The sequence below is a fragment of the Passer montanus genome, unplaced genomic scaffold, assembly GCF_014805655.1.
Source record: "Passer montanus isolate IOZ18808 unplaced genomic scaffold, ASM1480565v1 scaffold6, whole genome shotgun sequence".
NCBI classification, from domain to species: Eukaryota; Metazoa; Chordata; class Aves; order Passeriformes; family Passeridae; genus Passer; species Passer montanus.
This window is the reverse complement of record NW_024371037.1, coordinates 13,510,089-13,574,344: the sequence shown is the minus strand read 5'-3', so window position 1 is coordinate 13,574,344 and position 64,256 is coordinate 13,510,089. Positions and strand designations below refer to the sequence as shown.

Genomic DNA, 64,256 nt, shown 5'->3' with positions numbered 1-64,256 from the left:
CTGCTTTAAATAAAGGGCAAGAATTTCTTAACTGTAATATCCACTAATGAAGATAGTTCCATTTCACAGGCTTTTTTGGTAAGAAGTGTCTATTATTTCATTTAATTCCTTTCTTCAGGTGGTCAGAAAGCCAATGGCTGTGGCATTTACTAAGCTTGCCCTTCTTGAGGATAGAAAAGTATGGAAACAAAAGCAGCTAGAAGTAAAGGAGAGAATGAACATGAGCACTAGTTTGCACCAACGAAAATCAGGCTATTAGTAAGGGTAAGCAGACTAGCAGTTAATTGCTTGTATTTTTCAGGGTAAAATGAGCAGCAGATCCTTTCCTCCCAGAGGTGGTGCTCACCACATAAGTCACTTTCCTAGTACACACAGTCTTGTGGAGGTGAAAGCTGATCAAAGCCATGCCTGGGTGCCTGGTGGGGTGCTTCCACCTGGCTGCTGCGGGGCTCAGGCAGCTTACCCAGCAGCCATGTCCCTGCTGGGCTCAAGCATGCTGCAGCCACCACACTGCAGGGCTACGGGGCTGGAGATGCTGACTTGTTCATAACCTCCTCCAGGATGCTCCAATAATGATTAGGACCTTCCAGTCTCACCTGCATTTCCAAAAATGGGAAACCAGCATCCTCAGAAACAAAATGCTGTGCCACTACTGCTGTGTCACATGTTGGAGACACGGAGAAATGTCTCCACAAGTAATTCCTCTGATGCCACACCATCTCCTGACATGCAGATGCACTCTCCCAAACTGTAGTTAGTACCTTATAGAATACTAGTTCTCCTAGATTGTTAACTGCTTCTTAACACTTTTTTTTTTAAGTTTAAAGATGACCGTATTACTCTATTTTTTAAGCTTGACATACATTTTTGTATGTCTTACTATTTTTGACAACCTCTTATGAGAAATGTTTCTAATTGATTTCCCTACCTTGAAGAAAATGATATAGGATATGGTGTCTGTGACCAGATACAGTCACAAAAGCTCTAAAGTGTGGTTAGAGTTATTGGAAGTATTAACTATATTCCTAGTGGAGCATATACCCTGGCAGGCACCTAAGCATGACACAGCTCCTTACTCACTACCCCCAGTGGGATGGAGGAGAGAAAAATAAGAAAACTCATGGGCTGAGCTGAAGACCATTTAATAGAGAAAAACAAACTCCAAACAGAAAACCCTGAAGTGATACCAAAAAACTCACCAGCTCAGCATTAGCCAAGTAATACCCAGCCTGTCCTTGAACAGCAGCAGCCCTGGCAAACTCTTGCCCCTATCCCTAGTTTTATATGCCAAGCATGATGCCCTATCACCTGTGGGCAGTTGGGATCAGCTGTCCTGATTGTATTTCCTCCCAGCATCTTGTGCACTCCCACCCTCCTCACTGGTGGGGTGGGCTGAGAGGCAGAAAAGGCCTTGACTCTGGGCAAGCTCTGCTCAGCAACAGCTGAAACATCCCAGTGTTATCACTATGTTTCCAGAAAAACCTGAAGCACTGCACCAGCCTTTATGAAGAACATTTAACTCCATCCCAGCCACACCCAGTACAACCTTCATGACAGTAAAAAATACCAAGGTAAAACTATCCTCATCAAAACTGAAAATCTTGCAGACAAGAGGGTGACAAAGATTTGGTCCTTCTCTGATACCTGGCATTATCTCCTTTCCTATCAACAGTGGTTTTGTTGCTGATTTTCACCTTTACTGCTCACATTGTCACTCAAAGCTGCCAACTCGCCCAAGTGAGGTTACAGAAGTAACCACTTCAGTCTCAGCAGACAGCACTAAATTTCCATACTCCTTCAATTTCCACCTTCTTTTTAATTAAAAGGGTATCCGCAACATTAAGAAGTGCTAGGAGTAATTTCTGTTTTCAGGAGCTCTGAAGGTGACAAATTAAATTCCTCCATCACAGCATGTTTCCTTCCCCCAGTGCTCTTCCTACAGCTTTCCAGAGCCCCACTGAGGCTGACCACTGGACCAGGGACATTTTTTTTTTTTTACACTACATGAAACGAATCCAAAATACATATTTGTAAAGCAAGCAAGAATAAAAGCCATATTTCTTCCTTAAGTTAAAGGACTTCCATATTATATTTTACTTACACCAACTGAAAGCTTACATCACAGAAGGTTAAATGCAAGCATTCAACACAATGCCAAGTATTAGATGGAAAATCAGTTACTCATCACTTACAAATGTGAATTAAACCTTTCACAGAAATAGCACTTACTCTCTTCCTACAGCTTTCCAGAGCCCCACTGAGGCTGACCACTGGACCAGGGACATTTTTTTTTTTTTTTACATTACATGAAACTAATCCAAAATACATATTTGTAAAGCAAGCAAGAATAAAAGCCATATTTCTTCCTTAAGTTAAAGGACTTCCATATTATATTTTACTTACACCAACTGAAAGCTTACATCACAGAAGGTTAAATGCAAGCATTCAACACAATTCCAAGTATTAGATGGAAAATCAGTTACTCATCACTTACAAATGTGAATTAAACCTTTCACAGAAATAGCACTTACAAAAAACTCAAAAAAACTCCCTAGTTCACATGTAAAGTTTAATAAATTTTAAAAAACATCAGATTAAGCAAATGATTAGGCATAGTGAATGGGGTTACCTCAGGCTGGCAGCTGGTCACCAGTGGGACTCCACAGGGCTCTTCAATGGAGATAGACAAGTCAAATGTCCATTGAGTGAGTTTGCTGATGATACTAAATTGAGAGGAGCTCTGGACTCTCTCAAGAGGAGAGAAGTCCTGCAGAGAGATCTGAACAGACCAAGGAGCTGGGAGGCAATGACCAGCTGCATGAAGTTTAACAAGGGCAAGAGCTACATTCACCACCTGGGACAGGATAGTCCTGATTTTCTGTAAAATTTAGGGAATGAGGAGTTGGATAGCAGCCCTGCAGAAAGAGACTTGGAGGACCCCATGGATGGTAACTTATACTCAAACCAGCAGTGCCCTGGCAGCCAGGAGGGCCAACCCTGTCCTGGGGTGCATCAGGCACTGCACTGGCAGCTGGGCAGGGGAGGGCATTGTCCTGCTCTGCACTGGGGCAGCCTCACCTCCAGTGCTGGGGGCAGTTCTGGCTGCCACAATATAAGGATATAAATCTATTTGTGTGCCCAGAGTAGGGTGATCAAGGTGGTGAAAGGAGGACCCTGGATGAGAATGAGGGGTGACCTCACTGCATTCTACAGGTTCCTCAGGGTGGGCAGCAGAGGGGCAGGCAATGAATTCTCTCTGGTGCCCCGTGACAGGACTCAAGGAAATGGAATGAATCTGCATGAGGGGAAGTTCAGATTGGACATGAGAGGATGGTTAGTCACTGGAACAGGATCCCCAGGGAAGTGGTACAGCCCCAAGCCCCCCAGAGTTCAAGGAGCATCTGGACAATGCTCATAGTGGTTCAGTGAGGAGCAGGGAGATGCACTCAACCAACACTAAAGGTCCCTTCCAACCTGAGATATTCTATGATTCTATGAGTGTAAACTTAGGCCTTACTTTACAGAAAAACTTGGATACTTGTATAATAAACTTAATTGGGCTTCTAACAAAGGAAACTCCTAACAAACTGTACAGTAACAATGGCAATTTTTAATAAAAAATATATTACACACAATTTTATTATTTTTTCCATTAGCATTTCTAACCCAAAGTAGAAACTCAGATGTAACATCCTGAAGGCTCTCAGTCCTGTAGGCAAGTAGTGAAGTGCTGTAGTTATGCTTCTGCATCAGAGAAGACTCTGACTGATCTCAGTAAACCAGGTTGTTGCCTGAAGGAGTAGATCAGGTCTCACTACTATATCACAACAGCCTGCCTCTCTTCTCTCTCCCTCCCCAAATTGGCATCCTGTAGGATCCATGAGCTGATTCCCACTCACTGTGCAGCCCACACAATCCCAGATGCTAACAAGGGTAGTTGCAACGTGAACTCTTAGAAAACAAAAGCCAACTGCAAAACTTCCCCTTACTGACATGAGAACTAACCAGGCATCTCAGGAATCTGATGCAATACATATTTAATATACCATATCAAGATTTGCATGTGTAAGATGCTGTGATACATACAGTACCTTGTATACGCCAAATCATTGCTGCTTTGTGTTTCTGCACACCATACTGATGAAATCTGGAAATTTGGTTTAATAACCAAATGAGTTTGGTTATTAATCCTTTTACAGAGTTTCACATGTTCAAAATGCAAATGTGTATAAAACAATCATGCTTATACTTACCTCCTTGTGATTATGACTCACATTATCACTTTCCTAAAATGTTCATAAAAAAAACAGTACCTTAATAAATGTATTCATCAGGATTCCACCACATCCTAAATATTTTTTCACTGGGAACCTCTTGGCTTTCCTCAACCACTGTTCCCAAACTGCAAGTTGTTCTATCAGGTCAAAAGTGGGGCCAGACTAACCAGAATCACCTAGGTTTGAAGTGATAGTGAAAACAAGGACATAGGGATAAACTTTGTGTTCCACCTAATTGAAAGCAACCTGGTGTCTTAGGTTGCAATGAAGATGTCACCACAAGTATGTATTCTATCACCATCTGTTGAAACCAGGTGGAGCAGTGTTCTTTATCTCTTCCATGACCCATCCCTCATAACTCTGGGGGGATATCCTGTTAATGGGCCAGCTGTTAAACCAGGTGGGGCAGTTTTCTTTATCTCTTCCAGGACCCATCCTCAGTCCAGGGAGAGGTCTTCTGTTAATGGGCCATTGAGTCTCACTGCATGACTGAAAATGACATCATCTCATTGTGAGATGTTCCACCCAGGGGGAGGAGCCAAGCATTCCTACCTCGATAAAAATCTGATATTTGGAATACCAGAGAAGCCTTTTCCCACTGGATTTCCAGAGAAAGACCAGGCCCATCTACACCACAACTGGACCTTCAGAGGAAAACTACACCCTTCTACAGGATCACTGCTTCAACAGAACCACACCTGTCACTGCAGAAGCACTGCAGCCCCCATTAAATCAGACTGCTACCAACACACTGACTAACAGGGTGTCAGGTTGTATTCTGACTGTCAGTGTTGTTTTGTATTACTGCATTTTTATTTTAATTTTCCTAGTAAAGAACTGTTACTCCTATTCCCATATCTTTGCCTGAAAGTCCCTTAATTTCAAAATTATAATAATTCAGAGGGAGGGGGTTTACATTCTCCATTTCAACAGGGGCTCCTGCCTTCCTTAGCAGACACCTGTCTTTTCAAACCAAGACACCTGGATTTACTGGAGAGATGGTCCTGCTCACTTTCCTTGTCCATCCTTGACATCCCAATTCCGCTCCTTCTCCAGGTTGGAAATAAAGATTACACACAGCCTCCTTATTGTTAAAACTGATGGATGAAAAGGCTTGAGAAGTTATAAGTGGGGAGAGCAACAGAGTAGGAAAAGTGACCTTTCCCTGCTCAGTGGCTGCCTACAGCTACATTCTGTACAGTGTAGTTAAAAGCAGAGCAAACAGTAACAAAAAATGGAATCCATCCTCCATAATACTGCTTACTAGTAATGAGTCATGATATGGAAAACACCAAAATTTAAAAGGCATTTTGTAGAACCCGCAATTAGAACAAAAACACAGCACTTTCCACATCAAGTAGTTAATTACTCTGGCAGTCAGAGACTAGAGATAAACCCAAGTGTAATTTTACAGAATTCATCTTATTTTTTGAATTAAACCAGAATAAATAATTTAAATCATAATTGTGACCAATTTTGTAAGTTTTTCCTTCGTATAGTATGTATGATGACAAGACATATTTGTGCATAACTTGAGGAATGAGAGGGGTTTCATGAAATTTTAATAAAAAATACAATGTTTCAAGTTACACTTGTAAGCATCAAAACATAAGTGTACAGACATCAGACGGATCATTTTTTCCAAGGTAACTGCGTAAGGTTTTAAAAATAGTTCGTTGCTTTACAGCATTTTTGAAAAGAACATCCTTTCAAAGGAATATGTCAACAAGAACAGGTAGGATGAATACAATCATGGAGACCACAGTGGAGAAGGGAACAGTCACCTGAGCTATTAGAAAGGAGCACAGGCCTTGGGTTCAAATCTCGAACAGAAGTTCCTCTTTCCCCACAAAAAGCAGATTTATGTACTATGGCAGACACGATGCAGAGGATCTAAAAGCATATTTTTGTCCTTAGTATGAGCCCTCTTTGAAGGACTCTGATACATCTTGGTTGGCAGCATCGTACTGAGCAATGAAATGTTTGAGTTCTTCAATGCATCTCTCACCTATTTCATGCAAATTCTGCCTCAGGGCAAACTGAATGGACTTCTCTAATGATGGATCTTTATCAATTAGCATCTTCACTACCATGCCAAAGGTTTCACAGTCTTGTCTGTAGACCTAGAAACAACACATTTTAGAAAATTATTAACTGCAAAAGTCATTACATTAACACACCAACAGCACTTATGGAGTTAGATCCAAATGTAACAAAAGATATTGGATTTTACACGAATTTCAGCCATAAAACTTACTGACCATTTCCTCTCTTCTGACCTGTGCTAATAAAAATGTAACTAGCTCAGCACTATCTGGATACCAAAAATAACTTTTATATGGTGAAATAGCATAATAGAGAAATGAAATTCCCCTTGCAGAAATATTTAATAAACAACAATAAAGCAAAGTACAAATGCTAAACCAGATTTTCTTTTCATTACAATATATTTAAAATAACCATGAAATGTCTAGCAATTTCAATCTTCATACAAAGCACCAATAATTTCATTTGTGATCCTTCCTAATACTTTAACTATAAGTTGCATTTAAATAATTTCATCAAATTTTGTTTGTTGGATATCTCTTTCTTATAGAACTCCTTCACAAAGAAGACTTTGTTTGGATGCTTTTAGTCACTAAGGATTAAAGAAGTCCTGGCAGTGGTTTACCTGAACCCATCTGACCTTCTCCCACAAAGGATGGAGAGTTTGCAAGTCAGTCAAGCACCACATTTGAGGTGAACTAACTCTTCATTATCTCTGCAACTGTTTTTCAGCAACAAACATATGACCATACTCTTACGCAATTTCCAAAGCAAGTCAGTGACATTGAATTTTTTTTTCCAAATTCCAGCTAAGTTTATTCATCTGAACACCCAGCAAAAAAGGAACTTGTCAAAGTATTCCAACTGCCAGATGCAGCTCATTTTCAAACCTCTTAGGCCAATTTCCATTTTAGAAAATACATCTTTTTTTGAGGAAAAAAGCTAAAATGTTGATATTCTTCCAAGTATGATTATCTTTTGGTATTGTCTTAGAACTTTTTCACAGAGATGTGCCACTCTTTCCTTCACATTTATCTGTATTGTGGACAGAAATCATACAACTGTATTTAAGCAATTCCCCTTTACTAAAAAGGAAAGAAAAAGCCAAACAAAGCACACCCACCCTAAGAACCCATTCTTAAGAACCAGTCTGTGGTCAGGTCATGCATCTTCATGTCAGAAAAATAGCAAAAAATCCCAACATTCTGTACAAAACTAAACTATTCTTAGAAACACAACGATTATCATGATACCTTTGATGAAGACAATTCTTAAATGCTTAATAGCATTGTCTAGGAAAACAGTTTAAGATCATACCCACTTTTCAAACACTGGTTGGCAAATAAAAGAGAACCTTTTGGAAGGAACTAATCTTCGGTGGAAAGTAACAAAAAAGAAGAGTGTAGCCCAAACCAAACTTGAGCCAAACATTTTTGAGTGTGAAAATGCACATGGCATTTTTTTCAGAGAGGGGTTTGTTTCCTGCTTTGTAGTTCTTTGGAAGTAAAATAACAGCACAAAAGCCAGACTCTCAGAGCTCATGCTCCACAGCAAGTTAAAACATGGTACTTTGTAAAAAAACTTCAAACAGAGAAAAATCTGTGTTACTTTTTTCTCTCTTCCCAAAGAAGAAGCTCAGAAAGAGCTGCATGGGGACGCACCCAAAGCTACCCCTGGAGGAAATGCTCTCCTTTTCATGGGTCTGCAAACGAAAGGCAAATAGTGCTACCTGCTACTTCTCCCACACACCACAAAGAACTAGCCCAGATGAAATTCTCTGACTCTTAGCATATAAATACTAGCTTGATCTAAGCACATTTTTCTTCCAAACTTTCACAAAAAAAGATTTGGAAGAGAATCAAGAGAGCCCTTGTCATCGCTGAATCTGAAGTCAGAAATCACTTTGCTGTCACAATCTGGAAACTAAACACCTTCATCTAAGAGATTAATGTTTTCAATTCTTTGTGACAAAAGACTTTTTAAAAAATAGAATTTACCTAAATTAGGGGAAGAGGGCAAAGGTGGAGCAGGAAGGCACCTTAACAACAGAAAACAAAGGAAACAGCTCAGCTCCTCTAATAATAATTGAGCAATTTTCTCTCAACAAGCTTTCTGCCCCAGCTGCTAATTCTGATCCTCCTGGTACAATCTGCCTCCATCCCAATTGTGCTGATAAATCTGTTTGTATAGCTGCAATGTAAATTGCATCACTGAGATGTTCCCTTTTAAAATTACTTCCCCCCCTCCATTAATGTAATTCAGTGATTCAATTCTAAAACCAGATGCATCAGCACAAATGAAAGAACTGTGAGCCGTGGTCTTAAAGTGAAAACTTCACAAAATAGCTTATATCTAAAGTCAAGGCACAACTACCAACTTTCAGAGATATGTTACTATGCTTTACAAAAGGAAATGGAGATTATAAATTACAAGAATATCAATATAGAATATGTTAATTAATTACAGTTTAATGGCACAATCAACTACTTCAAAAATTTGTGAAAACACTGAAAGCTCTTGAAACAAAAGGGATTGGTGGCATGACATTAATATCTATCTTTAGAGAGCACAAAAGGAGGCTATTTCTGACAAATGAGATTGTGATGCTTGAAGAAGAAAGAAAACTGCAGAAAAGATTCCAACCATGCAAAAAGAGATCTCTGTTGGAGAAAAATACTAGAAGAACTCATGACCCAACAACATAGGAAAATAACCCTATCTTTAAAATTCCAGCTGATATTGATTTTGAGCTCAGACCATGGAAAGCTCATCTGTAAACATCTGGTACTAAAACCTGAAAATGATTCCATGTGTGGAGAAAGAAGAAATAACATTTTTAAAATGAAAAACAAGAAAGGGAATGATACCAATGACATTATTATTCTGTCTGACATATAAATCAGATAATCCTGAAAACAGCTAGAGCCACAGGGTGATCATTACCGTGGCTCTAGCATACATTCATTCTCTTACCTAAGCTACAGCACCAGCATCATGGAAAGAGCGTGTAAAACTTTAGTAAGCAGATGAAGAAGAAGTAGAAACAGCTGTTCTACTTCCAAATATGTAAATATAATTTTATATACACACACTGTATATATCTGTATATATATAGATATATGCACTCTTGCTTCTCCTATGCATGGCAAGTATTTAAGCTGAATTCAAGCTCTTTGAAGTGTTTTCCAAAATCAACACATCTGGCATCTGTGAGGTCACAGGATCACGAATATGCATACTTTTATATTATTCTCAAGGAATTTTAGAATGTTACATGATAAAGACATAGAGGCTCTGGCTGAGATCAGCCCTTTGCCGTGCCATTCTCCGTGTAAGAACTTGATGAAAATACAAAGTTGTGATGCACCTGCAATATGTTAGTGAACACACCTCATTTATTTGAGAAAGCTAAACCAAAATTTGCACTCAGAACTGTTTAAATATAGCTAGAAGACATTTACTTCCAGACCTAGTTAGAGCAATGGAGATGTCAGTTGCCCAGGTTGGAGGCAATCAAGACCTAGAATCTCCAGGCAGAATTAAACTTTTGAGAACTCCCTCATCTACATCTATGCCAAGTTTTCACAGTGAACTTCAAAGTGCCATCAGCAGTGTCTTGAATTACAATGTATGACACTGACATGGAAAAAATTATGGATACCAAACACTCTCTTCTTCCAGCTCAGCTGTGGAATGTTCACCTCTGAACAGGAAGAAAGAGGGCCAGAAGGAAGCACATGGGGACTGCTCATGTCTTTGACTGCTATATCCCTCTTTCAGTGATAATCTAAACATGGTCTTCGCTTAAACAGAAGAATGAATAGCTTTGCTGATGGGTGAAATTATACATGGCTAGGGAATACCTTGATAACAAACCTACTACTCACTGACAAAGTCCATATAATTTTCTGACTAGCACAGCACCATGTTTTTCTTGGAAACTGTTCCAGAGCTGCAGGTTGTGCAAAAGAGCTGTTGGACAATATAAACAGTAATGACAAAGCAAATTAGAACTTAGGATGTCCTCCCCTGCAAATAACTACAGGCTACAAGAATCGTAAGAGCAATCTTGATCTCAAAATCTTGAATACCTGGCCAGCTTTATTTCAATAGCAAGACCAAATAATGGTATTCAAAGGGGATGAGGACAAGCTTTATTTCAACCCATGCACCAAGTTTCCCTAGCTTAGCTCTACAGTCTGTGCAAAGAAGTCTTTTTAACTTCTCAAGGTTACTCAGAACAGCTAAAATCACAGTATCTATTCTAAACAGGCTTTGAGAAAAAGGGAAACAAGAGAAATTCTCTGATAATTGGAATGACTCTCTGGAAGACTGGTCCCACCAGGATACAAAAGTTAGCCTCTGTATCTCTCATGTCCACAGCTTGTAGAAAGTAGAACTGAGTAGCAAATGGGAGATGCAAATTTCTCCTGATTCAGAAAGGACTCAAATGAATCTCCACTTCTCATTTCTGGGAGAACTATTCTAATGGATGTACTTTATTTTATATGCAGGTATTAAAACACTTTCCTCTCCAAATACGGTTTTGAATGACTATGACACTGTGGCACTTTTTTTGAGTGCTCTTGGAGTCATGCACATGTGAAAGCCTCTTCAATAGAATTCATCCAGAGACTTGCATATGCCAGGCTTGAGCAGCTATATGCAGGAGATGGGCAAACCCCAGTGCAGAAGGGGGTATTTCTACTCACAGAGACAAGCAGGACCAGCAAACACGATAAAGACCACGTCCATTAGGTGGATATGATGATTTAGCAAGTGAAATTGATACCCATGATTTAATCTGTGATTTCCAACATCTTGATCTTTTTCCACACAACCTTTCATGGGGTTTTTTTTTAGTATTTTTAGCATTCCATACATTTCAAGATTCATCTAACACTCTCTCGCCTCCACCAGAACTCCTTCAGAGCAACACGACGCGAGTCTAGACTCTGAGCAGCTCTGCACCATATGCACACAGCCCACCTCAGCGCCTGTGAGTCAGTTCTCATCTTCAGAGATGCCTGTTCTCAGCTCCTCATCCAAAGGCCAAAGACCCCCAAGGCTCAGTTACCACAGGGGAAGGAGCTAGGGTTGTGGCTCAGAAACCACGCTAAATAGCCTGCAACCTTTAGATACTAACTCACTTTGAGAAGACCCAACATGCCCAGCAATCGCAATTTTGCATCTGTGATTCACGCAAGTCCTCATTTAATATATTATCTTTCAGAAGACAGCAGCTTTTCAGTTACTAAGGGCATATTTCCCACAAGTATCAAATACTCCATGCAAGGAGGAAAGAAGCAACATGTTTATTGGTAGTTGTTTGATTTCTCACTGAAAGGCAGAGCATCAACATGCAGAGCACAAGTACAGCACCAGTCTGAAAGCCATATCATGTCCATTCCAGACACTCCATGAGCAAACTGCTGGAAATTTCCCTCACTTCAATGATGCCCCAGGGGCCCCCTACACCAGACAGAGATAACAGCTTTTGTTCCCTCACCTAAACTATGATAGCTGGTTTGGTATAGCCCTCTGGTGGTATAAACCAGCTTATTTCCCCTCCTCAGCAGAACTAAAATAAGTCTGACAAGCCAGCCTTCTATTAACCAAGCCACGTCTCTGCTAGGTTTTCCTAGCATGGGTGAGAGGTATAATTTTTCATGGGTATAATTTTTCATGGGTACCTCATGGGTATGAGGTATAATTTTTCTTCTACTCCTAAGAACAACACTGATTTTTTTTGTAATGTAGACCTAACTCTAACCTGAATGAATATGCAGTCAAATTTGCATTTTAATTGTGCATGTAAGCTTAAGCAAATTGGGAAACTACTAAACACTGAATTGCCACTATCACAGCTTTTTCTTTGTTAATGGCATCTTTTAAAAGGAATTATTCTCTCCCCAAACATAATCTTTTTCAGTTATTTATGCATTATCTTGTAATTTTTTCCAACTGCGTAATTTAGATTTCACTAACTTACCCAAAACTTACTCTTCCAAACTTCAATAAGTTAATCCTCTACTAAAAGAGTACACAGAAATTTTCATCACTGCAGTGGCAATGTAATTGTACTGTTATGTTTATGAGTACAAAATATAAGTTTACAGCTCCACAGTGCAAAGAATGCTCAGAACTGTCATTAAACCACTTGCAGACAATTTTCATGATCAAGACATTTAAAACTGATTTTCAACCAAGATGAACTATTTTTTATGGTTACAAAAAACGAAATTGACTTCGAACATATTCAATGCTTGGTTATGATAGTATACAGTTTACAATGGCATACAATTTTTAACTATAAAATATCAAGACATGAACTCTATTCCTTTCTTAAAAACTAATTTTGCCCTGTATCTATGTAATATTTTCTGCACCCATTAATCAATGTGTTTATAGACCAATTAGATACTCGTTGAAATGCAAACTGGGGGAAACAAGTTATTTAATCTATTATGTAATAAAGAACAATTTCATGTCAATTTGCTTCTTATTGAATATATGCAAATTATTACAGTTATTTGCACTTAAATGCAATTCTGCCTCCCTTTCCAATGAAACTCTCAAGTTCCTTTTTAGGAACTTCAATAGATTTAATCAACTTTCAGAAATAACGCCCACCATTTTTGGCATCTATATATCTGACTGAGAAGTCTCCTGGAAGCCCCTTGCGTGGAAGAGATGTTGATAGAGCCCTCACTTTAAAAGAGATAGGAATTCAGGTTTGAACTCCACTTTGCCCTCAAGGACCAGTATTGGCAGCACACGGGGGCAGCAGGTGGGCAAAGTGCCCAGGGGAGGGTGCTGGGAACCACAGTGCTTCTGTTGAGCTCATCTACAGCATTTCACTTCTAGGTCACAGCATCACTCATCCCTGTCACTAAACTAATCTGATACAGAACATGCAGCCCGAAACAATGCCACCACGAGGCTTCCCCTTCATTTAAAAGCAGAATTCTACTATGGAAAGTGCTCTGTAAAACTGAGGGGTGGGTGTTTGTGTCAACAGTGACCAACTCTGCTGAGTTTACAAACACATTTTCAAGGCTGAAAATCAAGAGCTGGCTTGGGTCCCGAGACACTCAACTCCTTTCTTCTTCCCTTCACCATCCAAACAAAATGTTACACCTTCTCGTGACTTTGCTCAGTGCTTATAGAGCAATCTAAAAATTAACATACAGCTTTTGTATGACACTGTTGAGGAGACCTAAAGAATAATGTAATTAAAAAGCAATAAAAAGTGAAGTCCCTCAGCAAGTGCAGTACCTGTTTACAGCTGTGGTTACCCAAGGGCAGATCTGTAGAGCAAGGCTGTTATAATTCAGAACAGTCATAGCAAAACTTGGTACTATTTAGAAAAGATAGCCTTCATTTATGAAAGCTTACAAATTCCAAGTAGTTACTCATTGCTTTAAAACCACTATACACAAGTTTTCAACAAGGAGAGAGAATTTATATAAAATATATTGCTAGGAAATCCATGTGTTTACTTTACTATTTTTTTAATACTATGGTGGAGGACTTGACACAAATGTTTAAATGAACAAGAACTGGCACACAATAGAAATGTACATGATTATACACTTCATTTAATGTTACATTTTGGCAAGAACAAGTGTATTATTACTTCTTCAAGAAATGTCTTGCTTAGTCAAGCAGAAGTAGCTCCCATGTGGGAGAGCAAGGACTATTATGTTACATGGTTTTACTGGAGATTATTCTTTACTAAACCAATCAGACCACATAATAACAGCATTTTAACACCAACTACAGGCCCTTGGAGACCAGTTTGTGTGTGGCCTTGATTTCATAGGCTTCTTTACAACAGATGTGTTGGATGAGGGTAGAGTTATTTCATACATTAACTTGTGTGTTCCTTAGGTAAAACAGCAGTGCAAGTGTAAATTCTGCCTCTTCTTATAGAAAGTGCATGCCTTGTGCAAGGAGATGATAAATATGAAATCAAAAAACCCATTGCAATTACAATTGATCAGTTTCTCACTGGAAGAACTGATGACCTCTTGAAGATGTGTCAATGACATCTTTGCAGCTCATGTATGAGAATACCCAGCTGTGTTTAAGAATGCCATGGCACAAACAACTGTGCAGCCAAGTCCAAAAGTTGTAAAAGGGTGACTATTCATATATCTAATAATTTCTCTTTGTTATATAATAATATGCAAACACAGAAACTGTATTTTTGTAGGAGCATAAATGAAAACAAAATCCTAAAAACCCTGCCCTCCAACAGATGCCAGGAAACTTCCATTAGTTGAAATACACCAGTTTAGGATTAAACAGGAAATAATCAGCTTTATGCCAAAGGAAGGGCCTCACCCTACAACTTTTTATTTATAAAATACTGAATTGATGGAAAGCCACTTCCTAAATCTGATCCACAATAAAGTTATTGCTCCATCCAAAACAGGAAGGGTGAAGTTTATCTGCAAAAGACTCTATGTTAATTGTCTTGTTAAAAATGCTTTAAATAATTTTCAGTTACGTCCACTGACCACAAAGGAAAGTGATATTCATTTAAGCTTCAGCAGAATGGGCTGTATCTTAACAGCAACAATAAAATGACAAACCAATTTCTCTTGTCATAAAGCCAGACAAATATTTTGTATTAAATATACAGTAGTTCAAAATCCACACAGATTGATTGTGTTTAAGTCAAGATCAAAAATTATGCATTTGATTTTACCCAAAACTGACTTGTGATGACTTAGTTTTCCCTCAACAAAAGTCATCCCACTTTCAATTTCAACAAATATCCTCAGCTACAAATATTCTCAGATTCAATAACATTCTGCATTAAGTGGGCTCATTTTTATTAATGGGCAATACAGCATTTTATCCTGAGGTGTGGATTGACTGTATTTTCTCCAATTGTACAATGAAAATAAGCAGTAATAAAAAAACAAACAAAAAACCAACAAACAACAAACCTTTCTTTCCCATTAAGAGCAGCTCTGAGCAGATTAGTTGCACAATTAACTGGCAGCAGCATTGCTAATATAAATTCAAAGTTGGTGGATCTATGAGTTTAAGAAGCAGTCCTTACAAGAGAAGATTTCCTCCCCATCACTATATAAAGAGCAACTTCAAGTTTTTCTTTAATGGTTAAAAAATGCTAAAGCAAGTATGAAATTGTATGCCAAAGAGTAGGTTTTTTCATCACATATGCAGCATAAAGAAAATACTACACAAACGTAAACTACTGTGTGTAATGGACAGCTTCTCAGAAAAGAGAAGTAACAGCTGCAAGAAGAAAAACAATTACTTCGATTACCAACATTTTATAGCTTAGTTTATGCTAAACCTTACTGCTTCCGAAGGTTTAGAATTACTTCACACATTATATTAGCCTCACAAATCAGTTTTATTAGCGCCTCAATAACTAATCAAATTTTTTTCAAATCCAAGTCACTGTCCTGCCTTTACCCTTGAAATAGTCACTCATTTAAGTACTCATTTAATATCTAAAACAGAATAAACAACAAAGTAAATTATTTTGGAATACTTCTCTATTTTTTTCTTAGCTTGTGCACAGATCTATTTTTCCACATGCAGCTGTGCCAGCTGAAAAGGCTATTCCCCCTTCCCAGCTGTCAGCATCCCTATGCCAGAAACCATCACCCCACTTGTTTGTGTGAGCCAGTAATATACAGGACTACTCCTAAAATGAATTCTTAGGCAAAACCAGTCAGATTAGGTCACATGCTAGGACATCAGTTGGGCTGCAGGGAGGAATCACCTATCCTGGGTGAGAAAGTGATGAGCAGCTATGGATGACATCTAAAGAGGATGTTTATCTATAGCTTTACACTAGTAAGTCCACCTTGAGCTCATCTGGAAACATTCAAAGAACTTCCACCTAACCCAGACAAAGCACATGGGATCTGTGTTTAAATGTTTGCATATCTTCGTATGTAACTTCAGTCAAATACAAAATATATACAGAAACAGAACGTGAAGCTGGCACAATGGCTGGAGCTGGAGTAGGTAAGAGAACCTGTATGATGAAGCCTCATTTCCGATTCTAAATATGTTCATTCCTTCTGTGTTTCTAGTATTCAACACAAAAACTCTCTCCTTCTAAATCTGTTCCCACAATTCTAGTTATTTTCTCATTGATTTGGAAGCAAAAATCTGATCCAAAACTTGGTAAAAACAGAAAGCATGTCTCTCCCTAAAGAGAAAGCCACAAGTAGAGATTGTTTTTTATGGTTAGTAAATCATATGTTTTAGGGCAGCTATTACCAACTGTGGTTCCAAGTGAATGTAGTACAAATTCAGCATTTACTGAGTGGATGTACCACTAACAGTATCCCATGGTACTTGGAATTAATTATTCAGTAAGTTTGGGTTACAGTCATAAGTAATACTGAAGCACCACAGTGATTAGCTGGTTCAAAAGAGCTTAGAAATCATTTGTCTTTTTCATCGTGGAAAACAAGCCCATTTTGTACTTAAAACCATCTTCTAAGAACACTGGCTCTCTACAGTCTCTTTTCAAGCTTTCCTTAATGAGATAGTTATGCAATGCTGCAGCATTTCAGCACAAGAACTGTTACCTATCAAACTCGTTCAAGGAATGTCTTGTGCCCTGTTCAATCCAGTGTCACTGAACATTTTCCAGAAGTTGTCTGATGGGGTGGGTGAATTGACAGAGGACAGATTGGGAGCAAACTTGGCAAGATACACAAACACACTCGTGACTTTTTGAAGTGCTTGCTTGTCTTGGGATTCTGGCATACACTGAAAAGCTTTGATTCTTTTTGAGTCTGGCTTCAATCTGTTCTTACAAAAAAAGAGAAGAAACTGGGATCATCAAATACTGCTCTGTACTGGGGTTTGTTTTTGAGAGCTTTAGCTCTGTGTTGTTCAGACAGCTTAAAGCAGCTTTCTGTGATGCCTGACACCTACAAATTTTGGTAGCAGCATGATGCAACAAATCCACCAAGTCAAAAAGTAACAGAGATATTTCCAATACTCAGGAGATAAAACTCAGAATCACAGAATGATTAAGGATGACCTTTAAAATTGAGTACAGCTGTAAATATAACAGTGCAAAGTATACCACTAAACCTTGTTCCTAAGCGCCACATCTACACATCTTTCAAATACCAGCATGAATAGTGATTTCACCACTCTACTGGGCACCCTGTTCCAATGTCTGCAACTGTTTTGGTGAATTCTTCCAAATATCAAACCCTCCCCTTGGGGCCATTTCCTCTTGTCCTGTCACTTACTACCTGTGAGAAGAAACTGATCCCCACTTGGCTACAATCTCCTTCCAGGCAGTCGTAGAGTGATAAGGTCCCTCCTGAGCCTCCTTTTCTCCAGGATAAACACCCCAGCTTGCTCAGCTGCTCCTCATAAGAATTGACTTTCAGCCCCTTTACCAGGTCTGTTGCCCTTCTCCAGACAAGCTCCAGCTCCTCAATGTCCTTCTTGTAGTGAGGGACCCAGAACTGTACACAGGATTCGCCTCACCAGTGCCCAGTACAGGAGGACAATCACTGCCCTGGTCCTGCAGACACACTAATGCTGACACAAGGATACAGGCAGTCTAGGCTCAGTCTTCTTGGATTTACTTCATGAAATATCCTATCTACTCCAACTATAAACAGGGAGGCTGATTATGGTAACAGTACTTGTTTACTGGTAACAACAGTTTAACATCATGTAAATTAACAACAAGTCAATGAAAAAAAAATGGCTAGAACAAACTAGTGGCTGCCCTCAAACTCTGTCAGCTTCTTGCAGGTTACAGATTTGTTGAGTATCACCAGCAGCATTATTAATTATGGCCACTTCACAGATACAGCAAATTCTGCCTCTGGCCAATACTCTAATGTGTAGAACTTCAGTTTGGTAAATCACACGTGCAACTGAAGGTAAGGGGGACTTGTTTAACTAAACACTTAATCAAGTTTCAAATTACCACCACCATGTTATGATTTGAAGGGACCCCCAAATAATTAGAAAATCTGTCTAAAATCTGCAACGATACTTTGCCATTTTAACCTTACCTTTAGACAGACATTGGGTATAGTGTGAATAGTCTAAAATAACTCACTTTACAGTGACACCAAACTAAGTAATTTCAAGTCAAACAGCTAAAATTGTGGGAAAGAGTAAGGTAATAAGGAGGTAATACAAAAGAAGATCTAATCTAGATAATGAAATTGGAAACCACTGAACTACAAATGAAAATATTCACTGAATAAAATGTACTGTTACAACACAAACTTTTTATGCCTAATCTCTGAACAGAACATAGCTGCTGCTGATAAGGTCTACTGATGCCGGATTGATACAGTGTGTTTTGGATGAGAACAGCATGGAAAGAGAGCAGTGAAGTCTCTTCTGATAAGCAGAACCAAACAGTTTACTGCCTAAGATAAAGACAGGTTGCTAAAGGTCAAACACTTTATTGCAATAGCCAAAAGAAACAGTACCATACCATTTACCTTTTAACCTTACATCATACAAAACTATCAAGTACTCTCCAAGATACAGAATACACAGAGGTTATTCATATAAACATATCCTGAAAAAACAAGGCATTCCTTCCTATACACAGCCTTCCAGAACGTACAACACACAAAAACCACCCCCAAAAATACCAAAAAACCCCCACAAACAATTAAAAAAAAACCCAACTAAACACAAACAAACAATTCAAAAAAACCAAGACCAAAAAAAACCTGAATAGCTTAAGCTAATAAAGACTGAACTATACTGTCTGGAATCAGATTTAAATTAGGAAAAAATACTTAATTATTTAGAACAGAGCAAGCTAAAATAAATAAAAAACAACAACGAAAATGAATGAAGTCCAGTGGGCTTGTTGTTCCTTCAAATCACATAAAGGTATAAAGATTGCAAACTTTCTGGTTTTAAATCAGCTGGTGCGGAATTTTGCTATTTCAAGGTTAAGTGTACACAAAGAATTTATTTACCTACCAAACAAAGAATTATTTAATTTATTTATGTATTTAAGAGTACCACGGACTTTGTAAAATAATAACAGCATCTGTTCAAGGGAAAAGAAGTTGCCTTCTCTAGGGTAAGTCAACAGCCTACACTCTTGATGAAGAAAACAAAACAAACACTTTCCAATTGTTGGCTGCAATGCACCTAAACCTGATTTTAGAACTATTGCTTAGTTATAACAATCAGTTTACTCTCTTTATATTGCTTTAACTAAATATAAATTTTTTTCACTTGTTTACCTCTTTTCTTTGTTTTCCTTAGTTCATCAGTGCTCAGCAAATTGCACTGTGGACAAAGCCAAATCACTCTTGCTGCTCCAAAGACCCTGCAGTTGGCCAGTAAATACCTAAGAAAGGAAGCACTACTATCTCTGACTACCTTCACTCCTCCCAGAATTTCATCTGAGTCCTCTCCTTCCCCATAGCAAGTCTTCACTCAAGCTCTCATATAACCCTAGTACTCTGAAAAATAAAAAAATCATTGAAAAATATTTAAAGTCAATTTAATTATGTTAACATTTTTGCATTACCTCATGACAGAAATGCATTTACATTTCCTGCATTTCTACTAAAAAGGAAATTATAAGCAAAAGGTATGTTCCATAACTGCATGGAAACATTATCTAAAGAAAGTATATACAGTGGGCAGTGTTTCCTATGTCCATATGCACACATATTCTTTCAGAGCTTTAATGTGATATATAACACAGCAGCTTTAAGGAATAGAGCAAAAAACTAAAGTAAAAACTTGCTTACTAGTCACAACTACTTGCTGAGTGATACATAGTGAAATTAATTGCAAACATACCAATGGAAGTTTCTATCTTTGCGTCCATAAAACCTTACCTGACACCAGACACTGAGTATTCATACTCAGGTAACATGCTAAATGTCCTTGCCCCTTTTAAAATCTTAGTTGATCCACAACAGATAAAATGAAGCTCAGCACTTTATCCCCAACAGATCCCTGCATATCTCAATATAACTCCTCAGCAATATGCACATATGTTTTGTTAGGAATACTTAGAACAACCTTTACAGTAGATTAAATACTTCTCTTTGGGATCACTGCTCTGGCTGCTTACTGTGACACGAGTAACACCCACATGCATTTAAAAGCTTCAGAGCCAGCTCAATATAATGAAACATGCTTTTCTGGGTACCAAACGTCCATCCTGCTTAAAGTAGAAAGGAACACTCCTGAAGTACAGGGTTTTTCAGTAACTTATCTGGGTCATGAGACACCAGATAATTACTTGCTTATCTCTGTTTCTGATTTTAGCAAAAACATGGTTGCAAGAAATCTCCTTCCATATCAACATAAGAAAAAGGAACAACTGTATAGTGAGCTGCAATGATGCCGAAGAGTAAATTTGACAAAAAGTATGAAAAGCATTAAAAAAATTGTCAGAGCATTTTTGAGTTATGGCTAGACCTACACTTGGGTAAGCAGATTAATAATGTAATAAAATACTCATTTTTACATTAAGTTACATAACATTTACATCTAAGTTGATGACAAATACAGTAAACTCAACCAAACAGAACAACAGCAGTGAATGGCATATTTATCAAATTTTTTAGTAAGCAATTCCAGGTACTTGATGCAGGAACGCTGCATTTCCTGCCTTACAATTGTAGCTTCCTGCAGACGCCTCGAGGGCAGCCAGAGAGGAAGAGACCAAGCTGGAAGCACCTGACTGCTCCCCACTTGTTTCTGGCACCTGAAATAGCAGCGGGTTTTCTTGTATGATGTAGCGTCTCCACCCTCCAGCCAGGGAGAAACTCCACTGCATTTGCCCATGGGCTTTAGAGCTTCTGTGGAATTAATTCCCATCTCCACCCATGTTCCCCATCTCATTCCTTCCCCCCACCCTCTTGGCTGCAGTTCCTGATCTTGGCAAAAATCTCTTTTTTTTTTCAACTGAGAGTCCAGTCCCACCCTTGTTCATTGCTTCCCACACTCAGTTACTAACCCTACCTCTCCTGTCACCATAAATCCTTTCATCTCTTCCAGATACCCTCCACCCTCTGATTCCGAGGTCACCTCATTCCTCAGCTAGAAATAATCCCAAGAACTTAGGGGCCAGCTTGCTTTACAATAAATCTAAGTCTGGCTCCAACAGGCCAGGTGAAACGGGCTGTGCTGAGGGTGTTTAATGATGCACTAGTGCTTCCAAGTGACTTAATTCTCAAAAATATGTAGAACCAACCCTGTCAATGTTAGAAGATGGTGAGTTGTCTTAAAGGAAGATGACAGTTCTGGTCATGGCAGCTTTATAAACTGAACAAAAACTTCTTCAAATTTTATCTTCCCTAGGATAAGAACAAACAGTTACTGTGCAAATACCACCAAAGACTACAGCTTTCTATAAATTTCTGCCTGACGATTAAACTGCTGTGTCCAAAGCAGTACTTTCAGGATACTGAATGTTCAGAGACAGTAGTGGCTTGACACACAGCACAGGGTGGCTACTCTCTTGTAGCAGCAGGCACATTTAAGGAAGCACACTGTGCTTAAGAGAACTACTTAAGTAAGTGTCTGCAAATTCTCCTTCCTTTTTCTTGATCTGATTCATGGTCAAGCCTCACAAAGACTACTGTGCCAGCAGAGGGACCAATACAAAACACGGACTAAATTCCTCAAACCATGGTGGCCACCAAACTCTTTGTAACGTGCAGCTGAAGTCTGCACTGCTACAGGTTGGTTTTGACTGCAGCACTTGCTTAAGGGGCTTCTTGATGTATAATGGGATGCAATCGTAATACAGTCTCCACTGGAACTCATACAGTTTCTGTTACTGCCTATTTTCATAATGCTTGTAACAACTAATCATCTTGGTTTATGCCTAAATTGAATTTAGTTGAAATCAGACAATAGAGTCAAAAGATACATGGCACAGATACTGAGATTGCATAAGAAAGTTTCTCCAGGAAGCCAAGTGAAGAAGAAACATAATAAAATGGGCAAATTTCCAGCTGGAGATGATCACTGAAAAGCTTGTGTCAGCATATCCTAATCTATTTAAGATTTTGTGTTTAAAAATGCTTAAGTGGATTTTTTTTTTAACTTAGGTAGTATGTTAAAAAAAAAAGTTAATACATAAATTATTTACTATACAAAGGTGGTGAACTGCTTGTGAGGTGTGTAGTTGTGGTCAAGTAAGCACACAGTACCCAGGTAAGTAGAATATTTTATGCTGTAATGAAACCAAGTATTTAAGCTATTGGGAGTAAGTAGAAGGGGAAAGATTGCTAACAAACAAATCAAACCCATGTATTACAGGTTTGACATTAGTGTCATTCAGAGCAGTATTTGAAGTTCAGTAGTGCAGAAAATTAATGTATGAACGCTACTTCTCAAGAAGCGTGAGACAGTAAAGAATCAGGAACAGCCCATGACCCACTCAATCTTCTCAGTATTCACTTTCTGTATTTTTTTTCAAGTGAGGCTGACTCTATTTGCCTTTCCAAGTCAAAGTAGAATGGTAAAACAGGCACACCATGAACTTTGTCCTGTGGGGAATCCTGGCCCTTGTTTTTATGCCATATTTTGTAAAGCATGCCACTGTGACATCCATACAAGTGTATGTCCAGACAACCACCAAAGACTCAAGTCACCACACCAACGTAAATAAGAGTCAAACAAAACAGGAAAGTGATCTTTTGTGGGTCAGCAATAAATGGTGATGTGCATTAGTCATTTATACCAAGATAAAAATCTAATGCTTTCATAATCTTAAAGAAGCAGCACATGCATACGCAACTTATGCAACTATAGATTTTTTCCCATATAATTTAGGAAATTAAACTGTAGAAAAGTTCCCAATTCTGATGCCTTTTAAAACTATAATATTACCCTGTATTTTAAAGGTCAGAGAAAATGAATAGGCATAATTTACCCATCTTTAAAACATACTGAGTTTAACCTACTCAATGGAACAGCCGCCCAAAGAAAGCGGACATCAAGGCCAGGTGAGACACTGAGATACAGCACATCAATTTAAGAACCAGGTGACAAACACAACTTGCCAGCAAAGTGTCTTTGGTCATAGATGATCCTATATGTATACATGTGTCAGTGTTGTATATAAATGAAATTACAAATGGGTTATTGGATTAAACTACAAGCACCAGGAAAGCTGTCATCTACAAAATAAGCTTCTGTTGTATAAAGAACAGTCTGTAAAAAAAGACACACAAAACTCCACAAAACTGTAGACTCACACTTCAGCAGACTTTCCCTACCTACAGGTTTTGTGTACGACACTCTTCTGTTGCTGTCTATTTCAACCTCCTGAGGCCTGAACGTACTTGTCAGTGCAGGAGAAATGGAAACCAGCTTCCATGTCAAACATCAAGTCCTTCCTGTCACCAACCCTCTTGCCACTACCACTCGTTTGCCACTTTCCATGGGTTTTTACAAGTCTGCTCAGTTACCACCATCCCATCGTCACATAGGGTTTAATGGAACTTTCCCTCATGACACTGTGCTCTGCATGCCCTATATGTATCTTGGTTTAAGCACCACTTGGACTCCTGAATCCTCACTTTCAGAAGATATACATAATTAGTGTTTTGAGGGTGGAGGGGAGTAGAGATGCTAGACATCTATTCTGGATAGACATCAGTTTCCGGATCTAATTATTAGGCACATGGGACTGATTCTGTTCTTATTCTGCTTCAATCCAGGAAGCAGCAAGTTTCCCTAGTTACAATGCTGAAGAGACAGTAGGTTGTAAGAATAAATTTAATCCTCAGTGCATTGAGCCTACAAAGAGATATTTTTACATTTAATCCTTAAAACAGTTCAAAAATAAAAAAGCCACTGCTAACCTACTTTTTATATCCACCAATGCCCTACTGTTAAAACAACAATAAGCTGGGTACCAATTTGGACAGAAGGATCTATCCTCTGAATTAAATCCAAGTTATTAAAACCAACAACAAAAGCCCACCATAAAAAAAACCCCAAAAACCCCAAGAAACCAACCCAAAACAAACAAGCAAAAAGATCTAACCCACAAAAACAATAACCCTCACCCCCACAGGAACTATTGCCTTTATCAAGGCTTAGGCGATTCATTTCTGGTTTTATCCTTCATCATTCCCAGGAGGTTTGCCAGTGTCAATTCTGTTTATCCTTCCAAGCATCTCAACTTTTGACAGTTCTTTCAGTAGGCAATTTCTCAAAATTAATTCCTAATTGTATATCAAGGCCCACACATTTTTAGTGAGTTTCTTCTATTTCTAACACCTTTTCCAATCCTGTTGACACTCATCATCTCTTGAAACTAATCTTTCTTCTTTCCAGCCCACTCATTATTATAGTTTCCATGTTTTTCATCCTGTTTTTCCTCTTCACATTTCTCATAACAGAACCAGAAATTTCAAGTCAAACAATCACCATCAGCTTTCAATCACTATCAGCTTTTGATTGAAAAAATGCTATTTAATAAATAACTCCTTAGATTTTCACTTTATCTGACCAAGAAGTCAATCTTGTCTTTCAGATTTGAACAACATTTTTTCACATTTATTTTGGTTTTGACTAAGTCCGGCAATTTAATCAAGTACCTAATTACTAGCTGTCTCCCATTTAAGTCTTCCAGAGATCTGCCACCAAATGGTAACACCTGTAACAATGCCCTTTAAGAATGTCTGTAAGCAAACAATCCTCTGACATCTTGCAGTCTGCAGGCTGCTTGATCAGGTAATGAAGTGCCACTACATCAAAAACTCTACATTTGTCAATGGGTTGAATAGCCAGCATTTGGCAACTTCAAAATAATGTGATCAGCATTATTTTGGCCTAAACTGTTTACATGAAAAAACATAAGGCAAACACAATCTTCAATAAATGGTGGTGAGAGCTGAAGGTGAGCTACATTTAATTCAATCCCCTCTAAGAAATACCCCACTGTTACTGGATAAATGCATACATTTCTGGTATTAAATTCTCTTAAAAGTATTTCCCTATGAGCACTGCATATTAAATAACACTCACTTTTTATCAGCTTTCCAATGAAAAAAGCTGCTGGCAAAAATCTGCAATGTGGTAATATAATTCCTTATTAAACCATACCTTCAGGTGCTGAGCAAAATGAGTTGCACTGCTTTTGCATATGCAGCAGTTTGTAATTACGAACATGGCAGTGCACACCAAATAACCCATTAATGTCCATAGAAGGGGAATAGAACACAGCTGAACAAATGGAAAGTTCAGGATTGCAACTTCTATAGCATGGTGGCCCAAACACAAGAAAAGGAAAGTAAGTTAAAGTGTTCATATCCTTTTATTACTGCACGAGCGACCCCCGACGAAGGGAAGAGAGAATGATGCATCTGACTCCATCATCAGAAGGCTAAATAATTACTTTATTGTTCTATACTGTATACATTATATCTAAAGTGAATCTGCCTTGCACTCACCCTTGCTCACAACTGCACAGAACTGCACTCATCTCTCGACACTCCCGTGACTGTCTCGTCACAGTCCAGACTCACACACACACTTAGCCCTGACAGGCCAAGGGAACAAAGCATCCTCACTTTGGGTAAACAATTTCCATATTGCATTCCACTTCAGCACAGCAAACGAGGTAAGAACTATGTTTTCCTTCTTCTCTGCTTGTCTCACAGCTTCTCTCTGTTCAGACGGCATGTGAACACTACATCCTTTTTACAAGTATCCTGCTTTAAATAAATGCATTCGTAAGGAGAATAAAAGATACAATGAAGAAACTGACCAAAACCTTTTAGATTCTCCTTCTTGTAGTTTCACAAACATGAAAACAAAAATTTCTAGCAAATAGGTCATATTTGCAAAATTGAAGGACTCCAGCACAAAAAAACCCCAAACCTACGAAGAAACAGAAAACAATAACAACCCCTTAAGACAAGCATGAAATATAGACATCAAATAAACATTACAATGTGACTGATTTGATTTTGTAATGGTAAAAAGGAAGTCTAGAATAAATACTAAAAGATAGAAAAATAGCAGGTCGGAATTAATATGAAAGAGGTGTCTAAGAATACGTAGAAATAAATAAATCACTTGACTTTTATACATAAGGAGAGGGATACTGATACAAGGAAACAAATAAACCACATAGGCAGATGATACAATTAAGTAAAAGAGTTATCATCAATTTTTCTGAGAAGCTTAAGGCAAAATAAAACCTGACACACATGTTTTCCTGATTAGGAAAAAATAAATTAACACACTGAATTACAACTTACATTTAAGTAAAATAAACATAAGCTCAGAGGAGGCATGCTGTGTAGTACTATGCTACCAACCAAATTAGACTGATGATGATGAGCCCATCGTTAAGGCCTTGTCACTGTGTATTAAGTACAGAAGGTTTGAAGGACAGCAGCAAAGCCAGGCAGGAGTGATAATCTACAGCTTCCCCATCTTCACTCTCATCTGGCCTCTTACTCTTGTCTGGTCTACTCCTGTCAGAAACAGAGCATGTCTGACCTCATCCACAACCAGAAATAATCCTTTAATGTGTTTTTAGCTACTGTTCCAGCTCCTTCAGCTTCACTTAACTCACCTACTTCTTAACTTATATTTTAATTAGGGGATTTTTTCTAAGCTAGATAATTTTGCCTGAAATGAGCAACAGCACAAGCAGATCAACAAGCTAATCAAAGGAAACAGTAACCAGTTTCCCTTGCTCAGCTGAAGTGAGCTTTTAAAAAAAAAAAGATACCTCCAAGGCCAGCTCTGACATCCTCCTTCACCCCTTCCTGGATTCCCATTACTCCAATTTATTAATTTACTTATTTTACTAAAACTGCTAGAACTTAAGACACTTAAGTTCACAGCCAAGCCTTACAAAACTTTTCCAATGCATTTACCATGAGCTTATCCCCAGACATAGATGCAGAAGCTACTTCATGTTTACATCCTCTTTCATCTTTATCCTGTTAAAGAACTACAAAATAGTTTTGCCTGAAGCAAAACAAAATAGCAAAGGACACAAGAGGGGTTGGGGGCAGTGAGGAAGGCATACAGTAAACTCCCATACACTACACAAACTGTAGCTATTTTATTATGACAGAAATGTCTGTATAATTTTAGTCATGCTTTGTTGATATTAAAACCAAAAATTTTAACAAAGTGCTTTCAGTGTAAAATATCACTTTGTGAGAAGTCAGTCTTCTCTCAGAGCAGCATCTCCGGAGAACAGTCCCATTAACAAGTGTTAAGTACACACAAGTACAATTCAGCTGCTGCTATATAGATCTTACCAGAACAAGAGCTATGACAGAAGGGAAACAGGAAACACCTCTTCTTTAGAAAGATCTCTGATTTTCAGCATCTTCCAGCAACAAGGCAGTCCCATTAGGACAACAGCTCATTAATACTATTGAGGACTCTAACAAGCAATATCAATTTAGAATGTCAGCTAAAGAAGCAATTAAACTAAATGTTTAAACATTAAAAAATATTGTTCTGTTGAACATTTAAAAACATTGGTGAACTGAAAGCATACAGTCAGCCATTAAGAATAAAAAAGCATTCATGAATGTATTCATTCCTGTACTTAATTAATTCCTTAGATGCCAGAAATCTGTGGCACTAGCCAAATTGAGACAGAAACTCAGAGGTTTAAATTTTTTTGACAGATTCAAGGAGGGTACGTGGTAAAATTGGCATTTGGTGAAATTTGTCTTCAGAAAATAATAGATTTTCAGACGTAATACATGTCACCCCAACCTGAATATGCAACATGTAAGAAAAGTGGACACATAATAATGGACTAATTAACACAGTGTTATAGACTTGATGTCTAGACAAGATAAGACATTTCAAGAATCCCTGCTACCCGTGCTCATGAAGGAAGAACAAAGAGATAGCCTTTTGTGCAACACTGATGCTGAATAGCTCCAATCATGAATTTAACACCAGGGACACATTTGTCATCACTTCCGAAAAAAACCACCACACTTCAGCACATTACATGCTAAAAGCATAAGCTGATCCTTAACTACATAAAACCAGAAACTAAACAACTCCAAAATCTTAACTTAAAGCGTAATGAATGTCATTAAATGCAAAGATATTTAAAAAGTGCACGAAATGGTTACATTAGCAAACTATACACATACATTGATCCTGACATGCAGATGCAAAATTCACTACAATGCTGTTTACGAGTAACCAGACCAATCGTTTAAGCATCTGTTTAATGGGGCTCTACTTCACCCAGCTCAGGCGGGGTGCTCAGACAACATTTAACACCTTATTTCAAAACCGTAAAAGCAAAGAAAAGAGGGAAATGCATGTTCAAAGATCTAAGGAAACACCTAACTTCAAAAAAAAACCCCAACCAAATAATCAAAAAACATCCCAACCCAGAAAGTTAATTATCTCAGTATTCTATTAAAAAAAACCAAACAAACAACAAAAAAAAACCACCAAAACTCTCCAGAGCTTTTTATTAAGGAGAGAACATGAAAAAACATATAATGGGATATATTAAAATATGAGACACACATTAATGTTGCACAATTTCCGCTCCATGCAGAAGAACAAAGATTGAAAAGACTGCGCCTGGATTGAAGGGAAACATTTCCACAGTACCTGCCACACAGAAGTGCCAGAAAAAACCCTATTCTTCCAACCATGAAGTGTCAGAGCCAGGGTGTTCTAGGAAATCAACCCTTCCCTGAGAGCAGCAGAGCCCACTCCCAGTGGGGCAGGTCCCAAAAGCAGGGGACCACAACAAGGAGATGGGATTCTGCACTTCAAGAATGCGGACAGAAAGTTGTCAAAAGAAGAAGTGAGCAGAAACCGTGTCCTTGGTGGAAAGAAACCATGTTCTGGAATGTGATGGCAGCTGAGTTCAAGACAGAGAGCTCAAGACACTGGAAGACGCTGCCCAGGGAAACAGCGGAGCCTCCTTCACTTTAAATAGGCAGGGCTCAGTTTGACAGACAGAGCCCTGAACGCCCTGATCTAAGGCCCTGTTTTGAGGAGATGGGCTGGGGTAAGTCCTATGCCCTAGGTGTTTCCACAAGAATGTCACTACGCCTGTTGTTTCAAAGATGAGACAAAAATGCCCAGGATCTGCAGTCCCTGTTCAGAAATGTTTTCAAGCATCTGTGCATCTGCAACCATACCCCTCCTTTCCAAGTAATATTGGCACACTTCAAATGAAATATATACTTCAAAGTTTTTCTAGTTTGGGAGCAACACAGATAATTCTTGGCTCTGTTTAAACAGTGTCTGGATTTTTCCAAGCCTTTATCCGTGAGCAGAACTTCTAGTTTCCTCTCTTTATGTCAGCTTCAGTTAATATTTGCAAAGCAACTGCAGACTCCTAAAAGACAGACACTATATAGCAAACAGCAACTAGCCCTTGGTTTGACACATTTTGCCCTGTCATCATCAGCACACAAAGAAATTCATTTTTCTTCAAATGACATGATTTAGCATGAATGTTTGCAGTAAGTCCCACTTCAAATAAATAACATACAACTTTTTCTTGATGAGCCAGGGTGATCACTTACAATCATGCTTCATTTAAAATTCTGAAACTAGCAATTGTGTTATTGTAGCTTAAGAGAAAAGGCAGAGGCAACTTTACAAAAGAGTGATAGGAGCGATACGCAAGATACTGCCATGGGCTCATTTAAAACAGAACACCTGTATGAATATTTCATTCAATTGCTCAAGGGATATTTTTGATTGTTTTTCTTAAGAGAAAAAACAGACTAGATCACAAGCTGCCACCTCCCTCCTGCCCAAGGCATCAGGCTGCCTGTTTCTCTGCTGCACAGCAATGGATTTGCTCATTGCAACACCGTGCATGTTCTGTCAGCACAGTTTTTTGCCTCTGGGTTTTCCCAGAGGAAATAGTACCATCCTATGAAGTACATATTTGGAAAATTTTGCTCCTTTTGCAGGTTAGAGCTTTGGAGACAAATGGATATGGAGAGGGCAAAGCAAAGAAGGCTTTATCAGGAGTCTGGAACAGTCAGGAAACACTTGGCAATCAGGCTGAGAATAAATACAAACCAAAAAGCAAACAACATTCAATCTGGTGCTCCGAGAGAAAGAAAAGTGTAGGAGACAGAAGTAGTTCAATGGGTCAAACCTCACTTTTTCAAACATTAGCTGGGCCCTCACCAATTCTTTAACATATACCCAGTGGTACATGCCCTGACGTCATTTCTTGCTTATTTTAAATATCTAAATAACTGTCCAGTGCATACTGAAAAACAACCTCTTGAAAATCTTGCTTTGCAGAAGGATTACAGCTTCACCATTCTTGCAGCATAAGTCTTTGCAATAAGCATTTTATTTTAGTAATCCTCCCACAAAATTACATTCCAGAAATACTACATTAAACACTTGAATGAAATTTAACTGCAAAGAAGTCCATCGAGCCAAATAATTTTTCTGCTATTACTTGAGTCCTCAACACAAACAATCAGAAATAAATTACAAAAAAGCTTTTTTATAAATGTACAAGCTTACAGTTCACTTTATAGATTTAAATGTTAATTTAAATTTACTTTTAGATGCTGAGAACTCAAAGTAAACAGGTTAGTATACAAATTTTTACAGACTGGTTCCATACATAGTACGAAGATTCACAGTATTTTATTACGATGACTCATTATGATAGTCATGATCATTATGAAAATCAACAGGTCTACCCCAACAATTTTTTTTAAACCCAGAAAATTTAATTGCAGATCCAGAAGTTAATTTTAAGTATTTATGTGAAAAATATGTAGATAATCATTAAAAATTAAGACTGGAAAATTAAGTAAATATCTTGTCTAAATCTTAACAAGTTCACAGTTCATGGATTATAAGAAAATAAGCATCTTGTTCAATTCAGAAAAATACTTCTAGCATCATTCTAGAATCTTATTTAAATTCTGCAGAAGCTGATAGCTTCAATATTCAAATGAACAACAGAAGAAACTCGTTATATAAAATCCAAATTTAAGTTACTCCTCAGGCTTTTCTGAACTAAGGTCCTAATAGGTCCATTTTATAGAACATAATCTAGATTTCCCTAGAATTAAGTGCAAACTCTACCAAACACAGTAGGATTAGATCATATGGAAAACAATATTTGGGTTTTATGACCAAATTTTCATCTGTTTTCACTATAACTCTGTCCTTGAGCCTAGGGAAATTTAACCATATGTTCACTAGCATGAGGCTAATTAATCACAACAGCTATTTTAAAAAAATCTTTTCCTAGCCTGTGTATTTTTTTTCCAGTTTGTAATTTTTAAAAAGTTCTAAGTTTATGCATCTGGTACTAGCTCTTTTAGGCCATCTGTGACCCTGTGATCAGGCACAGAGGGATAAACCAACTGCATCATGGCTCTCACAGCTACAGCACACTCTGGTAAAACTCCATCCCAGCCAGACCCTGCACACAGGGAAAGCTGTGCCCACCATGAACATGATTAGGCAAAGTCAATATTAAGAGAAGAGAAAATAAAAAAACCAAACCCCCAAAACCAATAGACTAGATATCTGATTTTCAAGTGTCAATAAAAACGAACAGTGCTGCAGCCCAGGAAATGGCCCTCACAGGCAGCTGAACAAAGGCCACTAGAATTAAGAGTCTGTCATTGTCTTAGCTGAGCTTGCAAAACAGCAGTTGTTGTATCTAAGTTGCAGAAAACTACCATTAATTTCCATGTGCAAATAAGTGCCATGGCTCTTCGGAATTAAACTGTTGGAGATGATACCACATCATCTTGAAAAATCAAATTACATTCATATTACACTCCAAGGAGGAGGAAAAAATAAATCAAGGTGATTTTAGCAGAGCAAACCATTACTGCATTAGCGACAAAATGCCAAGAATACTCACCTGTTCAATCTCCTTTGTCTTAGTTGCAATTGCTTTTGAACGACCTAGAAGCTGGCTGTCCTCGTATAATTCCGTATTATCCGTCAGATTTGCCTCTGTTTCCTCTGCTTGCTCAATGTATAATGGAGCTGAAGACCCAGCCTTAAAAAAAAAAACCAAACAAATTCAGTTTTCAGAGAAAAATAACAATCACAGTATGATGAAAAAGCCCTAAAAGCCCAAACACAGTCATCAGAGATATGAGTTTGCTCATCAAGACTATTAGTAAAGTGTTATTGTTACAGTCTTCACAGATACAGAAATACAGATTTTAAACAGGTAGAAAACATAACACGATAAAACCCCCTGTGACACAGCCTTAACTGTGTAAAGGCAATGATGTAGATTACCTCTACCAGCCTATCCACTGAGAAGAAATTTTTTGTATGTGGTATTTGTAACACCAGAATGCAAGAAAAATCCACAATGAAAACGTGACTAGTCTTCTGGGAAAGGACAAAAGTAACAAAAGCAAAGGTACAGAGGCATCAACAAAATAAAAATGCTGTCAGGGAGAACTCTTGAAGCATTCAGGGCCACAGGTCTATTATTATTATTGCAAAAACTCGCATAGCAAAAGCAAACGTGATTTGAAGATTTCTCCCTCTAGAACAGAAATTAAGACAGTATTCCTACTCCAAAGAAAACACATGCTACCCCCAAGGAGTTTATACAGAAAATATAACAGGTCTGTTTTACAGCATTATTTAAATCAAATATTATAGAACAAATTTATAATTATTTTTTTTTAAATAGGATTTGAAAATTGAAGATGATGAAAACTAGTTTCTATTATTAAATAGCAAAGGTAACGAATCTTAAGACTTAATTAACATGAAAGGGAAAAGCATTAGACAGGAAAAGGAAGTAAAAAGGTTAAGTGGTCCTGTGAACATCTGCTCAAACCTTAGCAGCAACACAAACCATTCAGATTGAATCCCAAATCCCAGTGAAGAGTAAAATGCCTGAGAGTAAGTGAAAGCTGCTAAAAAGTTCAGTGCAACACAAAGTTCAAGTATTAAGCACTATGTGAGATAAACAGGAAAAAGGTAAGAATTCTTGCAATTCATATGTGACAGCCTACTAATCAAGGTAAAAAGTCCTTTGTTCTAAGACTCAGAATGAGATGCCTCACCTCCTTCATTAGCATTTCTACAGCCCACCTTCTCAGTCAATAAATCATCTCAGACTGCACCACAACCAACTACAACTGCTTCACTTGGATTCCATATGTTTAATCTTTTTGCCACTGCAATTTTCTCTGAGGTGTGGAGGATGCTTTAAACAACTCTTCTCCATGTGGCCCACTCTGTTCTTTCCTTCCTCCCATTACCTTTCCCTCATCAAGAACCACAGTGATATTTCTCTGCTGAACCTCTCAGACATGTCCATGCATCTGTTCTCCCTCATATGGTATTCATCCTTGGATCAGCTGTTGCTTTTTCTTCACTCTAACACTTCCTCCCCTTTTTTATTTTTTTTAATTGCTTTTTTCAGTTTATGTATCTACCTAGATCTTCCTGACCACTATTGAGAGCTGCTCATGCATTCACCCATTACATCAATGGACAGGACTTGAAAGTTCAAATAAATATGGATTCAGTGAGTTTATTTTTCTAACCTAGCCCTTATATTCTACAAGTGGAAATGTGACACTTCCCAAGACACATCCATTTTCCCTAAAATTATTTTAAAACAAATTAAAAAACCAAACCCATTAATTGGAAAGGTTAAGACATGACTTTGTGAAGTAGATACTATTTTTCTTTTTTTAAGAATGCCTCTAAAGTTGAAATAAAGTGAAAGTTAAAGAAAAAAAAAAATCACAGAATTGAAACAGATTATTTTAGATAACATAATATTTGGGTTGTTTTAAATGACAAATACATTTTCCACTAACATAACAGAACCCAAAAAAGACATCTTATCCAAGAGCAGTATAACAAATGACTGAGAAGGGCTATCTCACTTCAACATAGCCAGGAGTGGACTACAAGAAGGGGTGAAAACAAAAGGAAATAAACTGGGAAATAATTAACTTTGATTAATAATGAAATAAGGGTTCTGAGGAAAATAAAAAATATACCCACTGCAGTAACAAGGTAAGGTTTATTTTTAATATAATGGAGGACTGCTTTCTGAAAAAGAATACATGACATGGTAGGCTGGCACAGCTTGACGTGGAACTCAACAAACCAGAGATTCTCTCCTTAAGTCTTATGTTTTACACGTACACTCGTGTTTTGACTCAGAAGTCCTCTCCTAATTTTAAGGAGTTCAGTGGGCACACAGACCTACACTACAAGAGCTCTTTGGAGAGCACTTGGGAAAGCTGAAACTTCATTGTGTCAGTCATAGCTCAACATCAATGCAAATTATACTAACAAAATGTGCTGTGGCCTTGTGTATTTTTTCAAAATAAATAAATCTCAAGGTTTTAATCTTCCTCTCACTCCCTTTCAACAAATATTTAACAGCATAGGCAGAAAAATTCAGGATTAAGTTACAAAATGTGCCTTTATGAAGAGTACAGAAAAACAAGAGCCTATTGTTGCAACACTTGGAAATAAGTGGATTAATAATCCTATCTTACATCATACTCTGTTATTTCAGGTAAATTGCTTTCCTCGGCCTTCTCTGACTGTTCAGCTGCCCACTTGCTTGCAGCTTCTGCAAGTTCCTTCTCTGATAGTCTGTTGCTCTTCTCCAGGGCCTGTACAAAAATATTACAGTTAAGGTTTAACATTAAATACACTTACACAGGGCAAAAATCTTCAAAATGAAAATAATTAGTTATTCTGATCCCTAGAATATTTTAAAATAGGAAAAAAGAAAGTTGAAATTATTTCATTTGCTGTCAAATTCTCTGTCATAAAGACACCACCTTTATCTGAATCCAGAAGAAGAGTGCAACCCAATGTTGCAATAGGAATCCCTGTTTTCTATAACTGCAAATTACAGAATTACAACCAGTCAACTCAGAGGTGACAAAGATTAATATGGAGGGATATGAAGAGGGCACTTAGAAGAAAGGAGTAACATAATTAATAGAAAATCTCACACAACCTGCTGTATTTCCACAAGCCATAAAAGGAATTAACTAATATATATTGGAATACAGAAAAATCTGTTTAATTTAGTCTGACTAAATTTAATTCTATAGGTTGAATGCTATAAATATGTATTAAATCCTGGGTGAATTTTATGGGATAAAGTAATGGTATTTGCACAGGTACACTTCTGAAGAGACAGAACAGGAATGTATTTTACAGTTGAAAACAGCAGCAGCTGTTCGGGCTGCAAACTTGCAAGAAACAGCCAACCTAATAGATCTCATTAAAAAAACTTAAACTGCTGCCCCCTCACCTCCAAAAAACCAGAAATGTCTCTTTTTTGGTATTTTTTTTTCTCATCAATAACATAGAAAAGCAAAAGGCTGTCACATTGCTCAGCAGCTGTCCCTGTCTCACACATCCGCCTTCGGCTCTATTTTGTATACAGCCTCCAAGGCTTACAGTCCATACAGCTAATAAAGAAAAACACAGAAGATTTCATGCCACAGTCAAACAGGTGGCTAAGATCAGGTAACATCAACAGGTATTGATTCACATGCATGAATATGCAAAATATAATTATAGATAAAAATACCTTTTTAGATCTGCAAATAGATACTACGGTGAAAAGAAGTATTGCTATGGAAACATATACCTTTGTAAGAATTTCAAAGCTAAATTATAACTTAGAGCATTGAAAATTATCTCCTGTAATCACTAATATATAGCATATAACTGATTTCTCCAGCCTTGATAAATTGTAAGACCCTGGCTCTGGAGATGCTCATGTTTTGCCAAGAGTACTTCTGAGTTAGTGAAGCACTTGGGTAACCTAACTGCTCAGTGCAACTCCAGCCAAGAGGCTGATTCCAAAAAGCTCCACTGACACAGGGCAGTTACACTATAAGCAGATTTGGGGACTGAAGTGGAAAGTCAATAAACAGTCATAGAAGTATTTCCATCTCTGCAACTGATGCATACTCAATAAATACTTATGCTCTCTGGGGAAATGACTTCCATCAAACAAAGTTTCATTTTGCATAGCCTATATTAAGTGGATATTCACTACCAGCACATACTTGCAAACTGATGGCAAAAAACCAATACAGCATAGATCAGACCTGACTGAAGAAGAAAGCAGAACATTTACAGAGCTCAAGCTCACATTACATATTAACACAAGAGCAAAAGATTTTGCAATGCCTCCTTGTTCTCAAAGGTGTGTATTAAGTAAGGATTTGATACTAAGCTGCAGTGTGCTGAGTCTAAAAACTCAGTAGTAAACTAATTATAAAGTATATTTTACAATCCAAATCAGTGTAACTTGTGCATAATGCTTTTATCTTATTTTCCCTATTTACATCACTGAAAATTCATCAGTTGCCTTCCCCTTTAAGGACAATGGCAATCAGCTGGCACAGCAGTTCTAAAAGCAATGTGTAAGAGATAAGCATTTAAAATGACATGGCACAACCAAAGCCTGGGGTTTTTCCCCACTGAATACTTGGCAGGTGTGTCTGTGTCAAAATGAGAGGTAATACTAACATACTCACAATGACACAGAATTCTAAGAACAAGTCCTATTCCTAATGTAAGGAACAGGAAGTAATACCATAAGGAATATGCACTTTAACAGGCGTATGCAGTATCTCCTTCCAACTGGGGAAAAAATCCAACAATGAACAATCTAAACCAGTGTGAAGTACTCAAAAAGAAAATTCACCTTTGATGAAGGTACTGCTGTGGACCCTGAAGGTGATGCATCTCTTGATGTTTTCAGTGACTGAACTGTCCTCTCTTTACCTACAATTAAGGAAAAAAATAATGACTGACAAATTAAAGATATATATTGCAAATATGTTTACTGACTTAGAAAAATGGCAGTGAAATTTTTTCACATCAGACATGAAACTTATCACCCTCAACAACTACCTGAGAGGGGGTTGTAGCAAGATGGGAATTGAACTCTTCTCCCAGGCAACTACTGACAAGAGGAAATAGGCTCAAGCTGGGCCAGGGAAGGCTCAGGCTGGACACCAGGAAGAATCTATTCACTGAAAGAGTGGCTAAGCTTGGAACAGCCGTTCAGGGAGGTGGTGCAGCCACTATCCCTGGAGGCATTCAAGAAGCGACAGGACATGGCATTTAGTGCCATGCTGCTTTAGTGACTAGTGTTCAGGGAGGTGGTGCAGCCACTATCCCTGGAGGCATTCAAGAAACACAGGACACGCCATTTAGTTGCTTTAGTGTCTAGTTGATAGGGTGGTGTTAGGTCAAAGGTTGGACTCCATCTTGGAGGTCTTTTCCAACCTTAATGATGCTATAAAATCTACATACTCCATCATCTGACAAATACTGGCAACATTTTCTCCTCTTCCCAAGGAGAAATGATACAGCTGTGTAATTTCACACATTAAAGAAAACCCACTGTCCTTTTTTCCATCATTAACTGAAAGGGTGTATCTGTATGATACCACTAGATGATGTGATTTCACTTTTTAATATTCCTGCAATAATAGAAACAGTTGAAATATTACACACCAGTCAATCACTCAAGGTAACTGGGTAGTGCATGAACTAGTTTAGCAGGCCACAGTATGTTGAAAAGACCTGCCATGGGAAACGGTCCTGTATTGTATCAACCACGGAGTAGATGCTTCTTGTAAGATTGCTTTCTTTCTTATATAAGTTAAAATTGGCCAAATGTCAAATCAAATTCACAGTGCTAATCACAATCTGTGCACAGCTTTGCCACAGACCAGTTACAGGCAGCCCACAGCAACAGAACTGGTTGCAATGTAAACTACTGGTTTCCAAATTGTGGTTCACAGATTACATCTAAGAGATCTGCAAAAGGTAAGTACAAAAAGCAAACATGCTGTCAGTAGGCCTAAATTAACCAGATTATTCACGCTGACTTGGAAACAGTTGACTGATCACAAATAAGCCAAGGTAATGTAAGCTTACTTTGGCTTCCATTAAATTTTTATATATACAATTAATAAAAGGATTAATTTAAAAAGCTATTGAAGTGTTAAGAAAATTGGGATAGAAATTATTTTTGTAGAACTATAAATGGGATTGTTCATTATGACTTTAAATATGGTTTTAATTTAATGAGTCAAAGCAACAAAGCACAGAACATCTCCTTTGTTACCACTAAGTAACACAAGTTTTGCTCCTGTGATACCTGCTTCTCAGCCCCACAGGCAAGCCACCTCCTTCTAAATTCATGGACTACTCTAACTCTGTCTCCCACATGGCTCCTTTGTCAGACTTGATTCTTTAAAGATTATTATCAGTTGAATGGATTATATGTTTGCACCTGAACAGATGAAATTAATTGATACAAATGGCAGAAAATTATTCAAAGTTAAACAAAGTGAAAAACCACCATTTAATTAGAATACATTATTAGGCCATTTTTTTCAGAATGTGTGTGGCTATTTTGAGCCCCAAAGCCCAACCTGTAAAATTAAACATCCCATCCTGCTCCTCTCCATGCTCTCCCATCACAGATGAATGCTTGCCCTTTCCATTAGCCCTTTCCCTCCCTCTACCAAGCTTCTTCATGTCCCCACAGTTTTCTTTGTTTAAATTCTGTATTTATCCTAATGTATGAAGGGCTGTAGAGCATGGGATATTTCTTCTTTAGTGGAAGTGATGTGGCCACACCTATTGAGATAGCATGATTTTAAACAGCATTATAATATTTTAGAAGGATGTCATATTGCAAATTCCACATGAAATAGTATATACTCTGCATGTTGGAAATCCATTTAAATGTACTGCTTACATATATGAGATGTCCCACTGATGTTCCTTTTAAATGTGCAATACGTGAGCTTACCTAAGGCAAATCACATCCAATAATTATTCTAAAAAGTATTATTTAAACAATTCACACCTTGCAAATAGGTGTTTTAATTCGGTCATCTCAAGAGACATTTTAGTAGTTCTCCTTTCCAGGGAAGGGAAGAAAGAAATAGTCCAGTGTACAACTCAGCTGGTGTCTTAAAACTTACCTAAAGGCATCTGGGAAAGGTATTAAACCATGCAAACAGGAGAAAATATCAAAAACCAAGCTCCTATCTACTTCTACATCACTACCTCCACTATTGTCTGAGTAATTCTAACCATATAGTATATGGTTAGAATATATATGATCAAAATCAGCTCAAAATTTTTAAAAAAGCATGAAACATCCCAAAATTTTGTATGATTTCTCACAACATTGTTTTCCTGTCCCTAGCAATTACAAGCTGCACACCTACAAGACTTCTAGAAAATTAATTATCTTATTTTTTTTCTTCCTCCCCTACACTTAGAGGAATTTATGTTCACTAAGTATTGATACAAAATGTTGAAAGCACTGTAATGCCCAAATAGAAAGACCATCTCTACTCTGTAAGGAGTGAAATTATTCCTCGATATTTAAACAATGTTAACAAAACTACAAAGATCTTTTTTGGCAAGAAGTGCTACATAATGGTTCAGTGTCATTCTGGAAATACAATGTGCCTTCTCAGTGAGTGAAAAAAAAATCTAATTAACTTTTAAAAAGCTGCCAAAATGAACAGTAGGTTTGCATAGTTCACCAGAAAGCCTTTGCAGAATGGGAAATCAAATTGGATTAATTTACATAAGCTGTACAAGCAGAGTGGCTAAGATTGTAGTATACTAAAAAAAGCAATTTCTCCCCCCCCCAATATAATTTAAATATGAAACCTCAAATATTTTCAAAACAGATGATTCATCAGACTTCTGGGAAACATTAAGAGCCAAGCTTTTAAAAGTCAGAATAGACTCAACTGAGATATGCTTCACATTTCTTTGAGGAGAGAAAGATCTGAGAGGTTTTGACATTGAAATGTAATTGCTAAAAAACAATCTGTTTCAAAAGTCTAGTAAAATTTGGAGAAAATGAAACAAGTAGAAGTATGTTCTTTCATTTCTCCATTTTTTTAATCCCTTTTTGTGTTTTATTCCACTTGCAGGAAGAAATGTCTTCATCTCCTGTAGATGAAGCAAAGTTTCTTGTCAGGAAATCCAATGAAGCACATAAAGAAGTAAGAGGAGCTGATGCTAAAAATATAAAATACTAGAAAAAGCTGTGCAACTGAAACTCCTACAGCCAGTCTAGACCTGATACCAAAATAACACCTACAATCTCCCACATGAAATACATAAGGGAACAGAGAGTCCAATGAAGCAACCAGAGCAGACACCACACAGCACAAAATGTCAGCTTTTCTAATTTGAAAAAGAGCATGTAAGGAAAAAAGGCTTATACAGTGAGCTGCCGTTTCACCTCACAAACCAGTTCCCATCATTAATCCAGCATTACCTTGCTGAGAAGAAACATTTCTTTTATGTAAAGACGACATATTTCTGCTATGCTGGTGGTAAGGATAGGCTTTGCTTCTTTCAGGAGAGTAGCTCCTGCTGCTGACACTAGAGCCAGATCTGCTGTGCGGAGAATCCCTGCGGCTCCCTGGCGATTCCCTGAAGAAAGGAGAGTCCCTCTTGTGAGGGGATCGATCTCTCCCATAATGAGAAGAATAGAAGCTTTTCCTTCTGAAGCCATCTCTGACGTCCCTTGGAAGACAACAGAAAATTATAAGTAACTTGTTTATCCTTCCAATGTTTATGGAACAGCACAATGGCAACAGTTCATGCCTGGTAAACACCAACAGGTTAATGTCAAACACATCCAAACTCTTCAGTGTTTTTAAGAGTACTAGGCAAGGAATAAAAAACAAGTAAAAGAAGTAAAAAAAGAAAAATGTATTTTTTTCAGATTTCATTACTAGAAGCTAATTCCTTTCTCTTTCTTGATAAAACAGCTAAAATGTAAGAAAAAGACATTGACGAAATGAGAACTCACACAATTTTGTCTGGATTCAGTACATTTACACCCTGAAAATTAAGCCTTAATTTACAATAGCTAAAAAGAAATATGCAAATATTGCTTACATTATTTGGCGTTTTTCAGCTATGTTTTTCTCATATTTTCAAGGGCCTATATTCTTCATTTGATTTCACATACCTTGCTGCACAAAATATCACTGGCAGATTTCAGCTTATAACCAGCAAAGACAAAAAGAAATCTGCAGAATAACTATTCTCTCACCTATGAATCCACCCAAGGTTAACTGTTGAATGAAAATATGAAGACTAATATCTCCTAAATATGTTTCTCACAGTACACAATATTAATTTTGAACTTTAATGTAAAATGTCACAAAACCAACTGATTTAAAACCATATTTTAATAAACACCAAAACTTTCTACTAAATTTAAATATTGTTACTCCAGACCACAGCACAAATGTGTTGGTTATTTGTAAGTTATATTAATGTACATGTCTGTATAAAGGTGAAAAAGCACCCTAGTATAATTTCAAACTTGTCCTAAGGAATCTCAGAGCTAAAAGACATACAAGCCAACTGAATCTGGACTTGTCACTTTTGCCTTGGTGAGAAGATGCATTGGTAAGAGTAGCAAGTACTTCTCAGCTTCTCCATAGAAATCTCCAAGATTTCATAGCATTTCTAGTAAATCAGAATGCATCTTCTCTCCTATTTCACATCAGAGTCCAGTATTTTAAAGAGAGGAATGCCTCTCAAAGATCTGGTGGTCTCACTGAGCACAACATAGCTATAGCCAATTTTATGTCAGTGGAGAAGAAAAGATGTACAATTCCTACAGCATGTCACAGGCCCATATTTGTGACAGATGACAAAGGATTTCTATGTTCCAAAGGTGTCTTGGGCTCCAGAAGCTTCACAGGCAGCACCACAAAACAAAACCACTGTGACACTGATGTGTTTACACAGTGCAGGTTTACTTCTTACATGGAAAGCACATCTTCATCATATGTATGAACATTTTATGCAGCAACAGACAGGAAGTGTAAGTTCAGGCTTGAGGAACACTAGATTAACCCTGCACTGAGCTACTTTTTCTAGCTAAGTGGGGGATTATTTATTTGTTAAAGAACATATTGATCAAATATTTATCAGGAATGACTTAGGCACAGCCACTTTTTCTTGCATTTCCTTCTTAATCGCTCTCTTTAAACAACGTTACTTATTTTTAAAGCCCAAGCTTTCTGGCAGACAAGTACACCACTTTTATATGTAAAACACACTTTTACAACCACGTTATTAAACCCTTGTATACAGAACAGTTTATTATGCTAATGTTTATGAAGCCCCAGCTATTGCACATGTTTAATAAATGCTCTAATATCCACGTAAGAATTTTCAAAATTGTAATTGAAACACTTTTAACCAGGAAAACATTTGAAAGCCACATTCTGCAATAATATTATGAACCCTAAAATAGACTCTCATTTTCAATTTTCAAATTTTTATTTCATCACTGCGTGTCTGTTCTTAACTAGAACATATCTCATACAGAACATTCATGCCATTTATATTAAGTCTGTTGCTTGGGACAGCATAGCAACAGCATAGCATTTCTGATGTTTTCCATTAATGTAACATACTGAACAGAACAAAGTAAGCATTGTTTTACAGTTATTTTTTTCCTTAAATACTTAACCTAACATACACCTGCAATTTGGTAATGAAGGCCCCAATTCAGCAAAGCAGTTAAGCACATGCTTCAGATTCCAACACATACTCAAAAGGTTTATTGAGCAGGGACAATATTTAATAGAGATGCAAAATAGACTTTAAAATAGAGCTACTGCCCTTCACAACAAATACAGAATTAATCCCTTTTATATAGCATCCTTCGAATCTTTGTATTTTGTGTTCATAATTCACACTTAATCCTAAAAGCACAATTTTGTTCTCTCAGCAGTGTTGCAACAGGAAGCAGTATCCTTGTTAACCTCGATGAAACTTTACTATGAAGTTCTCACTAAAGCTGACAGTCTTGGAGGAGCTTCGGAAATGTTACAAAAACAGTGTGATATACCATTCACCAAAGGCAGCTGGGGGAAGAGCTCCAGCCTGACAGCTACTTCAGCTCACCATCAGTTCCAGTTTCCTCAAGGACACAACACAACTACAGACCAGACAAAGGTAGGACTTCCTGCACAACAGAGAACCAAGAGAATACAACACTGAGGAGATTTCCAGTTGCCCACAGAACAGAAACTGAACAGTGGTATAGCTTAAGCTCTGTGAAACAAAGATTAGCACAAACCAGTGTGTCAGGTTTATCTCTTAAGAGTACTTAGAGGTAAAATTAAATCACTTCCTGCATGTGAAATGCCCAGGAATAGGGAGGTACTTGGGTACATGAAGCACATCACATGCAATAAAGGAAAAAGCTTTACTGTAAGAGGACTCTTAGATCACTCATTGAGTTTTAGCTACTGGGTAACAGCCTACAATACTTCATGCTCACTATTCTCTGGGACTTCTATACAGTGCTACATTGAACTTTTCAACTAGGACATTAATCTACATCGTGGTCCAGCCATAGTGAACATAACTCTCATTTTTGACACTGAGCTGAACACTGGCAACAAACCAGCATATTGTATGGAATAGAAACAGGAGGGTCTTCCAGTAATTCACAAGTGAGTGCTGCCTATAACCTAGATTAAAAAATCAGAGATATTTTTGTGATCCCTTCCATCTGAGAAAGATTACTGCTACTGTCAAAGGGATTAAACACACCATTTACAGGCTTGTGCTTAATTACTAACCTTACCTAGAAGTAACTCTCACACTTCTATAACTTCAATTTATAAATAAATTGAAAAAACCATAAATAGCTTCTGCAACACCAGACTTCAGTGCAAAGTGATAAAACAGTCAAGATCTGAACTGAATCCTTAACTGAAAATACTTTTTCTGCCTCATAACGCAGATGCAAGGGGGGAGGGGGAGGAAAAGTTAGACTAAAATTGCTTTTGCCTGCCTTTTCAGGACATTGCCAAGAGCTACCAACATGAATCAGATGATGTAGAAAATTTTTAATAAAATATACAACTCCCCCAGCCTCTAAAAGAAGAGGCAAGAACACCTCCACTTTTAACATCTTCAAAGTAAATGTAGGTGGTGCAAGATTCCAGCCACCCCTCTCCCAGAACTCGTTCCATTTCTTTCTAAAGTACACAGTACACGGTTGTGCAACAAACCAACAACTTACTCAGGCTCTGATTTGGAGATTTACTATAATCTCTTGTTACTGCCCAAAGATCCTTATGCAGATTTATTATAAGCTGAAATAATACAGTGAATTACACCATCATAGATAGAAGGAATTGCATCTGATTTCAATGGCTTTCATTTGAAATGACAATACAATTTCTTATTGACAACTGGTTTTCAACATTTTATGAGTAAGCAAGTAACTAGAGCACTTGTGGTATCTGCATTTTGCTCCAAATGAAATTAACATAATTAGGACCTGCCAGTGTAATCTTATTAACAGCTTTCTGCATGAAGGCAAAAGGAAATGGGCATTGTGAAACACTGTTTCAAGAAGAAAAGGATACCCAGAAATATCAAATGTGCTAAAAAAAGAATTTGAAAATATATAAATGTTTCATAATTTTTATGCTGCATGCAGTACTTTTGAAGTTATCATAAGCAAATCTTTGTCCACCTCAGTCAGTATGAAAGCTACTCAACTCCTCTCTCCTTGCCACCACCTCAGGATGTCATAACAGGTCAGAGAATAAAAAATAAGACAGTATGAATATTACAGCAACATTAGAGAGAAATACTTCTATGTCCTTTAATTGAATAGTAAAGCTATGCACTGCAATGGCCTTGGAGATCCCACCCCACTGCTCCTTCTTCTTAGTGCCCTCCTCCTTTTCACTGCCATTGATATGTACCATTAGACTTGCTGCAAGATCAGCCTACATAATAAAAGTATATTCAAACTAAAACCCTCTGTTATGTGACAGGGAGAAATTATGGTCAATCACAGATAAGGACAGAGAAACAAAGCAACAAAGAGTCCAGAAAAACACAGATTTAAGTACCAAAGAATTAAGAACAAACAGCTTTAGGCAACTCTGCAGAATAAAGACAAAATGTGTTATTTAGACAAATTAAGATCAAATTAGACAAAATAACTGCATTCAAATGCAATTGACCTTGGTTTTTCTTATTTTTAAAAACAAGGGCTTAGTAAGACCCCCCAGTTTCTCTAAAATAGAAAACAAAACATTGGTTTTACATTCCAGAGGGAGTATTTGCTTTAAATGATGGACCAAACTACAATTTCTAGAAACAGCTACATTTACAATTGCCCTTTGAGCAGCCTACCACCCCACAAGACTAAAGCAGTTCAGACAACTAGCTCAGGGACCTAGCTCATAAACCTCTCCCATTTTATGACTCTATGCAGTAGCTGCTAAATAAATTCCTAAACAAACTTAATTCAAAATGGAAACAACTGAAATCTTCTATCTCAATATAAGCTTAAAAATTGGAAAAGAGCCAGGAAGCACAATATAGTACTTTACATACTTTTGTTTTTCCTAATGCCCTAAAAGATGAGAGGAACAGGTGAACATTTTATCTTCTAGACAAAGTTCTAATGGACAAAGATTCCTAAGTTGGTACTTGCACTTTTACTGTCGTCCTGCCTCAGGCAGAGACCAGCACACAGAAAAAACATTTAAAACATTTCCCTGAGGTACCAAAGCACATTGATATCCCCCAAAAGTGTCTTTTGTTTGAGGGCTTTGAATTTACTTCACACTTTGTACATGCCAAACAATTTAATGTAGACAAGCATTTGTCTTATATACACACTAAGCCCCAGAGAGAAATATTTTTGCACTTTAGTTTAGGGACATAAGTGAATTTTATGTTCAGCAAGCTATTACTTTTTCCCCAAAAGCTATCTTTAAAACCCTTCCATAGAAGAATCCAGAAACCATGAAATAGCTGCTGGAAGAGCACTTAAGCTTTTCATCAGTGTGCTGCAGAATGCCATGAGTTCATTGGCAAAAGAACACAAGTAGTGCTAGGATATTTAATTCATTGTGGTGGGCTAGCACACAGAACCAACTATGTGAAACGTACAAACACCTGAAACAGAACCAGGGAGAGGGGAAGGACCACAATGGCTCCTGCTTAGATAGTTAAAACTGCTGTGGAAACATACTTTTACTGTAGGGAAATCAGTCTCTTTACTGCATTTGTGACTTTTAATAATTAGAGTAAATAAAAGAGGTTCCTTTACAGAATTCTACAGCAGCTGAAGTTAGAATCAATAAGGCTCAAAGAAGTAATAGTCCCTTTTTTCCCCTAAAAGTAACATACATATCTAGCAATACTGGCTGTGAGTAGGCTGGATGGGGCATCTGAAGATGTCTCTCTTCCTGCAGGGGTTGGCAAGACAACCTTTGAAGGTACCTTCCAACTCAAACCATTCTATTATTCCGTAAGTCAATACATTGAAACATTTTTTCCATTTTACTTCCAAGTTTCATAATCATGCTCTCAAGCATCATTTTCAAAAATAATCAGGCACACTAGGCTAGATAAGTTATGACTTAATTTAACATATGCAACTGTCAAAAGTCAGACCTCAGAAAACAAAGACATTCACTCAACTGGCTGGCCCAACCCTGCTGCATGCAATGACATCAATATTCAGTTTCACTTAGACAAAGGCATTTATTGTCAGCTCATAAACAAGTTCTACAGAGCTTCATATACAAAGGAAAAAACCTTTAAGGTTATGCAAATACATATCATGAACTAATGTCAAGACTAAGAATAATTTGTTACCACGCAAAAATAGTATGATCTTTTTAAAAATAATACCAACAGCATGAGATCATGGAATTGCTTTATTGATGGACTTTTCCTCAGATGTAGATCATAACACCTTAAACACAAGGAAATGACACATCAAAAATTTTCTCTTTGAAGCAAAATATTTAACAAAAGGCTGTCTAAATTGTCAGGAACATTAAACTTTTTCCTCTCCTCTCCTCTCCTGTATCCTAATATTCCCACCCCCTCTCAATGGGAATTGAATCTAAAATGTTTAGTATATTCAAAATAAACAAACAAGTCCTTGGAACCTAACAGATGATGAATAAGAATTTACCTTCCCAAGGGAAATTATGTCAAAGCCCTCTGTGACAATACACCTCAACATGAGAAAGCCATGACTACATTCATCAGTCCAATTCACTGGCTTGGAGATTGTTTAGTTTGATGCCATCTTAACAGAAGCTGTCTGCACTCAAAAGGAGACTCCCTTCTCTTTCCCTCCCCCACTCTCTCAGAAACTAGCTGTTTTTCAATGAAGTAGTTAGGAAACTTTTCCAGAATAAGCAAGTGCTACCCATGGGAGTTTGCCTCATTATTTCCCAATCCAGCATTAACTTACTAGTTTTGATACCATCTATAGTGCTAGCTATAAGACTGGACCAGGAGAGCTCATTTTTCAAAGACTTCCTTTAAGAAATACATTAATCAAGGCCTTACACTGTAAAGGTACATAATCTCATCTTTAGGCACATTATCCTATCATACATTGTAAACAGATGAGCTCCTTACAGTTCATTAGCATTATGTAAACAACATTTATTAGAAGGAAATAATAATTTTCCCAAGATGTGACTAAGTTTTAAACAATGAATCAATGTTAATACAAAATTTAACTGACTTTGCACAGACTACTGAATTTTTCCTTAGAGGTGTACCACAACATATCAACACCTGTAGTAAACAGGTGTCTCGCCTGTTAGCTCCTGTTAAAAAATATAATGATGACATCAATTTCATATGACAATTTGAAACCTTACAAAACTACAGTGGGAAACAGTTCCACACACAAAAAGCCACAAATCCTTAAAATGTAACACAGCTTTGGATCAAAAGCAAGTCAAATAAACATGATAGCAGTTGAGAATTGACATGATGAGAACTTCTGGGGTTTGTTTTTTTACCAAATTTGGTGTGTTTGCTGTAATTTTGTCAAATAAATACTTACAAGTCAATTTACTACCTGGCCATTCCTTATTCAACAACAATTTTTAAGAATATAAAAATATTCATTGCAAAGTTTATAAATCTGTCTTTATCCCTTCTCAATGCCTCAGAATCACAGCAGAGAAGGTGTATTTAAATGTAACTGAAACATTTAAAAGTACCAAAGTATAACAAATACCATACACACAGAATCGGACTGAAAATACCTATTATAATTACACTTTTCAAAAACAAACTCACCCAATTTTCTCTTAGGGCTTTTAGAGAAGTTAAATCCAAGATTTAGTACCATTACACTTTCATATAACAGGCAGCTCTAGCATATGAAGCTGTTTATTTAGAAGCTCAGCAGAAAAAAAAAATCAGTTAGCAGGAAGTTCTGCTAATTTGATAGTTTAAACTCCTTTCTCTCATCCTGAGATGGAAACTGCATAACCAATTAGAATTCTGCAAGATCCTCTAAAAGGAACAAAACTATCAGTAAGCAATTTCTGAAAACAAACTTGTTTTCTAGCATCAGATAGATAAATTTTGCAAAGAAAATAAAACAGCGTTCAATAAACATCACAGTCAATTGTTATGCAAAAAAAATATTTAAAATATTACTCTCTCAGCAACTGAAACTAGCTGCCAGTGAAAGCAACATTCACCTTCCAATTTAGCCACACGATTAGCTAAAACATGCAAAAACATTCCAGTTGAAAATAAGAGCAATTTCTACCTCCTCCCTATACTTTTACGTTATAAGATGGTGGTACAAAAATTCTACAGTTGAAGCCCTGCTACTAGTCTCTCCTTTACCCCCCATTCTCAAGTGACAAACATTTCAGAAGTGGAATGACAGCAGTCTTGCTTTGAATGAGGTTTCCAGAATAATTCTAGATATAAGTACACAGGATCCATATGAGCAGAGCAGAAACTCATTTTGACATAAAATTCCTAGTAAGAAAACAGGCAGTGTTCACATAGTCTCTGAGTTCCAAGTTAAACAGAAGAAAGATTCATCACAACAATAAAACCAAAGTTGTCCAAACTGAAACTTTTTAACTTTCAGTTGACCTGCACTGGTGGACGTTTCTGATTGCTCTTGATTATACTCAGTCTTCCATACAGGACATTTTTAAAATGCCATGTGAATGCATGAGAAGATTTGAGTTCTTAAAATTCACTCAAAATAAAAACTTATAGACCTACAGAACCCAAATTGCTAGCATACAGTAAGATATATTTAACTCTGACTGAGTAATCACAGTCAAATTATAGAACATAAATCTGTTTGAAAACAAATTGGTTGTCCCAAGCACAAAAGAGCTACAGCCAGCAGAGCAGAAAACAGTTCCTAAAGAAAATGTAGCAACTACTGAATCAGTAAGACTGCTGCATAAAACATGAACTGAATATGAAGTCATTAAATATTTAGTGTAAACCAGAATCAACTTTTCAGTTGTATATTACCTATTATCTTGTTCCAAAAGGTTCTCATTTTCCCCCTCCACCCTCCAAAATATCATAAGCCAAGATAAACTAATTTAGCTAGCAGCTTAACACAATGGGTTTTCTGAGCAAAAGATTTCAACAGACAAGTTCTTGCCTGGAGTTGTAGACAGGTATAACGAATTTACCACAATGATCTATTATAAGGAAACTGTAATTTTGTATATGAATAAACAAGCTATTCTACCCAGACATGTGAATACCTGAGAGGTTCAATGTTCTGGCAGAGATTCTATTTATTTATTAAAAGAAAAAGGCATGTGCTAATGAGTACGATTACAACTCTGCTTATCAATCTCTGTCAAAAGCAAGACCATTTTCTTTGGGTGACTGCCATATTTATTTCCCTCCACACGTTTTTTAATAAAGAATGAGGTTCTTGTATGATGTCCCTTAAGAGCTGTCAAATATTGCAACGAAACAGCAGACTTATGTACATTTATAGCACCATCTCATAAATCCCTTTGGCTAAGTTTATCTTCTATAAGCAAGACACATCAGTTTACATTACAAGAAAGTTTAAATCCAAATCCTAAAGGCCTCACAGAATATAATATATTGCTTTAAAGTATTATACTATGTAAACATGTTCACTATTTCATTAATTAAAGAAAACACAGAGGGAGGAGAAAAAAAAACCAAGAAATAACTGCCCCCTGTAACTCAAAGGTGATTGCATAGTGACAATGTAAAGGCCTATGACACGTCTGGACTTTCAATATTAAATGCTGCTTTATTCAGAGAAGAATCAGTGACCCTTAACTTCCATCTGGAGACTCTCTCATCAAAAGTTTTCATTTAAAATAACCATTCTAACCAAAGTACAATTTTCATCTCAATGCATGATCTTCAGACCGCAACCCTACAACATCCTGTCATCACTTTGTGCACTTACAAGGGGTTAATTGCTAAATAGAAGGGTAGCTCAAGCAGAGACCAAAAAGCCAAGACTGCTGAGCTTCTATCCCCCACTTTGCAACCAATTTATTCCATGGCCTGCAGAGAACCCATTCTCACTGTGAAGGTGCATGCATCTAGAAAAACCAAGGTATATTACACTTTACCACCCTAAAGTGGTAATTGCAAGTTTAATGTTCAGAAAACCACTTTTTTTTCCCCAAATAAAAGACAATAAGCCACTGATTTAAAATACTTCCAAAACAAAACATAGAACTGACTGATGAATCTCAATTGTTCACAGATCACAAACTGTTAACAATTAAGTTTCTACATTTTGCTAGCCAGTTTTCTCTCATTTGTAGCACCAAAATTACTTCAGTATTTCCATTTATTACAAAGTATTTCCTAAGCACTCCAGAAAATAAGTAGATCTGGTTTTGATGGACAAATGCATTAGAATTAAAGACTGGACTGCTAAAACTACTTCCTAATTTCACTTAGAACATGTGAGAAAAACCCAACACACAAACAAAACAACATACATAGTAGCAATAAGTTTCCTCCATTAGCAAAGGAAAAATTATTCATATGTACAGCTGAAGAGGGGATATTAATGTCCCGTGTAAGCCACTTCTCAGGAGTCTACTTTTTACTTATTCTACAAATACGGCAACCCTTATTTTACAAAAATCTGGGCCTCAGATAATTCTAAGGATCAAATTTAATGCATATGTAGCTGGGATTTACAAGTGCGTCATTTTGTAATTTCTCTTTGAAGATGAGTCTTACCCATCTTAACTTGCCAAGTTTCGTATATTTCACATCTTGTAAACTCAGTTTGGTTGGTTTAAAAAAAAAAGAATGAAGTAATGCTCTGTGCACTCAAAAGGATTAAAATTTGGCATGACTAAAGTGAACAGCAGCTAACAATCTTCTAAAGCATTTCACACTGAAAAGTTCATCTGACCTTATAAAAATGAACTTGTATGCAAAACCCATTGCTATGAGGCCCATAGGGAAGTACTGCACAACTAGAATCCTTCAACATATAACAGCACAGTTCCCTGCAACTTTTTAAAAAATCTGATGTGCATGAGTGCTTTGCAGAAATGAGCGTATATTCACTAAAGACAAGCACTAACATAGCTCCAGAAATTATCAACATCTGTACAAGATAAATGTACAAAGAAGTCACATCTTAATTGATCTCTACTCCTTTGAATTGCTAAGTCTCACAATTCTCATAGCATCAGCAACCAAGACATAAAGGTGTGCAGAAAGTTTCCTCCAAATTATGATGTACAATTCTTTATATATGCCAACCACACTTGGACCAAAAGGCACTTGAAATCAAGCTAAAACAAAATTCACATCAGCTCCTAGAGTTCAGAATTCCTTAGGTGACAACAGGAGAGAAAGAGCTGAGAACTCATTTTGAAATCTATGCCCCGCACATCCTCTGAATTCCTTTATTTTTTACATATAAAACTGTTGCTACATTTCTCTTCATAGAGAAAAGCAAGGCACAGTTCTTCCCAGGAATATTTCTGGGTTTCACATTCTCTGAACAAGAGAGAAAGAAAACACAATGCTCATGTCACTTGTTGTGCCTGTGTTGTGCCAAAGTAGAATGCAATATGGAGATTGTTTACCTAGAGTGAGGATGTTAGAGCCAAGAGTGTGTGTGTTGGACTGTCATCTGACAGTCAGGGAGAGTCAGGAGATGAGGGCAGCTCTGTGCAGTTGTGCACAGAGTAAATGCATGGCAGAGTCCATTTAGATATAATGTATGTAATATAGTATAATAAAGTAATTAATTATGGAGTCAGATGCATAATTTTCTCTCCCTCTCCAATGTCAGGATGCCTTGCTTCAATATAAAATATGTATCTTTGCCATAAAAAAGTCACAGTCAGGATGACAGATGTTCACTAAACATAGCATAAAACAGGGCTAACAACCCTCAAAAAGCATGTGGAAGGAAGGGTAGTGCTCCACTCAGTGCCAGACATGATAATGTCTACCATGTAAATGACAACTGCTTGGAAACTGGAGCAAAATCCTATAAAGAGGGAGGCAAGAAAAAAAAAGACAGTAAGCCAAGTGCTAGAACCTCTGCAATCCTCTTGTCACTCATGGAGAACTGCTGCTGGTCATTAGACACATCACAGCTGAAGCCACAGCTCTACAAATGGTAAGTAGGCAAGCATGTCCTATTTTTAAGGAAAAGGCAAGAAGCTTAAAAAAAAACCCCAACAAAATAGCACTGAAGAAACAAGAGGAAAAAAATAGAAAAGATGCCTAACTGCTGGTTTCTTCAATTGCAAAGTTAAAGAGAATTACAGAATGATAGAACATAAGGATTTGGAAGGCACCCACAAGGATCACTGAAGTCCAGCTCCTGGCCCTGCACAGGACATCCCCAAGAGTCACACCCTGCGCCTGAAAACATCGTCCAACACTGCTTGCACTCTGTCAGGCTTGTGCTGTGACCGCTTCCCTGGGGAGCCTGTTCCAGTGCCCAAACACCCTCTGGATGAGAAACCTTTTCCTGATATCCAACATAAACCTCCCCTGACACAACTTCAGGCCATTCCCTCAAGTCCTGTCACCACAGAGCAAGTTGCAGACTGCAATGAGGTCTCCCCTCAATCTCCTCTTCCCCAGGCTGAACAGACCAAGTGACCTCAGCTGCTCCATAATGCTTCTCCTCAAGGCCCTTCACCATCTTGGTTACCCTCCTTTGGACACTTTCTAATGGATTAATATTTTTCTCATATTGTGGTGCCCAAAACTGCACACAAGACTCACTTAAGGACATTTGATATTGCAGATAAGCAGCATTTTACTTTGGGAGAATTTCAAGTAATGTTTTTCAGCACTCTAAATCAAGATAGGGGGAAGAAATATACACAGGGTAAGAGATGAGAAAGTACTTTTTGACAGGTATGTTTTCAAAAACCAAAACAGGAAAATATGAACAATGAATACTCAAAGGGAAATGCTAACATCATACTGTCAACTTCTTACAGCACATTTTTAGCTGCTGATTACAATTTTAAAAATAACAAAGAAAGCTATTATTTCTGTTAATAAATGAACTGCTATTGCTATTAAGAATTTAAAGTCACCATACTAACTATGAAAACCCATTAACCATACAAGTCTCTTGATTGTCTAGCTTTTAACTATCCTAACTCTATAATTTTTTTTAAAAAAATCCTTCTGGATAAAATCATCTTAAACCTCTTCCTATTTCCTCAAAGAAAAAGAATTATGTGTACTCCAAAGAATTCACCTAAAATAAATTGAAGCATATCCAAAAAGAAAGCATTTTTGCACAAAATAACTTTTTAATATCATGTTTTGTGGAAAAATTGTCTTTGAAATAGAAAGTAATTAGCATTTTCACCACTAGAGACAATATATACCATGAAATGTACTTTGATTTCCTCCTTGAGATACACTACATTGCTCAATAGTGAGCAATATACAAAGAATTGTAATTAAGTTTAATACAAACATGGAACACTACAAATGTTTAGCAGTCTGATCACAAGACTTTACTTTCAAGATTATTTACTATGCTTATATAACAAATCAGTAGGATTTCATTCAAGTCCAAATACATTTGAACCATGGATCTTTATGAAGTTCTTCCAGAGCATTATTGAGGTTGTGTAACAGCTATATAGCCTGAACTATATCATATATATTCAAATAGTACAATCATATACCACACAACACATTTATAAAACCTTCAACAAAATGAGCTGACATTCTAACCTCACTTTTTTAAACCTTATTTTGAAAGGAAGAAATCAGGATGCATTTAAGACAATCTTTTTGACCACTGGGTGCCACTCTTGTTCTGTGTACAATAAACTGCCTGACACTAACTCAGTCTTCCCAGTCTTCTTGGTTTTTTCCTCAGCTTTAAACAACCCTAGTTGTTCTAAATTCAGAGGAGAAGATGGAAAAACTTTTATACAAATTTTTATTAAGCACTCCTTTTCAAAATATTTTATTATTTCTTCTAGCCCCAAGAATGCAATTCTGAAAGAAGTCTATTGCACAAAGACCCTTATGACATATGAAGGATTTCCTTTATGATGAGGTTATAGAATATTCCATCCATGTTATGTCTAAATCATCCCACTCAGTGTAATAGATATCTACTGCAACTCCCTGTATGGATATTGCCATTAACAGCATCATACTGAGTTTACAACACCACACATCTAAGGCTTGCCCTGTCTGAGCTTTTTCTGACCTGTTTGCAGTCTTTTTTTTTTAACTTGCTGCTGGTTTAACAGCAATTTTTCCAACTGGCCAGGTGTCTATAGCTAACTTGGTTTACTTCTGTGGATCTTTGTATGGTACAACTATAGTTTTACATATGTAGCAGTAACACGGAGTTATTCTATGATATTATGATTAACACCATGAAGCAATATCTACAAATACAGGCTGGTATAATAGACATCTCAAGAGTGGAAATGCAGGATGTGGCATACAAAAGCACTGCCATCAGATGACATTCTCAGATCAGACTGCTAATATTTCATCTATACTAACAATCAATTCTTGTCTAAATATTTAAGGTGACTTTCATCCTTGTCCATAAATTTTGAGTTTAACACTATCCTGTGCACTTTATTTGCTAACTCAAAAAATCCATATCAAACATCATTGCAGGCATATGTATATTACAGCCCTATGATTTACTACTAGTCCTTAAATGGGAACCTGAGGTAAAGACTAAGAAGGGTTCATAGAAATTAGTATTACACATGATGGAAATATATACTCATCAGTTCAGCTGAGAAAACAGGGAGCTCAGAAGAAGGCTGTGGTGAACTTCATAATCCCATTATCTATCCCCTCAACCTTTAAAATGCCACAGGCATCATTATATTGTAGCCCTATTGGACTGCAGCTGCAGAATCAAATAATAGAACAAAGAATTCTCTGAAATCATGTAAGAAGTTTGACTGATCAAAGATGCATTAAATTACTTACACTTCCAGGTTACCATTGTAATAATGTTATCATGATGCCTCCTATCCTTATTAAACCAGAGACTTTCATGTCATGTAATTTCTTTAATTTCTATTTCAAACAATACAACTAAAACCCATTTTTCCACTATTGTCTTTTACTTCAACAGATGTCCTTTCCCAGCTACTTCACTGGTCTGCTCTACCAGCTGTTTTGGCAACCAAGTAAAATGCCCTAAATATTCACAGCCTATGCACGGCACTACCAGAATCAAAAAATACCTGTATTCAGGTCTTGTAGGGTGATCATCCCTTGCCCATCTGTATCCTGATTCATCCTGCAAAACATAACATGCAAAACAACTGCATGACACGTATCTCAATGTAAGATGTCAAGTACAGATAGCTGCCAAATTGTACTTAATTACTGCAAAACCAAAGCATTTAATGAGCTAAAAAATATTAACCCTTGCAACAAATATCTTCTCAATTTATTCACTTATCCATTTACTTTTTATTTTCTTCCTCTGTCAATATTGAAGACAGCAACTTTGCAATGCTATACCAAACACAAGCTACAGATGTTTCCAAAGCATATATATATGCTCTGACTTAAAGAACACTTTTATCTTCGAAATATAAATTACCACCAACACCTTGAAAGTACAGAATTTCCAACAGCTGGCTTGCAGGGGGCAACAATAAGGACCTTTCCAGTATTTCAATTACCTACTATTCAAGCCTTAATGAGAAAATAAACATCATAAACATGAGAGAAGAATCACCTTACGTACACCTCGGTGTGGAGGGCCACTTCTTCGGTCGTGGGCAAAACTACGGCCCTCGTTATAGCCTCTGTACTCAGCGTGACCGTAATCGTCATAGCGACTGTAATTCCCGTCCCCGGGCCTCTCAAGCAGGGGTGGCTTCTTGGGCACAACGTTTACTATTCTGTGGTAATCACCCTAAACCACAAAACAAACAAAACTGCTTTTAACAGCTGAAAATCCGTAATGCATAAACAAAAGCAGAACCAAGTTACTTCTAAATATGGGACTTAAAAGAGGAAATTGCACAGGGAAACAGCAAACATTAAACATCATGCCAGTCTGACAGTGGAATAACTTATTTAATCGAATTGGACACTACTCATATTTAATCCTTAGGCATTGAAAGTTTAATTATAGAAGGAAATTTTTGAACATTATTTAATTGTCTTTTGAAAATTTATAAGCATTAGCATTAGCTACTTTCTGAGCATTGGTTAGCTACATGTATTTCCCAGATTTTTACATTATCTTTAGAATGCAACAAAGCAAGTTACACCTGTAATGCCTGCAAAAAAAGAGTCCATTTGAAAATACTAACAATTTTTCTTATGTCCATAACATCCTCCGTATTGCAGAGACTGTATTTAAGATAGGCCTTCCTTCACAGCCTGATAAACACACTGAATACAATGCAGTAGGTGATCTGAAGATTCAAGTGATAGAATTTTAACACTCTTGGTTTCTCTTTTAGTGCAAATTTCAAGCAGCTTTTTGCTAAAACACAAATTTAATTTATTTCCTTCAAATAGCATGTCATATACCATTTGTCAACTAAAGAAATTCTTTGTTTATTAAGTACAAATTGCACAGCTGCAAAAGATGCAAATTCAATTTTACTAGAACTAAGTTTTATACAAGTCAATTGCAAATAAAAAGGGAATGAAAACATGAATGCAAGATTTTGTATTTTAAATCTTCTTCCTTTAGCAAAACAATTTTTCATGGGCCTTAAACAAAAGCTACTAATGCAGAGACTTGAGTTAGAATGCACAATTTGGTGGGAAGGGAAGGGGGAAAGACACTCAAGCTATTTTTTTTAACAGTAAGAAGTCACAATCTAATGCACTGATAGTTTCTGCAGAAAAATACATTGCATTCACAAACTGCTAAATACTGTCATGCAAAAAAAAAAAAAAGAGTTGGTTCTGATTTCAGAGACCACCCAACAAACAGACTAGAGGGCAATCTAAAGCCAGCCTACAGCCATACAGGTGCAAAGTGGAGACTACACACACAGTCACAATGCTTGATCTACTCTTACCTCATCGAACATCCTCCACATGTAATTTTTTTTTTGTTTGGTGTCTTACAAAGATGCGCTGTGCATCTTAAATAAAACTGCTCTCTGCTTTAACCTCACCCAGAAGACCCCACCACATAACTATACTGACACACAGAAGAACAGTTACACCAAAACTCGATGAGTATCCTACTCTCACAATTATGCCAAGTGCTTGAAATTTCACATTCTTTAACAATAACTGTGTTTCTGCTACAATCTATGCTTGACATGCAATTAGCACCCAGTTTAGAAGAGGACACATCTCTTGCTTTCTTCAAAGAAAAGATACTTCATTCTGTATCATTGGGACATCTCATTTCCAACCTACTAACCTAGCAGCAAACACTAAGCACATTAACAGATTGAACAAATTAATTCCATTTCACTTGTCGAATCAAAATTAAGTAAAACTTCTACACGTGGACATAAATACAATAGCACAGGCTTACAAGGACAGGAAGTGCCTTCCAACTATTCTGAATCTGCAGAGCTGTATGAGAAGGAACTCTATATCCATCTTTCAGTATGGCAGAGACACCATATCTTGGTTTGCCCAGCTACTGGGGATGTTGTTTTGGTACAGATAGGTAATATGAATTCTGATGAGTGTACTCTGCTACTGCCTTCAACCCCAGTTCCAAACACATGTCATAAAAAGCTAGCATTGAACTATCTAGTTAACACTTGCATCAAAATGAGTGCATCACATCTTTTAGACTATAAATTTTCATAATGCCTAATCACACATTGTTCTCTGTACAGCCTGAAAGCTCATGGGAATTTTGAAATATCAGTGATGCAATGGTTAAATTAAATTGGCAATGTGTTAGTCAAACGACTGAAAAAACATCAGTGAAAATACATTCTGCTTTTCCTCTTGTCCTATCTTGATAAGCATTTTGGAGGAGGCAGCTAAACATCCTGTGAAAATCAATCCAATTTCCAGCTTGCTGAAAATGAAGAAATGTTACTGTTGCCTGTCACAGTAACAGAAATGTCACAGAATAGCCAACCACTAAAAAACTACTCAATAAAGAAGCCTATGTAATTAGTTGCATAGAGTAATCACAAGTCTCCAAAGAGATAAGATGAAAACAAAACAGAGGGAACCCAGAAGATGCACTAAATCAGCTATGGTATTATTTCAACATTTACCATAAGTAAAAGGGAAGTCAGTTAAGAGGAACTGGGTCATGAAATTTTATTTTGCCAAAAGCACATTACACAGGATGTAAATAGAAATATCAAAAAGTATTCTTAAAATTCTATTTACCAGGTAATACCTCCAAAGATAAAGCTACAACCTGTTTTATTTATTGTTGGAGACTTCAGACAAGAGTGAAAAAAAATTGCCCAACTCTGTGGGACAGAGAATTCCTAAAAGCATTCTGAAGTTGTTCTATAGTACAGCTTCTACATTTGCTTTTACAAGCATACCATACATACATAACACACCACAAAAGACTCTGTATCTACAAAGCAGATTTCTGTTGCCACTCTCCTTGTCAAGTGTTTCCTTTACAGAACTCCAAAGCACAACTTTAGCAAAGATGTACTTTTAACACTTGTTAAAAACATCTTCTCCTATACTTTAAACATTATAAAAAAAGCTTTGTTGGTGACAAGAACAATCATGAAAGAAGTTCCTTTACCACATCAAGTTACTATATTAACATATAGCAAAATATAACATTAGTATGGCCTCTTGTTTCCCAGAAGTCATTAAAAATCCTGTGCTTAATAACGCAAAGAATTACAGCAAAAAATCAGTTTACCAAAATACAAACACTCTAAAACACTTCCAACAGATTTGAAAACTGAAAAAAAAAATGAAACCAATACTTAATTCAGTAGGCAGCTTATTACTTCTGTGTGGATGCAAGTACCATATTGCTGTCTTCAAGGAACGGGAAAAATGAACTTGGGATATACTAGGAACTTACACAGGTACATAAATCCATCCCTATGGTACAGGTCACTGTATAAAGGTACAGTATAATGTTACAATGCTACAGATACAATGCTCACTACACACTTACATCACCATGAATCCTTGGAGGCAGACGTTCTCTCGGAACTCTTTCATAGTCGTATCGCCCTTCAGACCACATCTCATCTCTTCGATAGGCCACTTAAGACAATGAAAACACAATTAGTGAAAATCAGACTCATTATGAACAGACAAAAGGACAGTGAGCAGAAAAATAAAGGTTCCAGGATTTCTCCCAATACAATGTATTATGCACAAGCCCTGTACATAGACTTCTTATTATTAGCCCTTTAAAATATGGAAAGCATGTCATGTACTTGGAGCAAAAATAACTCGCAGTATGGGCAAGAACATGGAACTGCAAATTAGCCCAGTACAATCAGTAAAATTACAGGACTTAGAGATACTATAAAAGACTCTATTGAAATATATGCATATTGCAAATACTAGATGTACAGACAAATGCATACACACATACCTTAAAGCAATTTTAATAATGTTCTGCTAAAAATACTGGAACTTTAAAAAAAGTAACTCAACATCTATTTATTAGATTAAATAACTTCTACTTTTTAATAAAATATAAATTTGAATTATTTAATCAACTCAACTGTCTGGAAAGAGATAAAAATGCAGCACTTAATTTCTTAGTACAAAGCCCCACATTTTGATTTCATGCATACAATACATTCTTCACATGCAGGTACTTCCTGTTTTAAATTGGGAGCCAACAGAACAAAAAAATACCTCTTTTCAGAGGAAAGTGACTTTATAAGCAGAGTTAGTCATTAAAGACAGGTGGAAATAAATCATCATCCTAAGAGATTCTAGTCATGCTGTGCTAGACAACACAGACGTGAGGAGTTCAAACCTTTCTGCTGATTATAAAGGTGACAAATTATCTACTATACAACACTGAAACTAGATATGCAACTGCTAGAATTATGTTTTTCGTTCACAGTAGTAGCTCTAGCTGTTAAGAACAGTCAATAGGGAAAAGTAACACCAGGTCATGTTCAGAAAGAGAAATACATAATGTTACCTACATGCACAAAGTAAAAACACTTTACTGGAAATAGACTTCTGAGGCTATATAAAATTACTGATTGTACAGATGCTAAGAATCAACATAAAAGAGTTTATTAACTGTAAACAGAGGTAGCACTAATTATGATAAACACTTTTGCAAAATATAACCAACACTCACGTACTTACTTTCCTGTCAGTTTTAGCAACTCTGCTTCTGAAGATCCATTCACCTACCTACAAAAAAAGTAACTGAGGTTAGCAAAAAATACAAATATATACATCATAAGTATATGTTTTTCTGTTAAGTAAACCAGACAGGTACAATCTAAAGGTTTTAACTGCCTGTACCCTGTGGTCTGTCTTTGAAAAGAAAATAAGATTCATCATAAGTTGCATGTGATGAGAAGTTAATTAAAAGCTTGATCTAACAAAGACTTTTCTTTTGGTAAAAGAGAGTGAATAAAGAAGCTCTTTCCTCAACTACAAGATGCATCTATGTTCAGAGATTTTGACCCTAGCATTGGTTCAAACAAACTAGATTATCTTCTTAAAATTATAGTCCCATTTTATAACAGACTTGACCTTAAGTTTGTTCTTAAGGTGTAGCAAATGGCTGACTAAGCCAACCATCTGATCCCAGTTTTGGTAAGGACAAAGGTGAGAGGATCCTCTGTCCCTGCCCTCTCCAGTAAGCTCCACATGAGAGTTACTAATTCTGAAATCACTGCTCATATTGCTGCATTGGATGGTCAGGTGCATCATCAGAAGCACCTTCCTGGCACTTGCACAGTAACTGCCTCGACTTCTCTTTATTTTGTACTTCACTGACCTTTTCCAGAGCCTTAAAAATGCACACCAGAGCTATATGCGTATGAACAGCTCTTAGGCCAACCCCATGCCCTCCTTCCCACATTACCAAGAGGATGCTCTATCTGCTCTTAGCTGTCCCCACTGTCCTCTTTTCTTTGTGCTCAGAAAAACACTTGAACATTTCTGTGTTTTTCTGTACCAGGAGGGACAGAATTAGCTACAGCAAGACAAAATCATTATGCTGAAAAGGCATCACGTGCTCTGCCCTAAAACACTTCACTGCTGGTCCCTCATGCCCAGCCTTTACCACACCTTGTGTCTATACCTGCCCACAGCTGGGAAGCACCTGGAGTGGCCACAGCACCCACTCCCTCCCCTGCCCATCCACAGCCCACCCATCTCTCACACAAACAGAGATTTAGGTACTTGACGGCAAACCCGCAGTTTTTTAGACAAATAGCAAAATACCAGAAGCTGAATTCTTCTGAGGAGGTTTTCAAGTGGGTTGCTTTTTTTCCCATTTGGACAAATACAGTAGTATCTGTCCTTTTGCCTGCAGAACTTATTGAAACTGCTAACTGAACACAATGTTCAAAAAAGTAACACATCTCAGCTAAGTGCTACTGAGGCTGAGGGCAAACTTACACTTCACGCTGCTTTATCAGTCAAACCACCTCCAACATCCCAACACACATCACTGGCAGCAGGCACCAACACTCACATACACACCCCATTATTTTATCAGGAAGCAAGGCTGATAAAAACACTCCCTTTTGTTATCACTGCCAGACCTCACTGAAATGAGCAAGAATTAAGACCAGTATTTCAACAAAAACAGAAGCTGGGAAAAGGTAGAGATACACTATCACAAAAGTCAACAGACTGACAAAAATATACAGTAGACAACAAACAACTATGCAGGTGGAAGAAAAATCTCATCTGCATTTAAAAGAATGAAATGAAGGAAGTTAATCAGGCAGAATCAACCATCAAGTACATTGGTTAAAATGCTGGTAAGGTAAACAAGTAGAAGACCAATTTTATACAGAAGACAAAAAAGACAAATTTTAGCTGAGAACAATGAGATAAAATAAGGATCTATTTGAAAATACCAAAAGAAAAAAATGCTTGAATGGAAGAAAATGCAATTCCCAGCATCCTGAGCACCTTTTATCTGTTTCTACAGAAAAAGAAAACAATCAATTTCTTAACTGATGTGACCTGATGCAGCTTTAATAACAACCATGGACAGTTTAAACTCTTAGGATCAATATCAGAAGATTCCAACAACAAAGACTCAAGAGTTCAAATCTCAAATTTGTTATGCTGTATTGAGATTCATCTGTTCTCTCAGTAGGAACAAAGTTGTTGTAAAGAAAGAATGAGAAAAATCTGGTTTCACACCAAATAGTATTGCTCATTCTGATTAACTATTTTCTATTAGCATATAAAAAAACCCCAAACAGTTGATGTTAATTATGATATATCATCACTTGCTATATTAATTTAAACAATCTCTTCCTATTTTTTATCAGAGGTGACTATTTTACCTAAAGCAAAGTCTTCTCTCAAACACTTTCTGTAAGTGCAAAGATCATTCTATGAACTCAATACAAGCTGCTCTATTGTAGCCAGCCACCAAGAATAGCTTTACTCCAATTAGCACTATGTTTTGCTCTAATATAGGTTTTTCCATCAGGCAGGCTACACAGGTCTCTTAAGATTCTTTGCACCTTCCTGATGCACTTGCAAAAGCTCTCCAGTACTTTGAAACATTTCTACACAATTCTTGTCTGCTTACACTTACTTGAGACATCAATTTTCACCAAGGCTGCAAATATCTGCTTTTCCAGGATTTGTAATTTTCTAGCATGTGCTATCATCCTTCTGCAGAATCTACATTTTTGTTTTCAACACTTACAGCTTCCTAATCCAGATGGCTACATCTCGCCATATGTGAACAAAGCAAATGCAGAGACAGGCAGCTGGAGTGCCTCCCATGCCACTGGGATATACCTGGTTTTATCATGTTACTTTGCTAAGCAGCAGACTGACAAATGTGAGCCAATTTTGTCTATTGTCTTTACTTTGGAGAGCTCTCAAAAAAGCTCAAATGCTTTTGTACAAGATGTTGGAGAGATGTAACTTATTAGCTATATCACTATAAAACTTGCAATGATTCCTGCTGTGAGGATATAAAGACAGACAAAAAATATTGTTTTATCTTCCAACAATTAGACTCTGTATTTGATAATCTTCAAAGACTTCCCAGTATCTCTTACCTAGACAGAAGGCAAGGCAGATAAAAATGGGTTTGAGGGAGAACTTCTTCCCCTCATACTCAGGACAGGTAGAACACACTAAATAGACACAGTCCTACCAGAAAAATTAAAAAGCACAAGTGTGAGAACAGAGGGGAAAAATGCAACACACCAGGAAATAAAATGAGAGAGGCACTAAGAAAAACCAGAGATTTAAAGACAATCTGTCTCTGCCTAATAGCAAACATTAGGCTGTAAAAGTTTCAAAAGCATTTAGTATGACTGCAACAACCTAGACCTAATAGCAAACATTAGGCTGTAAAAGTTTCAAAAGCATTTAGAAGTATGACTGCAACAACCTAGGGATATTCACCTAGATACCAAGAGGTTTTCTTCCAACCTTCCT

The 64,256-nt window shown here is 37.2% G+C and overlaps 1 protein-coding gene across 4 annotated transcripts; it reads right to left on the bottom strand.

Annotated features, from left to right (window-relative positions):
- Positions 1–3,592: 3,592 nt before the first annotated feature.
- PPHLN1 (periphilin 1) lies at positions 3,593–61,013 on the bottom strand. Of its 4 annotated transcripts, XM_039726900.1 has the most exons (11): positions 60,966–61,013; positions 59,800–59,891; positions 56,434–56,613; positions 55,931–55,986; positions 40,645–40,895; positions 37,021–37,100; positions 34,838–34,957; positions 32,206–32,346; positions 6,286–6,400; positions 4,254–4,286; positions 3,593–3,791 (listed from the first exon to the last, which is right to left on the bottom strand). In XM_039726900.1, coding segments are annotated over exons 1-10 (1,044 nt in total). In that variant the 5' UTR covers positions 60,967–61,013; the 3' UTR covers positions 3,593–3,791; positions 4,254–4,278. The 4 variants fall into 4 exon arrangements, with proteins under 4 accessions (XP_039582834.1, XP_039582833.1, XP_039582832.1 ...); XM_039726899.1 differs by having other exon boundaries at positions 3,593–4,286; XM_039726898.1 differs by lacking the exon at positions 4,254–4,286.
- Between the last annotated feature and the right edge of the window lie 3,243 nt (positions 61,014–64,256).

What these genes read in the sequence shown, in the direction of transcription:
- PPHLN1 (XM_039726897.1), bottom strand. An exon ending in CCTACAAGACCTGAATACAG is followed by an intron (nt 40,896 to 55,930) that starts GTATTTTTTGAT and finishes TTGTCTTCCAAG; the next exon opens with GGACGTCAGAGATGGCTTCA. An exon ending in AAATGTTTCTTCTCAGCAAG is followed by an intron (nt 37,101 to 40,644) that starts GTAATGCTGGAT and finishes CCTTAATTGTAG; the next exon opens with GTAAAGAGAGGACAGTTCAG.